Source organism: Triturus cristatus, chromosome 4_1, assembly GCF_964204655.1.
Source record: "Triturus cristatus chromosome 4_1, aTriCri1.1, whole genome shotgun sequence".
NCBI classification, from domain to species: Eukaryota; Metazoa; Chordata; class Amphibia; order Caudata; family Salamandridae; genus Triturus; species Triturus cristatus.
Genome location: NC_140585.1, coordinates 1,291,896,443 through 1,291,968,531, shown reverse-complemented (window position 1 = coordinate 1,291,968,531; position 72,089 = coordinate 1,291,896,443). Strand labels below are relative to the sequence as shown.

Here is a 72,089-nt window from a genome sequence, read left to right as displayed (position 1 = left end):
AGTGATAGTGCCATCTTATCGCCTAAAGCCAACATAAATACAAAATTTTATTATAAAAAAAAAACAAGGATTTGTGGCTATTGCGGTTCCTCACATCATTGACCAAAGTACAGAATACATTCTATAAAGTGCCAAAACTACTAAAGTGCTTGTGCTGCTAAAGTGCAATAAGAGAAAATGCTAACGCATTTTAGTAAAAAGCTGCTACATTAATTTACCAACCCTGGTGCTATGATCTCTCTTTAAATCTTTACAGTTCATTAAAAAACGTCCAATTTTTTTCAAATTTGTTAGTAGCTCCTACCCTCCTAGCATATGCTTCCTCAAATTTTCCGGTTCTTTCCATTTTATTGAACCATTTCAGATGAGAAGGTTGTTCACTGGGTTTCCAATTCTGCAGAATTAGGGAGCGAGCCACTATACACAAAATAAATACGAAGGCTTTTTCGGGTTTGGATAGTATACTGATACCAAACAAGGCAGCTTCGGCCTCGAGCGAAATACTCTTACTGATTGCTTGCCCAATATCCGAAAAACTGCCTCCCAAAAAAGGCTAAGTCCTGAACATGCGAAAAAAGTATGGTGCCACCCGCCCTCCCCATCTATTTGGCAGCGACAGCACCTATTTTCTGCGCCTGGAAATCTTTTTTGTAAAGCTGCCGGAGTTAAACAAGAAAGCCATCGCGATAGGAAGGCCATCCTTTTAAAATGTGTGGCGCGCAGGGATTTACCTCCTACATGGCACATAGATTCCCATTCCTTCCCATCCAGCCTACATCTGGTCTCCCGAGTTATTTTTACCAGGTGAGTCTCTATCACAGAAGCCTGTCCCTGCTTATGTAGCAGCCTATACCAGTTTCCCACCCCTTTAACATTGGCCCCATAAAGGGCTACCATATATTGATTAGGGGTGTCCAAAATACCACTGGTATTTGTTAGTAGATGGACAATGCGTAAATATTCAAAAAAGGTCGGCTTCCGATGGCCTTCCGTCCGTGCCATTACTTCTTGCCAGGAGATCGGCCTATTTTGAACTATAAAATGCCTTAACTTGGAGAGTCCACAGCCTTCCCAAGTACTTATATGCCTTAATTGCAACTGGAGGCCGAGACTCATACATTCTCTTAATTTTAAATACTGGAGACCAGATGAACCCGTCTTTTTAAAAAAGGACTGGAGTCTAAAAAAATAATATTTTAAAGTCTTGTAACGTGTCTTTTTTGGAAGTTTGGAAGATTTTAAAAACACTCGGGTTAGTGATCCGATTTCTTGTGTCATTCCATCTATAAAAAAGCTGTTGCTAGTAAAATTGGATCCTATCAAGCCAGACACTAAATCTAAAAAGGCGGCCTCATAATAAGTTCTCAGATGAGGCCATGCTAAACCCCCTTGTACTATTGGTAATTGGACCACGTTCAATTTAACCCTCGGAGCTTTCTTACCCCAAATGAATTCCCTGAGTAGAGTATCCATTTCATTAAAGTATGACTGATTTATTTTAATCGGGACATTAAAAAATAAAAAAATATTTAAGCAGCGGGAGTATGGACATTTTAATCAATGAAACTCTACCCACTATCGATAGGGAGAGTAATGTCCATTGTTCCAGCAGCTTCTTGATCTTGCCCTTCATTTTTAAATAGTTCAGCTCGAATAACTGATGATACTGATTAGATACATATATCCCGAGGTATCTTATAGGATCGGTTTTTGTTGCTTGTGTCTTTAGATAGGATGGAAAAGAATTCAAATCAGCATTAAGGGCGAGAACCTCGGTTTTATTGGCATTTATTTTGTACCCGCGTATTTGCTCAAACTCCGAGAATTCCCTCAGAGCTGTTTCGAGGTTCTCTTTATCGGGAATCAAGTATAAAATAATGTCATCAGCGAAGAGTTTTAATTTAGCCATACCAGGTATTGGGGGTTGGATAGCAGCATTATTTCGTATCTTTAAAACCAGAGGTTCTATAAAAAAAGTAAAAAGTAATGGCGAAAACGGGCAGCCCTGCCTGGTTCCGCTGTTTATATTTATGGTTCCTGCAAAGTTTGAGTTAATTATGACCTGGGCATTAGCCCCCTGGTAGATGTTACGTAACATATTAACTACCTGTGCAGGAAACACAATCCGCCGCAAAGTGAAAAACAAAGTTTTCCAATTCACAAGATCAAAGCCTTTCTCCGCATCTACCATTACAATACTAGCCGGGATGGAATTTGTATTGAAGTAATCCAGCGCATGTATTAAAAAGTAGGTGTTGGCCGCCATTGATCTACCGACTATGAAGTCGGTTTGATCTCTATGGATTATTTCTTGGGCGGCAAATAAAAAACGTTCTGCCCATACCTTCATCAAGATTTTATAGTCAGAATTCAACAGACTAATGGGCCCATATGAATTCACATCTTCGTGTTTTTATCTTTTTTAACAAAAGAAACAATTATTGCTTCTTTAAAAACATCTGGGATTGCACCACCCTTTTGAACAAAGTTAAATACATTTTTCAACGGGGTAGCAAGTTCTTTTAAGAATACCTTATAAAACTTGATGGGAAAACCGTCCTGCCCACAAGCTTTTGCCCCGGCTGTTGATTTAATAGCTGCTAAGATTTCGGTAGCTTCTACTTCCCTTCCCAATTCACCAATCCGGTTAGCTGATAGTTTGGGGACATTCATATTTATAAAATATTCCTGGATTTGTTCCTCCTCCACTAAATACTCAGTAGAGTACAGCTGGTAAAAATGGTCCACAAAAGTCTGTGAAATATCGCTACTCTTAACAATTTTTTGGCCAGTCCGGGGTCTAAAATTCAAGTTATTGTAGCTGATTCTTGTTTTTTCCTTTTGGATTTTGCCAAGAATTTGCCAGTTAACAGGCTTTCTTCATAGACCCTCTGTTGGAATATTCGTGAGTTGCAAACCTCTTCTAAAATAAAAAAATCCCTCAACGCTGTTCTTGCCTGCTCATATTTGTTAGGAAGAAGCTGAAGTTGGAGAGCATATTCCTGATCTACTTCAGTTTGCAATTGGGCTATCTTAGTCCTCCGGGTATTGGACTGGGCAGCTGTATAGGCTATTATCTGTCCTCGAGCTGCTGCCTTGAACTCCCCCACACTGAAAAGGGGGCAGCCGTATTCTCATTAATCTGGAAATATTCCAGAATCCACTTTCTAAATCTTTGAACCCAATCCTTATTTTGCAAAAGGAGACGATTCAGCTGCCACCTGGGACGTGTCCTACTTCTTCCCCCAAGCACCATTTCCATCCCAATGTAAGCATGGTCTGAAAAAGGATTACAGCCTATGCCAGCATATTGAATCTGAAGGGATCTGGAGGTAAGAAAAAAATCTATTCGAGATGCCGTCCGAAAACGGTGTGAATAGCAGGTGTAGAATTCCTTATCAAGATTGACTTTCTGCCATGAGTCCACCAATTGATATTCTTGTATAATGGTTCCCATTATGTTTTTTGTATTTGGTTTTAGTTGTTTTTTCTTTTTATTCGAAGTATCTTTCCTTATATCCTGTATGTAATTAAAGTCCCCACCAAATACCACCTGCCCGGGAGATCCTATCAATAAATCATTAATTTGAGTCAAGGGTGCAATGTCATCTGAGACTGGACCATAGTAATTTATAAAATTTAACGTTTTCCCCTGTAACGTGGCTACTACCCATAACCACCTTCCATGTATATCCCTATGTACTTGAACGAATTCCCAGGGAAGTTTACTAGAAAAGTAGATTGCTACTCCTCTAGCCGCAAAACCTGATGATGCAAAAAAAACTTTAGAGAAAATCTTAGGTATAAAAAGTTTTGGAAAATTAGATTTCAAGTGTGTCTCCTGTAAAAACAAAACTTGGGGATTTAATGAAGATAACCATCTAATAAGAGCGCCATATGTCCTTTTGTTTAGTATTCCATTTGTGTTGACTGATAGGATCTTACATTTACTGGTTTCCATGATTAACTCTTTCTTCTGCATTTCCTAAACTTTCAGAACCTTCTGCTTGTGCTCATTTTCCTGCTGTGCTTCCCTTCCCACCCCAGAAAAAAAAACGTTGGAAAACCCTGCCGCCCACGCTGCCCACATTTCACCCCTCCCATCTAACTTCCTGGGTGTCATAAAATTACACCCTGAGTGACCCTGCTGGCCCCGGAACCCCCAACAATATTAAAGAAGGAAAATCAATCTAAGTATGTACCAGAGTCAATACGCTAGATGTAGGGGACCCCTTTTTTATTTACCGAAAGGTTGATCTAAATAAAAAACAATGTCATCAGTACTCTTAATTACAAATTCACAGTTGCCTATCGGTAAATACATTTCTTAGACAGCCCAGCTTGTATCTCTGGGGAGGGCACCCTTAATATTGCCATTGCTGCTGGTAACTCTGTATATATACCAATTTTTCAAGTGATACACCCTGCTGAAATCTCCTTTAACAAAGCCTGGGCCTCATCAAGATCTGAAAACATAAAGAACTTTCCTTTGACTAAAACTCTCAGTTTTGACTGCTGAGCGATTGATGCTTGCGTGCCATGAGCTTTGAACAAATGCAAAATTTTAACAAATTCTTTTCTCCTGCGTGCAGCGGCAGCAGTCATGTCAGAGAATATGCGACACTTATTAGTCTCATTCGCAAAAAACTGTCTCTGCTGGATAGCTTTTGTCAGAATCCTCTTCTTTATACGGAAGTCTGCGAAGTTCAGCAAGATAGTTCTTGGTATCGTGGAATTTGGGAAAGGTTGCGCTGGGACTCGGTGCGCTCTTGTAATGGTGAGGTCGCCCTTGAACTCGGGTAGGACATGCTGCTTGATAAATGAGTTTACCCATGGGAGGGGTTGGGAACCTTCTATCCCTTCCAGAACCCCGACAATCTGGAGGTTGGACCTCCGAGAGTGGTTTTCAAGCTCCTCCAGTTTATTCTCGAGGTAGTTCTTCCTTTTAGCCACCTCTTTTGCCTCTCCCATAGCCATATTCATTTGATCCTCCAATACAGATATTCTAACTTCCGCTTCCTGCAATCTAACGGGAAATCCGGTCATCGCTTCTTCGATTTTCCCCAGTCTCTGATGCAGAGCAGCGATTTCCATTTGCTGCATTTTTTTTATTTTGTGGACCTCTTCCAAGATTAAATTCAGCATGTCCCTGATATCTAACTGAAAGACCCCCTTTGACCCCCTTGGTCTCCACATTCTGACAGGAATTGCTTAGCGGGCCATCAGTTCGAATACTCGTATTTCCCACCTTTGGGTCTGCCTGGGCGACACAGCTTCTGTCAGTGCTTGCCCTTGAGATCTCAATTGAGGTTGAGGCTGAGATTGTAGTAGAGGCTGGGATGACATTAAGCTCACCGCGGTATCAATCGTGATCCTTCTGCCTTCATCTGCCACATCTTGGGCCTGGATGGAATTTAACCTAGGCATAGCTTTTCCCACGGCATTCCTGGAGCTTGGAGGTATAGAGGGCACCGCCGAGGCTTGTACTTGAGTTAGATCTTGCTATTGCTACTGAACTTCCAAATGACCACTTTCAGAATTTCATCGAGTTATAGCCTGATCCTGATCCCTAGGAGTCAGTTTTTCTGGAGATCCTGATGAAACCGATCCTGACCCCAGCAGTGAAGCCCTCGATGGTTTAGGAACTGATTTTAAAGTTGGTGAGGAGGACTGTGGCAGTTGTAGGATGGTTTTCTTTATAAACAGCGGCAAGTCCTTCACTCCTTTTCCACCTTTCTTCGGATCGTCCTGTACTGGGCTGCCTTGAGGAGACATTGTTGAGACGACTGCAGCTTCAGTCGGCTCCAGTGTGGCACACGCCTGATCAACCGTTAATTCAGACAGCCCCTCGCGTTGTGGAGAAACAGTGATGGAGGGGGACTCATCCTCAGAGCTCTCGGGGGTGCGGTTAAGGCTGGAGGAGCTGGAATTGTTTCCCTTATCCTTTTCCTTATTGGCCCGGAGTGCGGCTTTTTTCGCCAGAGCCTCGCGTGTTTTAGCTTTAAGGCAAGCTGCGGCATCAGCTTTACTTGATTTGACAACAATCCTTCTGGGGTTTGCCCATTGTTACCTCTGTTTTTTTTTTTTTGCGGGTTGCATTATTCGCCTTTATTCCTCCCAGATCCGCCTCTCCTTTTCTTTTCTTTTTTCACGAAAAGTCTCCCAGAGTCTACAATCTCCGCTTATTGCTTTCTTCTTCTAATTATTTCCCCCCTTTAAGCCATTAATGCCTCTGAATTTGCGAGTCTTTGAATTCCTGCAATTTCGGATACTTCACAATCAAGGAAGGGTCAGGCCGATGTTCAGTTAATTGCACCCGACATTAAGTCTCACAGCATCCCCAGCAGCAATCCCGGCCGTCATTTGGGAAAAACGCTCGTCCCCTCCTCACCTTCTCGGGCGCTGCCTCGTCGATCAACTCCCCCGGTGGCCGCTGAAAAAAAAACTCGCAGTCGCGAACGCCCAGCGACAGACTCCCGGAGGGCTCACTCCAACTCCACACACTGCTCGATCCTGGCACATGACGCCTGGGATCCGAAAGCCTGCCTGCCTCGCTTCTCATCCAGAATCCCGGCAAAAGTCGCGATGGAAATCACTCGGAACGCCAGTCAGCAACACACCAGGTATGAATCGCCATGTTGGGGGTGGGGCAGCGGTCACCTACGGCTATCCGGAGGCGTGGTTCTCCATTGCCGCCAGGTCTGAGTGGGCAAAAGACAGACTTGTTGGACAATAAGAGCAGAGATAAGGCTAGTCAGTGTGCTAATTGACAGGATGTACCTCAATTCTTTGACAGTTGAATAATAAATAGTAGTTAGTAAGTGACAGATATAAACGAAGTACAGCCAAAACAAGAATGTATTTCCTGCCTATAAACCTCACAGTCAATATGAAATCGTGTTGCGATAGTATAAGTTACTGATGAGTTCTGCATTTATTCTTATACAAAAAAAATATATATATATATATCTCTTACTTGTGTAAAAGACATTGTCATTTACATCGCCAATAGCTCTAACTCAACCAAATGCGAGACCGATTGCATTCCAAATGCTTGTTAACTATGTATCTCATACACTGCCCCTGCCGCTTCTGAGGCCAGGGGTCACATTCTACTGCTCAAATTACAAAGACATTACACGATCAGAAAGCAGACAGGTAACACCATTCTTGCGTGGTTATACCAGTCTAACTTCCCCAGACCTCAGACATCAGCAATGATAACCTTATAAAACTGGTACCATGCAAGCATAATCAGCAATAAGCCCCCTGAATCTAGCATGATTAATAACACGGTTGCAGTGGTTAATTTGACCCGGTGGTTTCTGGTGCTCAGCACTGGCACTTAATTGTCTGGTTAATTTAGAGATGACCGCTACAACAGTTAATTGTGCATTCAATACATTAAAAAATTAATATTACATGTCTCCCAAGCCATTCTTATAGCTGTGGGTGCCTGAAATTCTCCAAAATGTCACACTTGTAGGAGTGCGATGGTTAGAAGTTGTGTTGTTACTATAATTGGCAGTGTGGCAGGGGCAATCTGTGGTGCAAGCTCCAGCAGCTTCTTGGCGAGAGCCCTGGCACTTTTTTTTTTCTTACAAGTTAAGCACTGTACAGTTGGAAATATTTCAGACATGCTTAATACTCACAGATTGCCAGTTGCTTAAAATGTACCATTTTTTCAATGAAGAACAGACTTCACTTTTGATTAATAAGCACAATTCCCTCGTGCTCAATTCCCGCCCAAAATACATGATTTTCATCTTTAGAATATATAATTGGTAATTAAACACAAGCTTGTCTTTTTCGCCAAGCATTCACATGACGTTTTGTAATACAGGTACAGATTCTAACTTTCATGCCCATTTATCATCATCATCAAAGACTAGTGACATCCTGCATGTAGCCAAGGATTTTCACTACCGTATTACAGGGACAGTGACAATTATCTCAAAAGAAAGCACAGTAAATCAAGAATGAGAGCCATTGTGCAGTGACCACCATTATGCTATGCGTTGCCACAATCATGTTCAGAATGGCCACAAAAATACAAGGGTTTGCTATGTTAGGCCTGGGATAGCTATAAATCCACCACATCTGCCCACAATACACCAAGAATGGGTTACCATAATGCCAAAGACAGAATGTCAAAAATAAAGCAAACAGTAATCAATCATTTCTTTATTTGGTTTTTAAAAACACAACCATAAAAAGTAACACATTGAAATTGTCACGTGCAAAATCCAAATAAAAGCATTTAAAGGCACTTCAAAGAAGTTTGACCCACCCGGATGAAATCTAAAAAATATCAATCCAAGTTTATAAAATCTCTGTGCATATTGGGGAGAGTGTTCCTCCTGATTCTCACAGCGGTGTTTACAAAGCACAGTACAGCACTGCAAATTATTGGAGAGAGCAAAGATTGCAAAACAAAGTAATAGCCAGTTGGTACTGTGTATCGTTGAATATATGTTTTTTTTTATGTGCTCTCGAGGTACTGTACATTTGCAGAAAAAGTGCAGTGTGCTTTGAACTGAGATTCCATCACAGGGGTATATTCGTTTCTCATGAAACCCATTGGCCAGTTTTAGTATGTGCCGCCATAAAATGTACATTATTTAGACTAAATTGGGTTAAATATAACACTGGTGATCATTTGATACATGCAGCAAAAAAAAAAAAATTAGGTCTCCTAATTGAATTAAAGCATGACTGCCACTGTTTTTCTTAAACATTTCACGTCGTTCTCCATCAGCCCACGCTATCCCTTTCAATTACATTTAAGTTCAACCTTGTTTAGGCAACATTTTAAAGGGATGATCGAGAGATAGGCAATCCGTTTTTAGGTCTCGCCTGACCCAGCACATGCGCTGGTCTGGCGAGACATATTAGGTCTCGCCTGACCCAGCGCATGCGCTGGTCTGGCGAGACTTATTGAGAGGGCTCCAAAAAGTGCTACCAGGCCAGCCTAGAGCTACAGTGCATGTGTGCAGGCGCGCGCGCCACGCTTTACCGCGATTACTTTCACTTTCGCGGCCGCACGGCCGCTTTGATGTTTGATCGCAATCGCAGTTATGCAACTGTTGCATGGCTAAACACTTATAAGGTCCCAAAGGCGAGACCTATTGGCTATGCCAATGCTTGTTAGTGCTGTGTTCAGACCAGCTTCTGGTTTGTCCTATATAGAGAACCAAAACGGTATTGGTCTTAGTTTGGTGCGATCGTCTATGTGAGATAGGCCGGGTTCTTTGTGGCAATGAAAGCTGGGCTAGCTTGAGGAACAGCAAGAAGTCTTCTGGCGACAGAGTTATCCACTCTATTCAATCGCTGGCAATCAGCATATCCCTATTTACTAGAGCCATACATGGCAGCAAAGACGCTTGCTATTGTATGTCTCTAATAGGCCCTGCCCCCAATTTGGAGGTGAATTAAAAAATAGCTGTAGCCATTTTGTTTAACTGCTATCTCTTAAGGGGCATTTGAGGACTTAAGTTTCTACAACTGTCAAACAGAATCCCTAAATAACAGAACATGGAGACTCTGCGGATCTGAACACCTTTGAGAAAAAAATCCCTAGTTTTGGGAACACCCCTTTAGAAAATTAATATAAACGTATTTTTTATGGTTCATCTTTAGTTCTGAACTGTCCATATATGACGTGAAAAAATCTTATAGCAATTGTAAGCCGTTCGTAGTACATGACATAAGGACATCATTGTCTGCATACATAAGGACGGGAATCGGTCGAGTACCAATCCTTGGCAGATCCGAAGTAGAATTCAAAAGAGAGCATTTTAGGCCATTAATTTACAGTAGGAACAAAAAGGGGTCCAATGCATATCAATGTCTTACACCCCTCTTCACATGGAATGTTCTTGTACCCTGTGCACCATGGCTGTATCGGACCCTAGAAGGAGCGCTCTGATACAGTTGGTTCAAAAGATACATCATTTCGGCATCTGCTCCCAGGACCTCATAATGTGCCACAGTTTATTATGACTTTCACGATCGAACGCACTGCTAAGGTCTATGAAGACCAGGTAGGGGAAGTCCTTCTTAGCCTGGGTGAATGTATCCACTAGTAGCTCTAGATTTAGGCACTGCTCTAAAGAGCCCTGACTCTTTCTCAATCAGGACTGCAGATTGGAACTGATTGAAGGACCCATAGCTCATGTTTCCAATCCCTCTATTTATTTATTTACTTATTGTTAGAAATGGGTGTCTCTAGTTACATTTGTCCAAATAGGGACCCTTGATTCTGGTCAGGGTAAGGGGGCTACACTCTTAAATAACCCCTGCTCACCCCCTTGGTAGCTTGGCACGAGCATGCAGGCTTATCTCAGAGGCACAGGGGCGTAACACAGGGCCCCGCAGCTCCCGCAGTGCGGCGGGCCCCCTCAGCACCATACTCAGGCTAAGCTCTCCGAATTAAATCCCGAACAGGGCCCCTCTTGTACCTTGCAGGGGGGCCCCTTCAACTTTCATTACGCCACTGCAGAGGTAGTGTGTAAAGCATTTGTGAACACATACAGTAATACAGTGAAAATACTACAAATGGACACTACACCAGTTTAGAAAAATAAGTAATCTTTACTAGACTTAACACAAGACCAAACGACAAAAATCCACAATACTGTAATCAAAAATAGACTTTTAAAATGGTAGAAATAGCTTAGTTCAATGTAGATGGTAAAAGTGACACTTTACTCTCAAAATACCTTGGATGCGTCTCGCAAAACAAATAAAAAGGGAAGGTGATGCATCAGTTCTTTGCTTCGGGGGAGGTGATGCATCTGTTCCTTACTGCAGTGCAGGGAAGGTGATGCGTCAGTTCCTTACCGGAGAGGAGGTGATGTGTTGGTTTCTTACTGCGTTCCGGTTATGATGCGACAAGATGGCGCCTCGATGCGATGCATTGATCCGGTGCGATGTGACAAAATGCCATCTTTGATGCGATGCAACAACGTTGGGTGCGATGCGTGCACGTCCAACAGCCGTGCAGCGAACTCTGTAACTTCTGAGCCACGACAGGCCCTGCGACACACTTCTCCGTTGAGGCGACGGCGACCTCTGTGGCGGCGACACGCTTTTCCAGTGATGCGACACACTTCGTCGATGATGCGATGGTGAACAGCTGCGGCACGCTTCTTCGGCAAGCCGACGGCAACTGCTATGGCGGCGACACACTTCTCCTCGTTGCATCGCGCTTTTAGCTCCCAGCGACACGCAGTCTTCTCAGAGGGCCCAAACAACAGTAGGCACCTCTCTGCAGGTAGAATCCCCAACAAGTGAATTCAGGGGAGCAGGGGGTGAAGTCTTGTATCCCTGAGACTTCAGGCAGGAGGCAAGCACACTTCAAGCCCTTGGAGATTCTTCTTCAATATTATGAAAAGTTCACAAAAGTCCTCTTCCCCTTTCCTTGGCAAATAAAGCAACCACTGCAGGCCAACCCCAGAAATAGCACTGCACAGGGGCAGTCTCCTCCTTCAGCTTCTTTGGTTCTTCTCCTTGGCAAAGGTTTGTCTTGATTCCCAGAAGTGATCTAAAGTTCTGGGGTCTGGGCCCCAATATTTATACCAGTAAATCCTTTGTTCTCTGAAGGCGGAGAGTGTCTGTCCCTAGTCAAAACCAGTTCTGTCCTCGAGGGTGCAGCTTCCTGGCAAGAGGTGGAGACAGCATTGTTTGAGAGCAGACCTGGCCCAGGTAGCTGAAAGGAAATCTCCTCCCCCAACTGTCTATTCTATGAAGACTCAGGTCAGTGAAAGGAAATCTCCTCCCCCATATTCACTATTCAATGCAGGTCCTATTCAGCCCAGCCCCGACCCATCAGACTGCAGGAGCCAAGGCCCGCTCCAGCCCCCTGTCACTCACAAACCAGACATGGAATACACAAACCTAGCAGAGACAACTGGATGGTTAGGCAAGAAAATACCTACTTTCTAAAAGTGTTATTTTCAAACACAGAATGTAAAAATCACCTTCACTAAAAGATGTATTTTAACATTCTGAGTTCAGGCATATTAAACTCAAATGTCTACTTTATTCACTAGGTCAGTTAGGATTATATAATGTTATAATCAAACTGCCCATTCTGGCCTATGGGAACAGATTGCCTTGCAATAGTGAAAAACGAAATTGGCTGTAATTCACTATCAGGGCATGCCACACACATCAGGGCATGTCTTACCTTTCATATACAATGCACCCTGCCCATGGGGGTACCCTGGGCCTACGTTAGGGGTGACTAACATGTAGAAAAGGGAATGTTTAGGGACTGGCAAGTGTGTGCAGACTGCTCACAGGCTTTGCAATGGCAGACCTGAGTCATAGTTTACAGGCTGCTTCTGTGGGTGGCACAATCAGTGCTGCAAGCCTACTAGCAGCATTTGATTTACAGGCCCTGGGTACACATGGTGCACTATATTAGGGTCTGATAAGTAAATCAAATAAGCCAAGCATGGATTCACTAATCCATTACATCAATTTACAATAGTGAGCCCTTGCACTTTGGCACTGAATTGCAGTGGCAAAGTGCCCAAAGTATCTAGACCAGCAAAAACATGGTAAAAATACAGGAGGCAACAGCGAAAAAATGGAAGGGAGACCCACGCCAATGGTGCCAGGTCTAACACTTATTTATTTATTTATTTATTTATTTATGTGTTTTTATATAGCACAGACTTTACCCGGGGTAAAGCTTTACAATAGAACCAGTTATGTTCCATAAGGACTCCAAAGTCCATGAATTACATAGGAGATACGAAACAGATAAACTCTAAATTCATATAAGAATGGTAGTAAGTACATACATCTGCTACAGATACTAGTGGTCAGAGTAACATATATACATGTTGAAAATTCACTCAAGATTACAGTTTAAGAAAAGTTGAAGCAATTGTGGTTGGGCAAATATATATTACAAATTTACAGAGCAAGAACTGCTTGCCATTGCTGGAGATTTTGCGGTACTCATTTGGCCAGGCCTTCGGGGTGCTGTTGCACTCAGAGGCAGCGAACTAGGGCCTGGAGGGACCCCCGAGTTGGTGATGGCTGTAAGGTTTGAAGGCTGGGTGGTGGTGGGTAAAGGTCATGTGTTGGAGCTTGGGGCTGTTCTTGAGCTCGTGCTGAGCGCTAACTATAGGAAGGGGGTAGCTTGGCCCTGTAGGGCATGAAGGCTCCATAGCCGGTTTAGGGGAGTTCGTAAATGGAGGAAAGGTAGTTATTGGTTCGGTGTTGTGGGAGAGAAACTGGAGTAGTAGGAGCCGGCCAGTCTGCGCCTCACCCCGAAGTGACCCTCAGAGCGGGGCCATCTTCCGCAAAGGAAATCACTGCTGTGGGCGTAATCAGGGTGGCCCAGCGATCTAAGGGAGGCTGCCAACTTAGTCCTGGTGCTATGGGCTGTAGTCAGGAGGCATTAAGGGAGATGGAGCGGTAGAGGGGCCGACCAATCCCCAGGTTCTCCCATAGCAGCAGCAAAAGAAGAAGACACTGGCCCCTTGAAACTCACTGCCACAGCCATGGATAGAAGAGGATAGTCCAAGTGCTCTGGCCAGGGCCAAATGCCTGTGCTCCAGCTCTGGGCTCTAATAGCACCCTGCTAAATATTATAACAGGGGAATCCAAAAGTGAAATTAAACAGTAACACTGGAGGTCAGATCTATCTCCCTTCTTAAAAAATGGCACAAAAGATGACGGAAACCAAATTGACGGAAACACTCCTTTACTCACTACTACAAACACGCTGATTAGTAGTGGAGCTCATATAGAATGGTTCCCCTTATACAGATCGATAGATACCCCATAGGGTCCTGCAGCTTTACCTGCTTGACTTTGTTTATGGCCAAACTAATATCATCAGTGATAAAAGTGTACAGTATTGTTGCAGAGAAATGCAATGCTTTGTAAATACAGTACATGGAGTTGAAGGGGCTTTTCATTAAAATACCAGGTAAGTTACTTTTTAGATTACTTTTCTTACTCAGTTTAGTATACCTGAATACTACACTGGGACATTTCCTGTAAACACGTAAGTAAAAGTGTGTTTGTTAACTAGTACAATTTTAAAGAATTTCTTTATGTTTTCAAACTCCACACTTAGAAACTTTTCCAAGAAAAACAGTCAATGGTATCCTATGGAGGAAAATAGTGTTATCGGTTTGAAGGTAAGTATTCGGTAGTGGGAGTTGAGGTTCTGGGGGTAGACTCAGGGGCCCCCCAGGGTCAGGGATTCACTCTTGTTACACCCTCAGCCGCACTAGGGCGGCGGGGTGCAGAGTGCTGAGGCCCAATGTTACCCAATACGGGTTAGGGGGCCTCCGGTTGGTGGATGCTGAAGAGCAGGCCACTTGGTTGTGGGAGCAAAGCTCCTGGACTTCAGCTCAGGGAAAATGGGGAAACAAAGTAACACCAAAGGTGCACCCTCAGCAGCACTAGGGCGGCCGGGTGCAGGGTGCTGTTTTGATGTCGGGTGCCCTGTTGTTTGCAATGAGGAACCTCCGGTATTCAAAGGCACTGCAGGCTTAGGGATGAAGGTCTTCTGGGTGCGACGACCACTTCGAGAGGTAATTTGGGAAGTTGGCGGTTGGTTGGGCACCGTCGGTTTGGCCACTCAAGGCCGTGGGGTGTCGGGTACAGGAGTGCCTTTTAGGGTTGGATCTTCTTAGCAGCTCCTGGTCGCGGTTGGGGGGACCTTCCGGATTTAGGCTGCAGGCATCAGCTGGAGGTTTGAGGCAGGTCGGGGGTCACCGGATCTTGGGTTAGGATTGCCAGGGAGACCTCCTCGTGGTGTGTACCAACTCGAGCTCGGACCGTGGACAGCGGATGCAGAGTGGGGCAGATTCCCTGTGTCCGGCCGGAGCCAGAGGTTGGAGATGAACTAATCCGGTGTTCATGGGAGACACAGTCTTTGTGCTTAAAGGCAGGCAGGTCCTCTGGGGTTTTTGAGGTTGCTGGCTGCTGGACACACCAGGATTTCGCAGGAGCAGGTTCGAGGTGGAGACAGGCCGGTAGGGCTGGGGCCAAGTCAGTGGGCGTCTTCCTCTTGTTAGCTTTGGCACAGCTGTTCTGTCCTTCTTCTTAGGTAGGTAAAAAGGTGAGGGCATAGGCCTGTCCCTGGTTTGCTGGGTCCCCCAATCTGCAAGATGGTGGGGACTGAGAGTTGTGCTTCACCTCGCCTCCCCCACCTGAGGGGTGGAGTTGGCAGAAATGGGCACACCTCTCTTCCTCACTTGTTTTTCCCACCGGTTCTCCCACCCACAGTGGGGGTCAGAACCAGTGGGCCCCAGTTGCTGAAAGCAGCAAGTGGTCTGGGGAAGCTAACAAAGGCAGCAAGCCTTTAAAGCTTCCACTTCGTGGATCCTGCCCAATCTGGGGGAGGAGGCTTGGCACCTCGTCCCAGGATGTGCATTGTTTCACAGCCCCTGAGAGCAGCAGACTCTCGACCCAGGGGTCTAGAAACATGTCTGGTGGTGGCAGCTGAAAGCGGCCACTCAGCCTGGACACTAGTGGTGGGTCGTTTTTCAGGGGGCATCTCCAAGATGCCCTCTGTGTGCATTTTTCATTAAAGCCCACACTGGCATCTGTGTGGGTTTAATGTGCTAAAATGTTTGATACCAAACCTCTTAGTTTTCAGTGTAGCCATTATGGTGCTGTAGAGATCATAATGACAAACTCCTAGCAACATATACTCTTAATGGCAGCACTGCACTTACAATGTCTACGAATGGACTTAGACACAGTAGGGGTATGGGCTCATGCACCTGTACCATCATCACTGGTATAGTGCACCCAGCTATAGGGGTGACTAATCTATGCCAGGGTAGTGGGTTGTAGGCATGGCACACAGAGATGTGGGCCATGTCGACGCTTCACTTTGTTCTGTACCAAGACACACAGCCTGCAAAGGCTGGTACAGGGCCTCTAAGGGTTGCCCAATAAGTGCTGCAGCCCATAGAGGTCTTACCTGGTCACAGTGCCCTGGGTACATATGGTATAATTTACCAGGGGCTGACCTGTGGCCAGAGATGCCAACTGAGTTTGGGTTAGTTTTGGGGAAAGAACACAGGCCCTGGGACCTGATTGGCAGGGACCTAGGGCACATCAATTCAAACGTGCATCAGTAGTCTGGCAAAAAGTGGGTGGGGGGTTACTGCAGCAGAAACCCAGCTTCTCACAACTGTGCAACCTGTCGTACATACAAGAGATTTAACAAAGAATGGTTCTCCTTCTTTTTGGGCCCCTGCACTCCCTAGAGTCACCTTCAGTGTCTATGGGTAAATTGTTAGTTTCAAAAGACTTGCAGGTTCTTTCAATCTAGGCTATCAATAGATAGTCAAACCATTATGTGTTGAAACATTAAATGTCATGCCTTCTAGCCCTACTGTCTCATTTTGTTTTGGTGATTTCTTTGATGAAATAGAACCTTTATAAAAAATAAAACTACCCCAAAGGGACCACTGTAATATAATTCAATTGAGATGTTTGACGAGATAGCCCTCAATAGTACTCCCAAAGTCAGGGTTTCTAAAGTTCACTGCAACACAATCACCTCACAGGATTTCTTTGATTTAACTACCCATAGTACCCATATTACTGTCAAAATTTCTTTTGACAAATGGTCTATATTTCTCATCCTCTAAAATAACAATGTACTATTTTTTTCTTTAGGGCAGAACAGGGCTCAGGGTGATTAGGGGGGAGGCACTGAACATTCTTTAAAATCAGAACATATGGTGTTACTTCTGGGGACAGATGAAGCGTGTGATTGAAATTTGATTGTGCAAGGGATGTGCCCTGATCCCCCAGGTACACTCTCTCTCTGACTCATTCGTTACATTACCAGTAAGTGTATGCTACAGTGAAAGGAAGTGTATCAAAAGTCTTATGGAATTATCAGTAACTGGCACTTTATTTGCATTAATATTTGTTTCATTCACATGGAGAAGTTGAGAGGTCAACCACTAATGCCCTGGTAAACTGTGATCTAGGATGATGCATGATCTTAAGGGAATCACTCAATGAGTGGCTTTCATGTAGGGATAGGCAGAATATTCAGTTCCGCCCATGGTATTGGTAGAATTTTGCTGACTCCATGTTACGCTTGTGACGTGGAGTTCAGGCAAAATTCCGCCAATCGATGTATGGTGGAACTTTTTCTGACATGTGGCTCCAGGAAGGTAAGTTGGCGAGCGAGATTTGGCATCCCCTAGCATGATTTCCAGTCGCTAGAAAGACATCTTTCGAATGTGGGCAGTCCCGACTGTTCCCGGTCAGAAGGCTGTCACTTTAATAGAAAATCTTGAGTGGCAGCAAAATCAACATGAGTAGCCGAGCCCTCTGGCTCATCGCATGGTGGTGTTCACCCTGCTGGTGCTAAATCACAGAGCGAAAAGCGTGGCGTGCCTCTTGGAGGAACTCTGTGGAATCTTGTTGAGGTTTTAAGTAACTCTGCAGAATTCTACGGGGGCCAATCCTGGGAATTCTGCCCACCCCTACTTTCATGTACTTTAGTTGTACTCAGAGAAGGGGTGTCTTTAGTTGGAATCATAGTAGATGTTAGAAGTTGGGTCTCAAGTTAGCAGAGGTATACACCCTGCACAAGTAGGTACCCCAATTCTAGTCAGGGTAAATTAGTAACACACCATAAATTAACCTGTACTCAGCCTCTGGTAGCTTGGCACAGAGCAGGCAGCCTTCACTTAGGAGGCAATGTGTAAAGTATTTGTGCACACAACACACAGTAACACAGTGAAAACACCACAAATGGACTCCAGACTAGGTTAGAAAAAAAGAGAATATTTTTATGAGTAAAACAAGACCAAAACCACTAAAAATCGAATAAGCAGAAGTCAGGATATACTTTTTTATAAAAATCAACTGTTTTTTTTTTGTTTTTTTTTTAAAACCTTTATTTCAGAATTCAGGACACAGCTATTCAGCCGACAGCCCGGAGGTTCGGCAGCATTAAGAGTTGGATACAATGATGTGTCCTCAATACAGTTCAAAGAGTAATGCAAAGGTCCAATTTTAAGTAAATACTGAAAAAACTCACAACAAACCCCAGCAAGGCAAGGACATTGAAAGCCCATGGCGAAAGCCCCCAGGGGAGGCAGGACCCCACTTGTCTACTAGTTACAAAACTGTGTACGGAGGAAGAGGGGGGACAGCAGAGGCCCAAAGCGGTTCCCAGAACCCAACTGTGCTGGAAAGTAGGTCAGGGGGAAAGCTGTTCCTCGGGAGGTTCCAGATCCGGGGCAAGACATATTCCCCCCCTGTATTGGTTCCACCGCCCCCAGATGGCATGCCACTTCCGGGGGCGACCTCTAGAGCAGTAGACCGTCTTCTCCCTAAACATGCTCCAGTCCATGTTCTCCTTCCACGCGGTCAGTGTAGGGGGTCCCGGGGAGCCCCACAATCGCGCGATATCCCTTTTTGCTACCATGTTACCCAGAGTCACCCATTGGGTCTGCGCCTCATCGAGGTCCGTGGGCCCCCAGACGTTCAGGAGGCAGCACCGCGCCTCCGGCTGTACCGCAGTGCCCGTCACCTCCCCCATAACTGCATGGACTCTCCTCCAGAACTCCACAATGGCACTACATTCCCAAATGATGTGCAGGAAAGTACCCACCATACCACATCCCCTTCTGCACAGGCCGTCCTCCGAGAATCCCATGTGGACCAGTCTTGGCCCCGTCACGTACACCCGGTGCAGTATTTTAAGCTGCACCAGCCTCAGACGCGACGGGATCGCAACCTCCTTAGGAGAAGAAACCGCTGACTGCCAGTCCTCATTATCCAACTCAAGGCCATCCCTAGTCCACTGTTCTCTCAGCCCCAAAAGCATGTCTGCCCGGACGTTAATCAACTTCTTATATATAAGCGAGATCGTGCTCTCGGGCATATGACCATCAAGGACTCGATCCTCAAGGGGAGAGGACTCCGGCACCTTCTCACCCTCAACGAGGACTGATCGGAGGGCGTGACGCAGCTGGATATACCTGAAATACTCTGAGGGCCCTAGCTCATACTCAGTCTGCAACTCCTCGAAGGACTTCACCCTCCCCTTACGCAGCACATCTCCCACCTTAGATATACCTATCAGGTCCCACTTATCAAAGCCCTTCGTATGCCAGAGTCTTCCCAATCTTTCCGATTCAAACAATGGGGTAGCGAGGGTGAGCCTACCCTTCCAGCCCAACGAGTCAGTCGCCATCTTCCATACACGCACCGCCACGCCTGTGGGCCCCGTAAGGGACGAGTCTAAGGACCGCGAATACAACGCCTTGTAGTAGTTGCCGCCACGCAGCAGCCACCTATCCATGGCATATCCAGGGCTGAGGGCAGGGCCATAAAGCCCATGGTTGATCGCGCTCAGCTGCGTGGCCCAGTAATACCTTCGGATGTCCGGGAGCGCGATGCCCCCATCGTACCATGGGAGCGTCAACTTTGAAATAGCTATTCGCGGCCGCCCATCCCACAGCAACGTCCGCTGGAGGCCTTCGATCTCCCGAAAGTATTTGGCCGGTACCCAGTCCAAGGTGTTCTGGAGGGCGTAAAGGAAGCGGGGAAGAGACATCATTTTGAACAGGGCCGCACGCCCAACAAGGGAGAGCGGCAGCCTCCGCCAACCTTCAACATCTCGCCTCAAGCGCGCCAAGGGGGGGAGCAGATTCCTCTCATAGCGCACAGCAGGATCCATGGATATAAAAATCCCCAAATACACGAAACCCTGCTGGGCAACCTGTATCGAACATGTTCTAGGAATCGGTGGGACCTCGCCACTAAGAACGTACAAGTACGATTTGCCCCAATTAATCACAAGCCCCGAGTTCCTACCGAACGAGGCGAGTACGTCACAGACCACTATAAGTGACTTCTTAGGTGAGGCAAGATACAGCAGGATATCATCGGCATAAAGTGAAATACGGTCCTCGTGATCAGGCGACCACCGAAGGCCCCGTATATCGGGATGCCAACGTATCCACGCAGCCAACGGTTCAAGGGCGAGGGCGAACAACAGAGGCGACAGGGGACAACCCTGCCGAGTACCCCTACCAAGCTGAAACGGAGTAGATGCCCGACCATTCACCACAACATTCGCTAGTGGCCCCTCGTACAGCAACCGAACCCAACTCACAAAACCGCGACCGAAACCAAACTTGGCCAGCACGGCCCATAAGTATGCCCACTCCACCGTGTCAAAGGCCATCGTGGCATCAAGAGATGCCACAATAGCCGGTTCACGCAGCGTGCCCGCCCTGGCGATGACGCCATGAAGACGCCTAAGGTTTAATGCTGTGTTTCGGTGCGGGATGAAGCCAGATTGATCCGGGTGTACCAAATCGCCAAGTACCCTAATCAAACGAGTAGCCAGGAGTTTGGCCAGAATTTTCGGCTCAGCGTTGAGGAGTGAAATGGGCCGATAGGAGGCGCACCTATCTCGGGGTTTACCCTCTTTATGTATGACCACGATCGACGCCAGCCGCTGATCCAACGGAAGGATCCCATCCCCCCGCGCCTCCAAAAACATGGCTCGCAGGTGAGGGGCGACCCTATCCGGGAACAGTTTGTACAGGTCGATCGGCAGTCCATTCGGGCCAGAGGCCTTACCCGAGTTTAAAGCGCGAATCGCCCCCGCCACCTCGTCAACCGTGATGTCACCATCCAAATCGTCCCTATCTATGTCAGAGAGGCAGGGCAACTCGATATCACGGAGGAGATCAGACGAGTCCTCGGGCGGCCTGTCCGACACCGAGGAATAAACCCTACGAAAATACTCCACAATCGCCTCTCCCCGCTCTCCCATCAACTCTGGCACCACTCTATTGACCCGTTCCTTCCTGTCCAACCACGCCAGGAGTTTCCCTGCCTTATCACCAACGTCATATAGGCGGCCCTGTTGTTCCCTACTAAGGGTCTTAGCGGCGTTCGTCACCAGGTCCCTATACTCCGCCTGCTTCAAGCAAAGCTCGTGCAGTGAGGACTCTGTAACCTCCTCCTCCATAGCCCCCTCAAGGGCCGCGATCTCCTCCTCCACTTGCCGCACCTCGCCATCCCTCCGATTCTTGGCAGCCACCACCAGGGAGAGGGCTTCCCCCCGAAGGACGGTCTTAAAAGCTTCCCACAGCGACACCGCCGAGTCCACGGTTCCCAGATTGTCCTTAAAGTAATTATCTACCTTCTTTACCAGGGCGCTGCGCATCTTGGGGTCTCGGAAATACCATGGGTTGATGGGGGCCACCCTCCCTCCTCCCTCCCGATCTAGATCCAGCCGGATCCACACTGGCGAATGGTCAGAGATGCCGCGTGCCATGTGCCTCGCCTCGGATATCAACGAGGCATGTGCGGCCAGAGTGAGCAGGTAATCAATCCTGGAGAGGCAACTATGCGCCCCGGAGTGAAACGTGTATTGACTCTGTGTGGGGTGCCGGAGCCTCCAGCAGTCTATCAGACCAAACGTATCCAGGAAGTCTGGAAGCCATTTCTGAGCCCCCCCTGTGTCCCTGGGCGGGTATCTATCCAACAGTCCGGAGCCCACAGCGTTGAAATCCCCTCCCACCACCAGCATTCCCCCCGGGAGAGTCAGCAAAGCCCTGCCCAGTTCAGCAAATGTGGAGGCCTGCAGGGCCGGCGGGACATAAACCGAAACCAAAACCAAAGTCCGTCCTTCCCACCGCCCCGCCACCGCCACAAACCTCCCCCTATCATCAACAATGGTGGAGTCCACCTCAAAAGGCAACGATGCTCTAACGAGGATGCCCACACCCCTAGACCCAGAAGAGAATCCCGAGTGTGCAATGAATTTATACCCCTTCCTATTCAGGGCATAGCACGTATTACCTATGAGATGCGTCTCCTGCAGCAGGACAACATCTGGCATTGAGCGTTTCAAAAATTGCAAAACAATCCCCCTCTTGATGCGATCCCCCAAACCATTAACATTCCAGCTTATAACACTTAAGCCCCTACCCCCATCCTCAAACGGAAAGAGGCCCACCCCACACCCGAGGAGCCACCATGGAACAGCCCTGAGGATAATCATCATGCCTTGCAGAAATAAACCCCCCAACAACAAACTCAAAATCCCCAAAACTCCCCCCACCCTGCACCCCTGCTGCAGCTTACAAAGCCCCCCCAACTTGCAGTGTGCCTGTCGCCCTACAAAAACAAAAAATCTACAAAAAGTACCCTAAGGGAGGAAAAGAGCACCCCTCGTCCTCCCGCAACCCTCCACAGTTACTGCACGCCGTTCGATTCTTCAAGTATGGTCAAATCAAGTCAGGCCGGCTCTGAAATATCAGCCCTGTCCATCCCGGCCACTGTCTCCATGCTCGGCTGTGTCGTCCCCCGTCCGTCGCCGGGGCAAAGCGTCCAGCCATTCGTCGGCCATAACAGGAGAGTCAAAAAAGAATGTCCGATCTTCATGCACCACCCGTAGTCTGGCAGGGAAAAGCATGGCATACTTCAGATCCAGTTCCCGAAGTCTCCGCTTCACCCCCAGGAAGCTCTGTCTCTGTCTCTGCACCTGCTGGGTGAAGTCCGGATAAAAATTCACCGACGCATTCTGGAAGGGGACTGGGCCCGTCACCCTCGAAGCTTGCAGGATAGCGTCCCGATCTCGAAAATGAAAGAGCCGGGCGACAATCGGCCGCGGCGGGGCACCCGCCTTGGGCCGCCCGCCCGGCACCCTATGGGCCCTTTCCACCGCAAAAAACTTTCCAAGGCCCTTAGGCTTCAGATGATTGAGGACCAAATCCTCCACCAGCAGGTCCGCCGAGGCCTCATCCGAGGACTCCGGGACCCCGATGACGCGCACGTTGTTGCGCCTGGCCCGGCTCTCGAAGTCCTCCAGCCGGCGGGCGGCGAGGTCACTCTCGGCCCTCAACTTCCGAACCTCGGTCTGCAGATCCGCTACATCATCAGTGAGGCCCGTGGTCTTGTGGTCCAGGTTCTTGACGCGTTCGTTCGTCTTGCCCAGATCCGAGCGGATCAGATTGACATCTACCAGGATGGCATCCACCTTATGCGCCAGGGCCTCGAACTGTCTCCCCATCGAGGACTGCATCCCGTCGAGCGCGCCCATGACATCCTGGAGGGAGAGCTCCGGTGTACCAGGCGAGTCCTCCTTCTGGGCATCCGGCGCCTGGCTCGACCCACTCGGCGATGCTTTCAGGAGGGCGTAGCGGTCCATACTGTTGACTTGGGAATACGTTCCCCGCCTGGTGGACTTAGTCTTCAGCCGATCCCCTTCTGCTTTGCCCGACATAATGGACTCCAGGCAGTTAAGACTGTTCACTCTCAAAGAGAGGAGTAAGGAGTGAGCAGGTCCGCCTTGTGCCGCCAGAGCAGCCCGCCGAGCGTCCCTGGGGTAATAAAGCCACCCAGAGCTCTACAGTGTCCGGGCAGACAAAGGGAGCGAAACCGAAAGTGAAAGAGCGAGGACCTCCGTCCGACAGTTCACACCTCGCCAGGCCGTTGTTGATCAACTAGGAGTCGGGCATCCTGCCAACTCTAGCCCCTGGCATCCCCGGGAGTTAGGCCACAATCTTCCGCCAGTCGTAAGTCCGGTTCCCGATGGGCGATCCGACCGTGGGTAGCATCAATCGCCTCCCTGACAACTCAGCAACACGGTGCCATGCATACCATCAGGATTAGAGACAGGATAGTCGACGGAGGGCGCGAGGGTCTCGGGAGCTCTAAGCTCACGCGGCCATCTTCGTCAAGCGCTAGGCTCCTCCCTCCAAAAATCAACTGTTTTGAAGTGCTTAGAAATAAATAGCACCAAGCAGGGCTACCTTGTCACGCTTGACTAGGGCAAATTCAAATGTTACAACCTACCACAATTGACTGCGTATCGGGTACAGGGACCAGCTTTGGCCCGCTGAACAGTACCTTTGATGCGTCAATGGCAAGGGCTATTCATGGAGCAAAGTAAAGCGATGCGTCGCTGTCTATCTTGTAGAAGGGCCAATGCGTCCATTCCGAGCTGTGCAAAGTCGAGGATGTATCCAGAGTCAAGATGCAATGAACATCGGGGCAATGCTTCATCGTCAAACCACTGGACCTAGGCAATGCGTGCAGCACAAAGCAAACCATTGGCATCAAGCCGTGCAAAGTCGGAGATGCGTCGCAAACCGGAGATGATGCATTGCACTGTCGACGATGCAGTGTCTGTGGTTCATGAAGCAGTGGCAATGCATCAGTGTAGAAGTAAATGCGCCAGATCTGCTCAATGGAATATCATCATGAGTAAATTTTTCTGGGTTGAAGCACTGAAAACTCACTTCCAAGAGCCCAGGACTGGATAGGCACCGCTTTGCAGAGCAGGAGACAAGCCAACAAGCCCTTGGAGATACTTAGGTTCTGAAATGCAGGGATGGAGCTCCAGTCCTTCTCACCCCAACCAAGAAACAGCAGGCAGCAGGTCAACACAGCAAAACAGCTCAGTAAAGTGGCAGCTCCTCTTGGCAGCAAAGCAGTCCTTTTTCCTGGTAGAATGGCCTCGGTTCCAGTTGTGTTATGATTTTGGTGGTATCAGAGGTGCAGTACTTATACCCATTTGGGCCTTTGAAGTAGGGAGGCTTTAAATAGATGCCTTTGAAGGGCACAACATCGAGCCTTTCCTGCCCTCGCTCCAGACTCACTACAGGGAGGTCTGCAACCCTTTGTGTGGGGACAGGACACAGCCCACCTCCACCCTCCCATCCTGTTCTGGATGGCCCATCAGCATGCAGTTAGTCACTCAGTCACACCTGCCCTTCCTCTGTGGGTGGCTGTCTAGAGGGAATTTTAGAAAGCCAGCTGTCACCCACCCCGGACATGTATTTCTGTGCCAGGTAGAAGGCACAAAATGGTTAAAGTAAGAAAATGCCAACTTTCTAAAAGTGGTGTTTTTTCAGAATTGCAATTTAAAAACCAACTTCACCATGAGTTGTGTTTTTACATTGTGATTCCAGCGACACTAAATTATGGGGTCCCATCTTTTCCGAGTTGGAAATGACACTTCTAAAATGTAAAAAGACAATTCCAATGTTATCCTGGGGCAGAGTTAGGACCTGAAGTAGTGAAAAACAAATTTAAGAGTATGTCACTACCCGGATATGTAAAACTTGAAAGTACATGTTCTACTTTTTAAATACACTGCATCCTCCCCATGGGCTGTCAAGGGTCTAGCTTTGGGGTGACTTATATATAATTGTGGAGAATCACCCCTATTGGCCTCTTGATCTACCATTGCAGCATCCTGCAGGCCAATCCTTTCACTTCCCACACCGTCGACATACCTGTAAGGAAAAATAAAAGATGGACTGTCAGAAATGGTGTAGGCGGCACCACAAACTACCAAAACTGAAGACTGACTTTTCTCCTTCTTATCAAGAGGGCGGGACCACCAATTTAAAAGGCAGAGGGAAAGACAAGACTGCTGCGCAGCTGGAGAACGTTGAAGCCAGTATAGTGGGAGGACAAGAGAACGTGGAAGCAAGGACAAAGCGAGGAGAGACTATAGGTGAGGATTGGAGGAAAGAGGACCCGACAGAAATTACGGGGAGTGGAAAATGCAGATCGAGAGTCAAGACAAGCTACGCTGACAGCCCTAAAACTCCTGAGATGTGGTCCAAGGAGTGGTAGAAGCCACTGGAAAACATGGATTTGCTAGCCACAACTCAGAAGAGTTGTTTCATTGGGGTGAGTGATTCAGGAGGGGGGAAGTTGGATACTGCTGGACTTTAAGGATGGGAAGTTTTAAAATGTATTGCACAATATTCTTGTTTATTGCACTTTCTGACAGGTCATAATGATCACTGTGTTTTGCTCCTAAAATTGCTTTGGTTTCACCCAGCATCACTGTATTTTCTTTTAAAGACACAGAGTAGGATCTTTTTTATGTTTTTTTGTGTGTTTTGTTTAAATCACATAGGTGGACAGTGTCAGTGTCCTCTTTCTCTATGGTTCAAATGTGGATATTCTATCTTCCAAAACAAAGCCTCATATATAACAAACATTTTCCACAAAGGGAAGACATCCCTTGGGCCGAAGACCCCAACAAGGGGAGTCCTTATGATATAGTGGGAGAGAGCTCACGTATACCTTCCTCTTACTTTCCTGATTAAGGAAAGATCTTCATAAGGTTCTTCTCACAGGTGTTGGTAAAGGACGAACAATTGTAGTACTGCTGAGTGGACACTTACCACACTTTCTTTCCTCAAGGGTACCTGCAGGGACAACCTCCTGGTAGGCCATATAAAAGAACAGAATAAACAATCACAGTGTGCCAGGACGGATGATATCTGTCACAGTTTTCACCCACCTGTACTCCGGTTTGTTCCTTCCAGGGTGCTGACTGTTCCCGACTCCCTCTGGAAACTACCAGCACGGCAAGGACGACCAACACTTGCCGTCCTGACAGTTCCCTGGGGGAAGGGGGGAATGGGAGTGAGAGAGAAAGAAAAAACAAGAGACTGGATTCTGCTGTTCACTCTTGTTGACGATGCCACTAGACTGTCTCTCAGGGTTAAGGATGTTCTGGATATCCGTAGATTTTTTGGCGCATGTATCTAGGGAACAGATACAATGCACACTTACTACTGAAATACTATACAAGCATTTGGAAGAACTCTCACAATTATGTATGTAAACTAGGGGTGGGCGGAATTTGCGAAATTAACTTTCGCAAATTATCGCGAAAATGTTTAAAATTATCGCAAACAAGCGGAAATATCGCGAAGATGCGGAAGTTTTTTTCTGGCATGTTCGCGAGATTTTCTGCATGGTTGCGGGTCGCGAACTTACCCATGGGGTTGCTTGCGGGCGCGGCCATCTTGTTTTGAGTTGTCTCGCGATGCATGATCGCGAGAAGAAAGACGTGATCGCGCGACGCATGACGTCACTGCGGGCGCGTATTGTCGCGAGACAGCGCAAATGGCTAAAAACAATACATCATCTCATGGAGAACGCGACCGGATCAAGAAAACTTGTCGGCGAACACAGGGATTCAGGTAAGGCGATCGCGCGCAAGCGAGAATGTATTATTTTACAGCGCGAGCAAGAAACAAATTATCGCCAAGCTGCGGAAACCGGAATTTTTGACATTTTCGCGCTCTCCGCGGAATGTGAAAATGTCAAATTATCGCAATTTCCGCGAACGGAACAAAATTTTCGCCCAGGCCTAATGTAAACCTACCATGTTAATATAGTGCCTAACATAAGCCTCTTCTACTCAGAAGCGTCCACAGTGTAACTTCTTGTATATGTGGATATGAACACCAGATTTACCTTTCGAAACGTAAAACAAAGAATAACTTTTACTTTATGATCCATTCACTATTTGCAAAGTTTCTATTTCACTAGATTTAAACAAGAAAATCTTTGTCATGTACATACCTTGCATTAGCTCGTGCTTGTTGTAAAGGGTTCTTCAACTGAAAGATAAATAATAACATAGACACAGCACAGAGCAATATTGTAAATTGGCAGTTCTGATTAACAGAAAGTAAATTGAAGGTTCATACAGTCAGTGTTGCACTATAAGGCTTAATCCTTGAAAGTCTTTTGCAATGTCCTTTGTTTTGTAAAATGAAGTTCTTTTAAGTTGTAGCAGATCGAGTGTCCTTTCACTCAAACATACCAAATCAGTCTTTAGGTGCTCTAAATACCTTAGATAAGCCAGCCACTTATTTATACACTAACCAGGCATTTATTTCCTCTTCTCTGGTGATTGTCCATGTTTTGTTAATGAAGAGAAATAAATGCAAAAGCTTACCGCAAGTCTTTCAATACTTTCTCTTTTGGGCCTGAAAAGGGGGTTGCCTGGCAACCGGAAAAACCTTGCCTTTCCTTTTCTTTGTAGGAATGAAGCCGAGGGACTGAAATCAAGAAGGGACAGGAAGCAGCAAAAGCCGGAAGTTTTCTGAGAACAGCTTCCACAGGATGCCTTGCAGGACCGGAGTCAGGTAAGCTGTCTGGATGCATTCATTGCCAATGTGACGAAGCGAAGCGTTAATTAGACACAAGTGCTTCCTTTAATAGCCTGGTGCTTACAAAGTTCTAGAAGACAGGTGTGCACTGGGGAGCAGTTGACAAGTGAGCTTGTCTTTCAATGTAACCGGGCACACCCTGCAGTATTAAACCTAACAAGCATTGGCCAATGCAAGAAAACAAACATTGGCAAAACCAAGTGTGTACATAATTCAACAGTTTTGTCCATATTATAACCCAGATACTGATAATACATATTCAGGATATAATTCAGAACAGTTATGTGGAATCATCTCATTTATGGGACATACTGGGAAATACTAACAAGCATTCCTTAAGGCATACAGCAATTACAGAGAAACCAAACCCTGTACTAGGTGGGCATATCATGAAAAAACAGCACAATTCTGTTTACCCATAACAATATCCATTGACCATACCAGATAAAAAACAGCATCACTCATTTTGTTTTCACACTGAAAAACAAAATAAAGCCTCACAATTAGTAAACCAACCAAGCCTCCACGTCCAACCTAAACAAGGTCAGAAAAAGAGGAGGAGGAAGGCAAAATGTTTGGGGTGACCCTGTAGAAAGGGCCATTTCCAACAGTAGACCTTAACTGGCTTTTTATAATGTCACACAAAGTTGTAATGCTACTTTCCAAGGATTTTAACTTCTCAACAACAGCATCAAAATTTAGTTTTAAATACTGTTACATTTTTCTGTGTGTATCCAATATGTGCCAGTGAGGATTAATGAATTTAAGTATTTCAGCCTCCACAGAACAAACATGGGAATTCCCACAAGAAACATCAGAGTGAATGTCGAGGCCAAGTGTGAGCTTCCCCTTGTGATGCAAGTCACGCACAGTCTCCTTTTCTTCTTCTTTTCAGTGGCGGGAGCCTAAAAATAGTGCCAAGAAGTGAGCGTTAAATGCTGGTATTGCATAGTTCTTCAGGCATTCCAGACAGGTTTGACCTTACTGCAGGCGTTATATCAGCCACTTCCCCCCCTATTTTACATATTTGTCTATCAATGAGAAAATTCTCTGTAGGATCAGTAGTCGCTCCATGTTGCATTGTTTCTAGCATCTCCACCACAGTTTCAATTTTAGAATAAACAGTGCACATAGCATTTGTTAAGTAACTTGTGATTGTGGCACTCGCACAGCCCCCTTCCATAGCAGGATTAGAACAGTTGGTCAATTTCTGCTTACCCATGTCTACTATTAATGTACTTGTCCTTACAACGGAGGCTCAGAAGGACCAGATGTCAGAGGGGTGGCCCAGCCCAGCCTCTTTCGGGCTCTTATAGGCTCAGATGGGCTTGTCTTGGACCGGTCCTGCCTTGGGTGGGACACTCAGTGCAGGGTGGAAATGTGCAAGATAAAGCATCTGCAACAGAGTCCCACCTTCTCCTCTCTGCTCTTTCTTCCTGGGCCAAATTGCAGTCTAGGAGAGTGAGTCCAGCAATGCCCTCAGACTTTTGTGAGTGTCCCAAGAGTATTTTAAGGATGTGTCACTATTATGACAGGGATAGCCAAACTCTTGACAAGAACACTTGCAATATGTGAGGGGCTAGCTACTCTTATGCCAGGAATAGGCACGATGTCTAAATGAATGCCTAAAATAAATCAAGCATGGGCCCTTTTTATGCTGGGCATAACCAGATTATCATCAAGAATGTCCACAATGTGTCAAGGATGGGCCAATTGTTTGCCAGGTTTGGCCAGAATGTGATCTATTGTGCACACAATGTGGTACATATGTGACACTATTTGACATGGATAACCAGAACGTCGCTAAGAATACCCACAATAAAAATAAAGTATCAGTGTCATGCCAGGGAATACAAGAATAGTGTAGTATATGTACACAGGGAAAACCCAAACATCGTAAGGGACCAATGGTACTTGAGTAATTCTAGAGACAATGGCCCCTTAACTAAAAATGAAATACAGTTGTTCTGGATATAAAAATCGTGAATGTATGTATGCTTTAGTGTGGGTAGAGGTCGTCTGGGGTAGGAATACTGGCAGTATGAAGAAGGTATGATCGGGAATGCGGGAGATCATGCTCACAGTTTGTTTCAGTTCATTGTTTGTTTGCTATCTTGATCTTTGGTTTTTGAAATTATTCCGGCTGGGGTAAATCAAATTTTTGATCGAATTGTGGTAATAACATTGAAAACGCTGATCATTGAATCTGTTTATGGAACTAATTTTTGAATCCAGGACAACTGTATTTCATTTTTTGTTAAGGGGCTGTTGTCTCTAGGGAGTACAAGAATGTCACCAAGAAAGACCAGAGACGGCATTAACGGGTCTCTGTCATGCTATGGATAGCCAAATTAGGTCAAGAAAGCTCACAATTAGTGAAATTATGGCTATAATAGGACAGCATTATCTCCCGCAATCCCAATCATTCCTTCTCCATACTGCCACTATTCCTACCCCAGATGACCACTACTCACACTAAAGCACACATACATTCACGACCACCTGAACTCAAACACATGCAAACACAAAAATGCATGTACAGACGCATAGACACGGGCTCTTTCTTCACCCTCTCTTGTAGGTCAAGCCGCACTGCAGGAAGAAGGTGCAATGAATGATTCACAAGTTGCGCTTGTCCTTCCAAAGTCCCTCCCTACACTGTCTATCAGCAAAAGAGGGAGGGATGAGAGGAAGGATTTCCTGGGCATGCACTAGCATATGTTAAGGTAAAGCTGTGAAATGTTTTTAATGCAACCTTGAATGCAAAAGGAAGGCTATGTTTCAGACATCTTTATTCTACATTCCATGCACAGGTGCGGAGGAGTTTGTAGTTAAACTGATGGTTTTCATTCAGACCTTCAGTTTAGCTGACTGGAAAATGTTGGGGCTTCACGCATGTCTATCCATGGCCTTCCCTTGCCCTTTTTTGTTGTTATCCTGTTTTTGGGCTCCCCCCCATGGTCTCTCTTCACTCACCCTCTCCCGATACCTCTTTCTCATTTTCCCTCCAACACATCCATTCACTTCAACAAAGTCCCTTCCACTGAGGAATGTCACCCCAGCCCTGTACCATTATAAAAAATGGTGAAACCCAAACAATGTCCTTGGACCTGGGTATCGAGTGGTACAGAAAACAATTGATCCTGGACCTTTCTTTTCACACAAATTACTTTCGAGAATAGTTAACATTCAGTTATGATTTGGTGCATGCATAGAGTCAGGACATGGTTACATAGATCCAAATAGAGAAAGTACTTTGATGTGCAAAAACCATCAGTTTTAAAAAAGCATGTATTTATTGATCACAGAATTATTTCAACAGATGGTAGACATCCTACTTTGCCTATAGCTGAAAGGAAAAGAAAAGGGGGGGGGGTTGGTTGCTCCAAGGGAACATGCATAAAAAGAGTGCTCTGGTGTGAGGTGAGGGAAGATAAGAAAAAGGGAAGAAATCCCAAATGGATTCAGAAAACAAGCATCGATAAAATGATGGGTGTGTTTGATAACAAAAATCAATCCAAAACGACCTGGCCAATATTGGTTATTATACAATTAGTTGGTTCAACATGATTCATAAACAATGCAGAGAAATATCATCTGTAATAAGGTGAGGGAAGGGACATGTGGTCCATGCCTGTTGGGGTAAGCGTCGACGTTTCGACCCGACTTGTGGGCATAGAGGGTAATTGTAGCCTCAGCCTGCTGGCCTTCTTCAGGACAGAGGCAAGAAAGAAGCAACCTATTCAGGATGTAGTTAGATCTGGCTCCTGAGATGAACTCCCCACCTCTATGTTGCGGTTCAATAATGGGTTGGCTCCTTATGAGTCCGTATATCACAATGGAAAAGTGATCCTCTTCCGCACTTGCGTTGCGGTGTAAGAACCGAGTAATTCTTTCGGTGTGCTAATTATTCAAGTGATTCAATCAGTGACTCTCTCCCTACGATCTTCTCCAGTCCTCAAGACAATGAGAGAATAATGTCCAGAAATCCAGTCACAGCCGAACAGCGCAGGTCGAGACAGAAGAAGCTGGTTTCAGAGGTGTCAGAAAAGTGCCTCACCCTGACAAAGTCACAGGCTGACTTCGGATCGGGGTCGGTGACCACTCGCTCCCCCGGTCGCTCCTGCCCTGTTGCTACCTGCTGTTGAAACCACGGTGGTCTAGCGGCTCAGTGGTGGTGTGTGGATGCCCATCCTGGTCCTGCAGCTTGTCGTTCACTGCACAGCGTCCTCGTGGCCTCCTATAAGCTGCGTGACCAGGATGGGCATTCACGCGTGTATGCAAGGTGGGCGTTCCCACACAGGAAGGCCACCGAAAAATGACGCAGTGAAATCTACAAGATTTCACTGCGCCACTTTTAGGACGCCACTGCGTCAAAACCTTACACCTGCTTCAAGCAGGCGCAAGTAGTGATGCAGTGTAGTGGGAATAGGCCTCAACACGCATTGCTGGAGTTGCGTCATGCTTGCAACACAACTCCAGCAAATGCGTGACTTTTCCGCCAACAGATGCGTCAGAATTTCTGACGCATCTGTCAATCCTTGCGCCATAGTGCGCCGTATTGTAAATACAGCGCATCTATGGTGGCGCAAGGGTTTCTAAGGGTGGCGCAGGGAAAGTGACGCATCTGTACAGATGCGTCACTTTCTTGTAAATCTGCCCCTGTATTTTTATTTTTATTTTTAAATACATCTTCTCAGTGACTCTACTTGTTGTTGTTCATGATTTCCTAGACAATAGACATGCGGTTTGAGATATGTAGTTAAAAAAAAAAAACATGAAATATCCTTAAATAACTGAATATCTTAACATATATTTGCACGAGACTGAAAATATTTTCATGTAGCTTTATAGTTTTATTATATTTGGTTGTTAAATGTGCTAAAATCGGAAAGGCATCAAAGTATGAAGGCACATTTATTGGTTAAATAAATATGGAAATATACCAGCTACTCCTTCATTTATTCACAAAACACAAACTAAATATGGATAAATACAGATAAAATTACTAAAAAGTAAACACAGATAAATACAAATGGAAAGGTTAAATAAATACCATAAATTCGGAAGCCCTAATTATTGTCTGTGGCACTTGTAATTCAGCAGACAGGATATCCGTCACATTTTTACCGAGTATCTCGTCCCCTTTTCTCAATCTAGGACCTCCAAAGGCAAACTACAACTGCTCATCCTGTCACAAACTGCAAACTGTCCGGTGTGTGGGCAGTTTGTGCAGTAAGCCTGGTTCTTTTTGGCAAAGCAAAGTCCAGAAAGACCCACCCGCACTGTCCAGTTGAGCATGTTATGTCCTGCCTGGGCCCGCTTTACCAGCGGCAACACCATCTACTGCACAAACTGCATAAACAGATGGACAACAGCCCGTTCATCAGGTTTGCCGGCACACCGAAGTTCTTATGGCACAATTTCATTACTCAGACGAATTGAAGAAATAGGAATATTGCACATAATTTCTCTAAGATCCACTAGAGTCCTTTGCTCAATGGACACTGATCTTATTAAGTAAAACATTTTTAGGAGGATGAAACACGGAGGTGCATTACCGAGGTACAAAGTCCCAGACTCTTTAGACCCTCAACCTAAAATCAGAGCTCGACTACAAAACGTTCAAGAAGCTTTTGAAAGCTGAGCACTGAATTTACCACTTGACCGAATACTAGACTAGGTTATTCAACCCACCAACTTACCTTCTAACCGATTATATATTATTGTGCCCGGCCTTCGCTTTCTATACTCTCATACTAAAAATAAATTCACTTCAGTTACCCTCTTTATCAGAGTCTTTTGACATTAGCCCCATGCATTAGAACAAGTAGTATTAAGCCAGTGGGACCTATCTTATAAAAATTGTAAGTAGCTAAAAGCAGAACTTATTTTCTCTTATCATTTTAGTGGCATGATCTTTGCACTGTCAAATGTGATTATTGGAACAACTCCAAACTGTACAATTTTGCACTTCAATCATGTCTGACTATTCTGAGCAATTGAATGTTGACTGTACTTATTATTGCATTGGTTTTAATTAATCACGGAAATTTAGATACTTACTATATTATGGGGGGGCTTGAGATAGAGGATTAGAGTGGTTAGAGTGAAAATCTGGTCGAGATTTCTTTACATCAATGTATATAGAAAGAGTAGAAGAATGTGCATAGTAATCTGAAACTGTACCGATAACAAGAGGTGTTCACAGTGTTCTCATCGAAGAGGTACTTTGAAAAAAAGACTAGAGGGCCACATTATTCCAGCAATAGGACAATGGCAAGAGCAATGCAAAATATCCAGCTAAAATGGTTGACAAGACTTCCATTTTACTGCTGATGATATACACGGATTGGTAGGACTTCCATATTCATAGACACCAGAAATTGAAAAAGGCAAAATTGGAAAGCATCAGAGAAGATTTCTGGCAAGCGTGCCACAGCTTTCCCTACTACGCCTAGTGTCCCGTAACTGTGACCCCACAATCCATGCCTCAACGACACAGCTTGGTCACTGGACAATGTAATGCATGCCAGGCACACCCAAAATTGATCACGGTAAATCACTTTAAATTTATCAACTAACACTTTTGTCATTAACTGAAATAAACCTTAGCTCAGTGTCCTTTGCCAAAAATAGGCAGCATGTAAACAACACGCCAACACATTGTGGTTAGGGTTATCTGATGCAGGCGTTATCTTCGCTGACGAACATCACATCCTCTGCTTGCCTGAGGACATTGTGTGCACACAGTGGTGTGCTAACATGCGCCTACCAACATTTCCTCCCCAGCAAAGACACAAAATATTTAGGTCGTGTCTTGTATGTTAATGTCAAGAGTACCAAATATTTCAGTCCCCATCCATCAGTAAGTCCACCACAGATCTTCTCCAAACATGTAATACTCTTTTCATCTTGACCTATTGTCTATCCCATCCTGGACACAACAGCAGTCTTGGTCACTGTTTAGGTAAGAACTGCTTGATTCAGATGCCGACCTCAGGGTAATATTAACTTCAATTTAAGAAAGGGGCACGTTTTCAATTGCCTAAAACACTCATTGTCAAAGAGTTGCCTGTTGGGCAGATGGAACTGTCACATCATTCAGCCAGTGTTTCAAGCACACATTATCTATTGAACAACATATTATTTGTTTTTGTTTAAAATCCTAGGTTTCTTTATTGCTTCCAGACACCCTCAGTTTCCCCTTTTGCTCCAAGAGAGAAGGGTGTAGGCGTGTGTTGTTCCCCTCCATGTCAGAGGTAGGATTTGTGGCTGTAATTTGGCCGATGAATCAGATAGTAACTGTTTCTCCACTGTTCATTGGCTACCATTTCTGCAAACTAAGATATTTTGTGGAAGGTAAAACAAGTCCAATAAACATAAGGGTCAACTTGCTGCAGGCAATCATCTCAATGTTAGTGGGGGCCTGGTGTGTTACATCTTGTGCGGCGAACTTAGATGAAGTAAAAACACTTAACCTGATTTATCTAAGGATGAAGATACCTAACTTCTTCCTGACTTTGTGGCCAAAGTATATCACTTTGTCTGCTCCTAGAATAAATTCCCACATGAGTAACTACTTAAACTGAGATCAAGAACTGTTCATGCTTAACATACTAACGTGCAGGTTTCTCTCACATGGTATTGTGCGCATGTTTGGGCTTGTAGTAGGTATGCAAACCTTGCAAGTATGTAGGTTAGATTTTGGAGTTCTAATTTAGAATGAAAAATAAATATTCTTGCGCAGACATTTAAAGCTCAAAGTAGCCCTTTAAAAGCAGACAGTATTTGCTTTCTTACAGATACTATGCATTCTCATATTGAGACCGTCATCCCTGCTCGTTAACTCAAGTGCAAGAAAGCTGTAGTCATATCATAGAGTTAATGAGTTGCTCTGTCTACATCTTCAAGTTGTGTGGCTTTGGAGAGCTGTGTGTCAGGGATGTGTGTTTCCATAGCGTTCTGATGTTTTCTTATAGACTAGAATGTCAGTCTTCAAATGAGGATGTGTTTCAGGTACTGTGTTTTGGTCCACGTCTAAGACTGTACTGTATCCATGTTTAATGTGAAGACAGATGTGCGTCCAAGGAATTTGTGACTTGCAATTTGCGAGTCACACATTGTTATGTACAACAGTGTCTGCGACACTGATTGCAATTCCCAATGGGATCGCAAATTGCACGCCTCATGAATATTCATGAGGCACTCAAAATGTGCGACCCCATTGGGAATGGCTGGCCCTCCCAGGTATGGTGGCCTGCTGGGCTCAGCAGACCTCAATGTATGGGACTGCTTTTAAATAAAGCAATTTTTTGGGGGGGGGAATGCAGCCCAGTTTCCTTAAAGGAAAACGGCATGCATTCAAAAAAGAGAAAAATGAAACGTTTTTGTTTCAAAGGGAAGTAGAGGTCCCTAAAAATATATTTTTAGGGCCATTCACAAAGGGGAAGGTGTCCCCTTGGGACCCTCTCCCATCTGCGAGTGGTTTACCACCCTTCTGTGAAGGGTGGTAAATTGCGACTGCTTTGTGACCGCAATTGCGGTTGCAAAACAGTCATACATGGCATTTGGGGTCACTATTGGGAAGGGAACGCCCCCTCCTAATAGGTAGTGTGAGAAGGCGGCCTGTTATATGCTGTCCACTAATTAAAGTGGGCACCTTGTACCAGTCCACACGACCCTTATGATGTATGAGGTCAAAGATATTCTTTATGAAAGCTATCCTAGAAGTAGCTATGGAGAGCAGCCTTCAGGCTTAATCTTGAAGGAATGTAAAGCAGCTTGTTTTACCAGAATATCACCTCCTGAATGACTAAATGAAGGAGAACCACACAGCAGTTATTTAAAAATATGTATTTATTAATATAACACTCTCTCCTATCCTCTACACGAGGATAGAACACAAAGCACACAATAAATGATCAATAGAACAGTTGTAAGTAGCACAATTCACAGCGAGCTCCAGGGGGAGACCGAACCATATACTAAAATAGTGGTATAACAATCACGACTTGACTAGACACAGTGCCTAGTGCATGTAGAATCACTGGGATCGAAAGGAACCACCCCAGGTGATGTCACAGGGAGCCCACGGAGGACGGGTGCAGTGAAGAAACACGACCGCGTGCTCCGTACAACTCTATGGGAAAGTCAAGGTTGCAAAGTTAAAGATTAAGGACCTTTCTAGGAGGACTTCGAGAAAATCCTTTGGAACTTAGGAGTTTAGAGAGGCGCCCCACCCGTGGATACGTAGTACCCGAGTTACCTATCCCAGGGTAGCCGGGTGCATAGGTCTGAAGTGGCATCAGAAACCCTTGTCGTTCTCAATGGAAGGAAGGGAAGAAGTACTGCTGCCGTGAAGGTGAAAAGTGTCCGGTGGTATTCAAGCCTGGATTCTGGATGGAAGGAACCTGAAAGCAGAGGGGACAGAGTCTGGGTCACTTCAGAGTGACCAGGGGCTCGGAAGACGAATGCCCACCGATGTCAGGTGCTTCAGGTGCGATGAAGGGATGCTTGACTCTGCAGCCACGAGGACCAGGAGACGTCAAGGACAACCAGGAGCCGGAGGTGAGCTCTCCCAGGAAGGGTGTTGAGTGCTGAGGGGTCAGTGTCCGGCGGGAGCACCAACAACGCTTGGCAACAGCAGCCCACGCAGGAAGGACAAACAGGTTACGGTGTAGACCCGCAAGGTCCAGGGGACTCCCAAAGCAATGGAGAGTCAGGGCATGTCTGAAGCAACCAGGAATGCCCAAGAACAAAAAAGAGTACCCTCAGGAGGACCCACAGGCTGAATGAACAGGAGTTGCAAAGGGACCTCGGGCAAGATTGCAAAGCAGCAGCCCACGGAGCACACGGTGCAAGGAGGCCGGAGTTCTTTGGTGCAAATACTGCTCAGGGTCAGGACTATAGAGAGTCCAATGCACAAGTTCGGGAATTGTCGACAAGCATATGCACTTGCAAATGGACGTGGTGCACAGGGGTTCGGGTTACGCAGCCCCCACGAGGGTTACTGGCCTCAAACTCGGTGAGAGGGCAGATCAACCTCGGGGACCTTCAGGAACCCACCTCCTGTGTTGCTAAAATCTTTGGAGTCCGCAGGAGCTCAGGAGCAGCACACCGGTCAGTTGCGTTTTAGGTGCCTGCAAAGCAGGGGAGTGAATCCTTCACTCCAAGGGAGATACTTCGGTTGTCTTAAGTGCACCACAGGTCCTGCACTGAGCCTGTATGGAGCAAAGGCACAAACTAAGCTTCGGACGGTAAGAGGGACGAAGTCGAGACCAGTCGAGGTCCAGCGAACTCCAAGTGTCCAGACAGTCGAAGGTCAATGGTTTCTTCTTTGTAGAATCTTGTCCACTTAAAATCTAATGTCCTGTAGCCAGGTAACCCATTTTATAACCACAGGAGAGTGTTGGACAGATTCAGGTGACCCTCCTAGGGGAGGGCCTTTGTCCAGTTTTGTGCCAGAGCAGGAGCCAATGGCTCCCAGAACTGGTATGAGCTGGACTATGCACAGGGATACAAAATGTGCCCCCGAGTGCAGACTTTCAGGCACTCTCAGAGTGCACCCGTCCAGCTCCAATACACTAAATCCTGTCTGGGAGGTAGTCACACCTCCTTGTGATAGGATGCCTCTTGTGCTGTCTTCCTCTGCTTGAGCATGGCTCAGCAGCAAGAGGGCAGAAATGTGTCATTGGCTGGCAGCATCCATTTTGTGCTGTCCGGGTCCAGAAAGCTGGTACCGGTAAGACCAGTGACCCCATGAAGCTCGCTTCAGAAGGGTGAAATCATACCTCCCACACCAGTTACTGGTGTGGAGGTAGGATTTCAAGGTGTTTGATACCAAACTCGATATGTTTCTATGCAGCCGGTTTCAAGATAGCATTTACCGCGAGGATATAATGCACCTCTACCTATTTGTCTGTCTGAGTCACAGACAAATCGGGAGAATGGGCTCTCAAGGCTGTAGAAAGGCTCTGCTCATGCAGGGGCACCCTCTCACATAAAACCCAGCACCCTGCCTTCAGGATTGTTAAGGCCTGACAGAGGGGTGACTTATAAGTTTTAAGTGTAGGGACCATTAGATATAGTGAACCTATATCTAAAGTAAGTGGTGCAAGCATCATCTTACACAGGCTGCAGTAGCAGACCTAGAGTTCCATTTTGCATGGCCTCTCATGGGTGGCATAATACATGCTTCAGCCCATGGGAGGCCTCTGGAGTACCTATGCCCTGAGTACATGGTGTGCCATATACTAGGGACTGATAAGGGTTCCCAAGTATCCAGTCTGGAGTGTACCAAAGTACATATATGTCAATTTGAGGGAGAAAGCAGATAGACTGGGGTCCTGATTAGCAGGATCCCAGTCAGACTAGTCAAAACAGTGACACATCAAGTAAAAAAGTGGGGGTAACAATAAGAAGCAGATCTTACTTTCCTACAGTGAGCAGCAATTTCTATTTAGCGAGGCGCAAATAAATTGTGACTCGCTAAATAGGGTTTGTACATTGGCCTGTAGGTTTTTGCATGAGCAAAAAGGTCGCAACCCATTTGAGCATGCAAAAACGGGTCGTACATCTGGCCCTGTGTTCACTTGTGAGAGGATCATAAGTGGACATGGTGGGTGGTTGGGTGGGAATTTTTTATTCAATTGCCAGAGCATATATTAGTTAGAGGTAGGCTGCACCATTTGCTTATGAAACTCTTTGGTCAGAAACGTGCACGTTTACTGGTGCTTGGTCTGTACATAATGTTATTAGCTGGATGTTATTACAGAGTTGTGTTGGACATGTGTGATGTTCTTTATAATGTATTTGGTTGTGTTTGTGATGTGGATATCTACTTAGTATTTAATGTTGTTCAGAGTGACGTGATAGCTGTCTATCTGGCATATCTGTCCTGAGTTGGAGTTTTGTTTGATGACATGGTTAGTGTTTTCGGTTGCAATGAGTAACTGAGGATTTTAAGCGTTGTGTTTCTGTACAGCGTATATTGGTGGCTAGTGTTGCTGGGAATAGCATGAGGATTAGAGTATGACATGTGAAAAGGTATGCAGTAGTGTGGTATTAGATTAAACTACATACATTTAATAGAAACATAAAGTGAAATACTGATGGTTAAGCTTCTTAATTGATAGTAAAAAAACTGCCACCACTAACCAATTCAGATGTGCAGTTGGAAGTAATTGGTTTTTTCTCCATTGTAACAGGAACAAGACCATGGAAATTCAATGCATGGAGCTGCTTTGCCAATGTTACAGAATTTATGAGACCTTAATAAAGTGAGCAGTGGGCACCAATCGCAATGGACAGACAGCTGATGGCCTGTCCTTTATGTCAGCTGATATGTTGCTGCCACTGTTTTTTCTTTTAGGGTGTGAGTGCATTCTACTTTACCTATCTGAAGACCTCATTCCATCAAAATTTTCAAAAAAGTAAAATTTAAAAACAGTACAGAAAGATTGGGTTTACGTTTGCCACCTTCATCTATTAGCTTTCATTTATTTTTCATGCTTGATCACTGATGTGTGATATGCTATCAAGGCCAAGGCATTTCGTGAATGGTTACAATGTCCAATTTGTATTGCCATTAGGTTTTTGTGATGGGACAACATGTTGTCGTTTTGCTAGACTGTAATGCAAAGTAAAATGTAGCTTGTAATTCAAACCCAGTGAGTGTTCTCTAATGTATTTACTTTGCTGACAGAGCAACATTTAATTGCTGATTTATAGCTGTTTTCTTCAGAAGTGCATGCCTTTTGATGCCTTAACATGTTGTAAAGACATAGTGCTAATCATTGTTAAACCTTGTACGTTTTGTTTACTTTGCTGTAATGATATCTTGCTTTTTTTTTTCACAAAGCAAAGACCTGCAAGCACGTATGCTTTTTAAGGTCTCGGCTAGACCGCGCATGCGCTGTCTCGAAGAGACATGTTCTATATAGTTTGTGAGCTTCAGCCCACCCACAGGCTTCCCATTTGCTGTCTCCATCATCGCTCTCATATTCTTTCTCCCCTTTTGTCCATGACATGCATTTATCATGCCTTTTCCTGTGTTTAGCCTTCACCGAGAGTATGGACAAGTTACATTATCCCTCCGCTGCTTCCATTTATGGATGTTTCAGGAACTACTTTTTTCTTTGTCAAAGAGCACTTAATTTGAGCCCTTAGGTTTTCACTTGCCGCTCCAAACTCCTCCGCAAACAGGCCTGTAAATCATGTTCTTATCTTGTCACATTTGCGATGCATCCAAAGGCTGAGGTTAAATTTCAGTCGCTGTTTTCCGAGGGCGCCTGTTTACTTATTTTACACATGATTGGTGTAAGCCAACACTCATGTCCGGCTCTTGTAATTCTGCATGCTTGTGGTTGACTTTCAAAACATGTGGGTAAATCACATTTCTTTGGGAGATGAGGAAGTGAACACAGCTACTATATTTACTGGTTGGAAGAGGCTTTCACCTCTCTGTAAGTAACTCATTTGAATAAACTTACTAACATATTGAGAATGAGCAGATGGTCTAGTCGATAACACTTGTATCTTGTTTTCAAGTGGTTAAGCTTACATTGTTCCGCTGAATACTGAGATTACTGAATTGGTAAACATTTTTAGGTATGTGTAGATTTATGATATAGAGACACTTATAGGTTCCTTCAGCACTATGGCGCACATGTTTTTTGCATGAGGAGTTCATTGGCACTCTTTTCTTTGTGGTCACTGAAGTGTAAGGACACACAGGATTTAATGATTAATGCATAAGAGATTCTTGCACAGCATGCATGGTTGCACATGCACAACTTTGATTCAGATGTGCACTGGAGACGAACTCAGATTTGGACCCTCTGACATTGGGCAGTCAGATATGGAGCTCACCATTTCATTTTCTTCATGTATCATTTATGTAACGTTCCTGACGGGTACCATGAGATTGATTATTTAATATTATCTTTACAGTTCCCCTGACGAAGAGTTATGGAAATTCGAAATGCATTGTGAAAAGAAGGAGTTTTTTCTCAACTAAGATAACTTTGTATAAGCAATGTGAATTAACATTGTTAAAGAAACAATCATACTTTTCGTATGTAAACCTCACTGTGTGTTATCAATAATTATATGATTGTATATGCTCTTGCAAATGCAAAATGAAAATATTGAGGACAGAAGAATACAAGGCGTTATAAAAAAGGATTAATTGCTTTTACTTTGGTTAAATGCATCTATCATGGTTTGAACCTTAAAGGTCTATAAGTAGTGCGCCTTGTATGCATTGTACAATTCTTGTACTCCAAAGACGTTTTGATTTATAAGGACACCAGCAGGTCCTGTCACAAGGCAGCACACACCTGAAGAATTCAGATACACTATAAAATGGAAAAGCACACATTTTTTGAAGTTTTTGACACAAAGCAGAGTGCAGGCTATACTTATAGTTTTTTTAAAATCTCATTTCTATTATTTTCAATTTAAAGAATTTACTTGGGTGCGTGTTTTCAAACAAAATCAAGTGGTGTAAAGCCTTTGTTTAGGCGAATGTTGTAAAAGTAATTTGCACACATTCTACACATGATTGTTGTACGTCAACACTCGGGTCCGGCATTGGTATGATATACTTGTAATTCTGATTGCCTGTGACTTTCAAAACGTGGCTCAATCACACTTCTATCACTTCAAATTAAATACTTTTTTGGGTGCATGTTTACAAACAAAAGCAAGCAAAGCAAAGGCTTTGCTTAAGCACATGAGGTAAAAGTAATTCACACGCATTTATATTTATAATTAAATGTAATGTTGTTAAGGCAAATCAAAGTTAATACTTTCAACATACTGAGTTAATTTTTTATGTTGATTTGTGAGTGCAACATTACTTTTAATTCTGGGTGCATAAGATTTAATTGCAAAACATATGCTTAAACGAAGGGTGTTAATCATTTCTGGAAACAGACCGGTAAATCTTGTTCTTATCTAGTTACATTTGCTGTGCATTCAAAGACTGAGGTCAGATGCCACACGCTGTTTTCCGAGGGCGCCTGTGGAGCTATTTTACACATAATTGGTGTATGTAATGACTCAGGTCCGGCATCGGTATTATATGCTTGTAATTCTGAGTGCCCTTTATTGACTTTCAAAACACGTGGCTAAATCACACTTCTATCACTTCAATTTAAAGAGTTTATTTCGGTTTACAAACAAAATCAAGCGATCCAAAGCTTTTGCTTAAGCACATATTCAGAAAGTAATTCGCATGCATTGATAATTAAATGCAATGTTCCACTGGCAAATCAAAGTTAAATACTTTTAATATACTGGATTTAGTTTTTATTTAGATTTGCTGGTGCTACTTTTCTTTTACTTCTGAGTGCATCTGATTTAATTGAAAAACGTACACTTAAACAACATCTTTTAATCGCATGATTTTCTTTGTAAATACATAACTAAATAAACTCTTTCAATTGCAGTGATAGAGGTGCGATTTAAGTGTGCCTTTTGGGTGCAATCACAGTTAGAAATGTTTCAACAGCAAATAAAGGTAGGAATAAATGCAGTGATTTGCCAGTGCAACATTACTTTAATTCTGATTTACTTTCGAGATACTCGTTTAATAAAAGGTTTTACTTTAGTTTCCGGTTTCAGACATGCACTCAAATAAAGCCTCTATGCAGGGCCGGACTGGCCGTAGCGGGCACCGGGCAATCCCCCGGTGCGCCGCACGGGTGGGGGTCGGTTTTGGGCTCCTGGGGGCCGTTTTTGTTGCAAAGAGCTCGGCGGCACCCCCCAACCAAGCACTTTGCCGGGGCCTGTTGTGGTTCCCAGTCCGGCCCTGCCTCTATGAAATACACAGAAGTGCAAGTGTATATTTACCTCTCCCCTTGATGTGTTATTTTATCATGCCTGTGCTCTTGATTATCGATTTTTATCATAACCATCCAATTTTTTAAATTCTTTATTATTGAAAAGAATATTGAAAAACATACAATTTGACTGGGCATAGCAAGCAAAATATAATGACAGTTATGGGTGCAACATGACCTTGGAAACTGTAACGCATTACATAACACATCAGGGTAGCTGACCAATCAACTACTAATTCAATAATATCAGAAGCATAGTTACATTACAATGTCAGAGGGCAACAAGCCTCCACTGGATCACAGATATACACTGGCAATGACATGCATAAAAAACGTAATCATGAATAACATTCACATTTCCCTGCGAAGTACTGGCAGAGCGGCAGGCCCAGGGGCAGAACGCACAGCATCCATCACTCATCTCCTACTGCAGAGACATCTTCGCCCTCTGCCTCCGCTGTCTCCTTGCCGACTAGGTAATTCTGATAAGTACCCAATGATTTCTAGGACAGCTCTGTGGTGGAAGTAACTCACTATATGCGTCAGATTGCGTGTGACAGTACACCATGTCAGCATGCCATTCCTTGAGGGTCGGAAGTGATCCCCGAGCCCATCGCATAGCCACCTGATTTCGTGCAAGCAGCAACCCAAAGGCAATTAGTCACTGAACCTCTCCATCTATATCTTTATGGTATCCTAATATTGCCAGCATCAGAGAAAACTCTAATGTTACACCCCTGAAACTTTCAGTTGTTGTTGTCAATATATTTTTTATTCGGCAAATATAGACATAAAAATGCCACAATACAGCATACAATTAAAATGCAAATTATACAAAGAGTGCAACCATAAAAACTGTATAAAACATGATAAAATCCTAATAAAACATACGACGGGAGAAGTACCACTCAATATAATAGCCCTTAATTCATAACCAAATAGGAAAAGGGTCCCATATACATTAAATATATGTTTCTACCTGCATACGGAATTCCAGGGCTCAAAAATGTCCTCAAGAGGTGGGTAAAATCGCATTTCTGCCCCATAAACCATTGTAGATTATATTGCCAATTCATTCAACGACTCCTATATTGCAATTAAAAATCTTCCTATTGCACATGCCACATTTAGAAATCTCATATTTATCAACAAGCTGAGAGCTTGATCCCTATTATCAATTATGTAGACAATTAAAAGAGGTTTTAAAAATTCTTTCGGTTCTTCTTGAAACCACCAACAGTCCAGAAAAATATGTGGGCCACTGCATTTTACTTGTAATCCACACATACACAGACCCTGTTTATTAGTCATTGGAGATTTTATCTTCCTATCTGCATTACATGGGTTCAGGCCAACTCTAAATTTCAATACCGCATTTCTAAGCTTAGGGTTAAGCATGGTCCCGATATAGGGGAACATATGATCTTTATTCCACTCGTTTGCCAAGGACGATTTGCTCCCCAAGTAACATAAATCTTCTTCTCGAGCCTTAGTGTTGATAATAGCACATAGCGTCTGTCAGCTGCCCTAATTTCCATTGATCTGGTTCTAAGGAAAGTTTAGCACACAACTTATCTAACTTATGTCTAACTTGAGATGCCCAGTTAAGTTCACTTTCCTCTATTTCTTATTTACAAAGGTTTGATATTGTGGGGGTCCCTTGTCTGTTCAGTCTCTGCCAGAAGTTCAATGTAGCTTGCATTCCCTGGAAGTTCCAGGCTGTAAGCTGACATTCTACTCTCACTGCCTGTATCATAGTTGTTGGGGGGAGGGCAAGGAGCTGTTTCACACATTTACCCTCCTCTAAATTCCAATCCAATTTGCCAGCTAAAAATCGAACCTCCGCACCATATTGGAATTGTGGGCGGACCATTGCATTGAAAGCTGATAGGATTGGCCGCAAGGAATGGCCTCCATACTTCTGCTTAAATTGTTTAAGGCCCCATACTGAGGAAAGAGCCTTTGATTGTAATGACTGTAGGTGATCCCTCTGTTCTTTATCTGAAATTTCTTGGATAAAGTTCCAAGGGTATCCAAAATTACCATGGCCCAATTCAGTAAATGCATTTCCTGCTGGCTGAAATATGTACAGTAGTGTTTCATCCGCATACACTGAGATTATCAATTTGTACCTACGGAACCACAAGCCTCTGAGTCCATGGTATGTGCAAAGTTTGCACTCTAATGGTTCTGACACCAATGCCTACAGCAAAGGAGACACAAGGCAGCCTTGCCTGGTGACTTTAGTGATGGAGAAATGAGCAGACACAGAACGATTAACCCATATGTGGGCAGTTGGCAAAGTATAGAGCACCATCACCAGACGCAGAAACACGTCCCCAACCCCAATGCGATGCAGCACAGTTAGCATAAATTCCCACTCAACTGAATCAAATGCTTTCTCTGCATCAAGGAAAACAGCAGCAGCCCTTACCTCCAGATCAGTGTGCTGGGTAGCACCAAACAGTGTTCTATGATTGAAGATGAGACTGCCCCCTGGGGCAAAACCAGCTGGTTCAGGCTCCACTACCCCTGGTAGTAACAGAGCTAATCTACTGGCAATACCTAAGAGTAAAAATTAGTGTTCACATTCAATAGGGACAGTGGTCTGTAGGACAAGCAGTGATCAAACAGCTTGCCTGGTTTCAGCAATATCACTATTAAGGCCTTGCGCATGATGACAGGCATTACACTTGTTTCTATCATCTCCTCATATAGTGTAACCAGGTGAGGGACCAGTAGCTCCTGGAAGGCCTTGTAGAAGACTACAGTAAGCCCATCTGTGCCTGGCGCCTTACCCGTGTGCAGGTTCTTAAGTACCTCATGTATCTCTGCTGGTTGTAGTAGTGCTATCAAATGTTCCCTTAGCTCAGTGGTAAGCCAGGTCATAGCTATATGTGCTAAATGATCAGTGGTGGTGCGTCATTGTTTGCGAGTCACGACAGGTACAAGTCAGCGTAACATCTGCAAAATCTGTCTGCGTTCTGGTCGGTGTTGCTCACAGGTAGACCTTGCCCTTGTTGTACCTCTAGGATTACTTCAGACTCTCTTCTGGGGGGCAGCAATGCAGATAATGTAGCACTCGGTTGCTCCACCTTCCCATAAGTGTGCACTATAGTATATTTCCCCAAGTGATGAACTTCGTTCTGAGCCGTCTCGTGGAACTCATCCACCTTTGCTTTAATATCACCCAGGAGGCGGCTGTCAGCAGAGTTCATGGTCTCTGCTCCAACTCCGCAATTTCCCCCTCAAGGAGCGTTAATCGTTCCTGCAGCGACTTGCAATCACTTGTGGAGGTATGACTTGTGTGATACCTCTGCTTAAGAACCTGAGGGCCTCCCAAACCATTGCAAACTTATGTACATTCCACAAATTAATGCAAAAAAACTCCTCAATTGCATGGGTCAGTTCATCCCTGAATACTAAATCGAATGAGAAGTAAAGGGAGAAGCGACAAGTGAACGCAGAAGCCCTCTGGGCATGGAGCTCCAGTTTTCACATCACAGGCGAGTGATTGGAATAGGGCTGTGGCAATGGCTCACAGTGCTGGACCTGAGACACCAACCCTCTCGATATAAGCCCAAAATCGATACGTGTGTGAATATCATGCACTGTAGTGAGTGTATCCAGTCCGAGTCCCAGTGCCCTCCCTATTCACAAGTCTATGAGCACTCCTGCCACTGCTGAGAGTTTTCGTGGGGGACCCCTGGAACAATCACAATCAGTATTCAAAACAAAATTTAAAGCCCCACCCCAAATCTGTGGCAAATCTCCCCACCGGAGCAGGCATGCACTAAGAGAGTAATAAAACTGTAGATCATCATAATTGGGTCTGCACACCCTAATAAGCAGCGCTGCCAAGTCCTCTTTGTAACAACGGGCTACAATATACCACCCCCTGGGTTTATGCACATCTCCTTTAAGTGAACACCAGATCCCCGACTCAACCAGAGCATGTGTGGTAAAGCCTGCTGCATAGCAAATGCCTTGCATTCTTTGCTGTGTCAACACACTGCTCACCTGGGCTAAGTGAGTTTCCTGCAATATCGCTACGTCTATTCTATGCCTCTTGGGGTATGCCACCACCTTTCACATCTTTCTGTAATCATTGAGACCCATGACGTTCCATGTGAGAATTCAGAGTAGCAAACAGCCGGGGGGGGCGCCACCTGCCCTATGTTAGTTATCGACCAGTGCCCGCCCCACACACTTTGCCATGCCCAGCCATTCAATGAATAAAATCCTCCCCCTCCCATACCATGATCATCACCAACTACCACAGCAGTACCGTGTCCCACCCTAGCCCACCCTTACCCCAACAAAGATATCAAGACAAGTACATATGTTGTACACATGGGGTCAGATGTTGCAGGGCTCTAGTACCCTTGCCTTACCTAGTCACAAGGGCCCACTTGTCAGCAAGCACATATGCCTAAAGAACGGAATGGAGTGATGCAACAGATTGCCCTGATTATGGCAGTTGCTATCGTAATATGAGGATACCTGTATAACAAATAGATGGAGCAGATTCCAGGCATAACAACAGAAAACCATTATGACTGGACTGGAACTCTCTTACCAACATTGAAGGTGTGCAGTGTCATCAAAATTTCTTAGATTTGGACTCAGGCGTGGTTCAGGTGGTCCATAAACAGGAGCCCGTGTCCGCTCTATTCACCCCACCCTAGTCGCTGCAAAAAAGAAAGTGCTAATTATCTGGAAAAGGTAAAGCAGGCTCAAACCCCCAAATCTTGTGTGTTCTCACTATCTTCAGTTGTTTGACAAGGTGGGCCACAACTGCTCTCAGCAGTGTCTGTTCACCTCAGAAATTGAAGTAGTTGGTTAGGACCAGCGAAGAACAGTGCCTTGCCATCCGCCGTGACTCGTAACCTCACAGGGTAGAGCATTCTGTATTCCATCTGTAGCTCGCAGAGCATTCTCTTGGCAGGAAGGAAAACTCGTTGCGTTCCTGTACTTGTTTAAAAGCGGGATACAGAGAGATGTCGGAGCCCTCTTGTCTTAAGATCTTCAAGTCACGTGCCTTTCTCAGGGTTGCATTCCGATCTCAGTAATTTAAGAGTCTTGCTATCACAGGGCGAGGACTGTCCCTTGGAATAGGATGTGGGGCAACAAACAATGGGCACACTCCACCACAAATATCTCAGAAAGGATGTCATGCCCCTGCAAGTAAATGAGAAGATGTTCTTTGTAGCGTTCCATATTGTCAATGTTCGTGGACTCAGCTTTTCCCACTATACATATATTTTTCCTGTGTGAGCGGGCCTCCAAATCTTCTGTCTTTGCTTGAAGCATTAGGAGCAGTTTATCAATCTTCTTGTGTGCAGCAGAGAACGTAGCTTGTTCGTCTTCAGCTTCTGACACTTGATGCTCCACAGTGTCTAGGTGCTCCACATGCTTGTCTAACTTCTCCGGCATTCTATCCATTCTGGAAGGAAGCGTGCCAATGCTACCATCAATCTTGGTACGGCTGTGCTGCATGGCAGTTTGTATATGCTTCAGATGTGTGGCGCCTTCCAACTTCAATTCTTCTGTCACTGGCACCGATCCAGCTACGCCGCCTTTGTGGGTCTTAGGGGTTCTGAGGAGATCAGATAGCAATTTGTTTGGGATTTTTCTGTCATGCTCATCGTCAGGGCAAAAGTATGAAGTCAGACGACTTAACAGTCCCGGAGCAGCTAGCCTCAACAATACACAGGTCCCCAGTCAATAAGGCGTATTCCCAGCCACCTGCTGCCTGGGCAACCCCCTTGCTCGCTGATGAGTTGAGTAATAGCCAAAGCAGGTAGACTTCTGACAACACCCATGCAGGATTCCTGCCCACAGTAAGGCCCGGTGTGCCACAATCGGTGTCTGCTGCCTAATCGTGGTGTTGGCTCAGTACAGATAAGCAGCCATGGAGAGTGACATGTGTGCAACCAGAAGTATGGTGCACGCGATAAGTTAAGGGTGTCCCACGTCATCTGGATAATGTGACTGCAGTAATCAGCATAATGTGCCATGTCGAATCAGCAGGCCACTGCAGCCTGAAGAGGAAATAGGCCTATGAATGATAAAGAAGTCCAGCTAGTGTTATATTCACACCCAGGCACACTACAGGACCAGATCAATGACAGTCTATTGAGGACTAGTGTGAGCGGTCTCTCATCTGATCTAGAGAGAAATCCCTCACTGATTAACACTGCAGGTTGCGATTATGGTCAATGGGGCTGGTAAGCATACACCAAATGTAATGTATCCCAGGCCTGGTGAGTAGTTCATGCAGATAGACCTCTCAGCCCACCCATTCAATGCAATCTGGGCGCCACTATGGATATTTCAGCAATGCACGATCCCAGCCAAAGGAGTAATGTCACACGGGGACTAGTTGCGTACAGCAAATGCGAGGCCAGACAATCCGCTTGCCCCGCAGCAGATTAAATTGTGGCCTCAGCTGAGTCTGCATGCAAGCTGGTGAGATGCTCCTTGATCGGCCTCTCAGGCCACGCCGTCGGCCACAGGCATCAGCAATGTGGGGCCTCTGAGGCCGGTACTTCCCTCTCGCAGGTACCCTGCCTCCAGGTCCCATTTAGTTTCCAGTCAGGCAGTCACCTCCACAACGTCAAGAAAGGGCCAGGTCTCGACGATTGGCTCCACCACCGGCCCCGGCAGCTCCCACTAATCGATGCCGGTCACGCCTCCACCACACTCAGGATCGCAGGCCCAGCTCAGGCCACAGAGTGCCGCAGCTCTGCACACAGTCTTTTCAGGGACTCCTTCACCGAACCATGTGGGAGGTCGATTGTTGCTGTGCAATGTAAGAGCGGGTGGCATCCTTTAAGCAACAGGATCATATGGGATAGAAGGGTGTCCGACAGAGTGCACTTAGAGTGCAGCTATTCTCGAATCTGGCATGCTCCAACACCCACATCCATCAAATTAAAGGCTTACCATTGCATGGAAACAACAGTGACTACGTTATAATCACCAACATGCATTTCCTTTATATTCTTTTTATTAATCTCTTTCACGTGATGGAACAAGAACTATATAGTGGAAACAAACATGCTCAGTAGGAACATATACATTATTTCATGCATGCAGGCAGATCCTAATTACAAAAATAAACTGCTTACATTATGCCAACTAATGTAAATAACATTGTTAATACATGCCATACCTAAGCAGAGTACTGCTGTGGGTATGTTGCTTCTCTATGTTGATCCGTGTCTGCTGTGCTGATTTGAGTGCTTCGACCCCTGGTGGGAGGAAGGCTTATTACATGCTCCACTGGTACGCTGCGAGGAGGGCAGGCCTCACCTGGCACATGGCTGCACTGATGTGCCCTCAGCATTGACAATGCATTGACAACACCTATAGACATCAACAGTGACAACGCCTAGCGCTCTCAGATTACGAGACCTATTGGCTTTGCCAGTGCTTGTTTATTTATAGACATCATATCCCTGAACCTTGGAGCAGCAGTCCCCTCTTGTTTTTAACGAGCTTTCTTGTTTACAACTCATGTTGTAACTCATAGTGTTACAGAGTTCGAACGGGCGTTCAATAGCTGGGTTTTGCTAAAAACGAGTTCACAGGTCCATTCTGCATCGAGGTGCAGATGAAGAACTCGTTCATGATGTGGCCTAGAAGCTTATTTGTGAGTACATCGCGTTAAATATATGCGATGTCGATTAATGGTTTAAAAACAGGTGCACGCTATGTTCTGTGCCACCGGGTACATTCATGGCAAGGCCAATGAACCTTTTGTAGTCCGCTTTTGTTCATACAATGTACTATTTGCATAGTTCTCTTGATTTTGTGGTCGAAAACCCAATGTTTTAAGGCACATTTCCCTCCACGAGTCTGCTGTGGTGTTATATGAAAATGCCCTTGTGTCTGGCAGGTGGATGTCAGCTGGTGGGGTGACGAACTTCCTGGCTAGAAGTGGGCAGACATCCTAACCACATGAGTTCAGCAGGCGCGCTCAAGCATTGAACATATTGGCTTGAGACTTCCTGTAGGTGCAAGAGACGCCTTATCTTGTTTTTATCATCCCCTATATTGCTTTACAGAAAAAAAAGATTTGTCTGTAAGACTCATGATCTTCTGTAACGACGGTCGGTTCCTAACTTCTATAAAACAGCCCTTGCAAGAGTGCATGCACATACCCTGAGACGCTTTTAGAGAACTTAGCAATGCCAGTACTACCTCTTAAAAGGGCCTGAAAGCAGAAATATACTTTCATTTCCCCTGTCAACGGGTGTTTAATACATGAGTCTGGGATACCACATGTAACAGTTACTCTCCCTAAGAGAGGGGCTGCGAGGATCTCGTGCCTTATTGAAAGAGCGAGCCTGCTGTCGTAGTGACTGCGAGGGCCTGCAGCCGCACTGATGGCGAGGGTCTGCTGTCATAGTGATAGTAAGGACTTGATGTCAGTAAAGCGAGCCTGCTGCCATCGTGATGCAAGGCCTTGCTGTCATCGTGAAGGCAAGGCTTGCAGCTACGATGACAGTGGTGGATTGCTTTTGCAGTGAGGGCTTGCTGTCATCGTGAAGAGAGGGCTTGCTGTCATCGTGAAGAGAGGGCTTGCTGTCATCGTTAAGTGAGGGCGTGCTCTCATTATGAAGAGAAGGCTTGCTGTCATCGTTAAGCGAGGGCTTGCTCTCATCGTGAAGAGAGGGCTTGCTCTCATTGTGAAGAGAGGGCTTGCTGTCATCGTGAAGAGAGGGCTTGCTGTCATCGTGAAGAGAGGGCTCGCTGTCATCGTGAAGAGAGGGCTTGCTGTCATCGTGAAGAGAGGGCTCGCTGTCATCGTTAAGCAAGGGCTTGCTCTCATCGTGAAGAGAGGGCTTGCTCTCATCATGAAGAGAAGGCTTGCTGTCATCGTTAAGCGAGGGCTTGCTCTCATCGTGAAGAGAGGGCTTGCTCTCATTGTGAAGAGAGGGCTTGCTCTCATCGTGAAGAGAGGGCTTGCTCTCATTGTGAAGAGAGGGCTTGCTGTCATCGTGAAGAGAGGGCTTGCTGTCATCGTTGAGCGAGGGCTTGCTGTCATCGTGAAGAGAGGGCTTGCTGTCATCGTGAAGAGAAGGCTTGCTGTCATCGTTAAGTGAGGGCGTGCTCTCATTGTGAAGAGAGGGCTTGCTGTCATCGTGAAGAGAGGGCTTGCTGTCATCGTGAAGAGAGGGCTTGCTCTCATCGTGAAGAGAGGGCTTGCTGTCATCGTGAAGAGAGGGCTTGCTCTCATTGTGAAGAGAGGGCTTGCTGTCATCGTGAAGAGAGGGCTTGCTGTCATCGTGAAGAGAGGGCTCGCTGTCATCGTTAAGCAAGGGCTTGCTCTCATCGTGAAGAGAGGGCTTGCTCTCATCGTGAAGAGAGGGCTTGCTGTCATCGTTAAGCGAGGGCTTGCTGTCATTGTGAAGAGAGGGCTCGCTGTCATCGTTAAGCAAGGGCTTGCTCTCATCGTGAAGAGAGGGCTTGCTCTCATCATGAAGAGAAGGCTTGCTGTCATCGTTAAGCGAAGGCTTGCTCTCATCGTGAAGAGAGGGCTTGCTCTCATTGTGAAGAGAGGGCTTGCTCTCATCGTGAAGAGAGGGCTTGCTCTCATTGTGAAGAGAGGGCTTGCTGTCATCGTGAAGAGAGGGCTTGCTGTCATCGTTGAGCGAGGGCTTGCTGTCATCGTGAAGAGAGGGCTTGCTGTCATCGTGAAGAGAGGGCTTGCTGTCATCGTTAAGTGAGGGCGTGCTCTCATTGTGAAGAGAGGGCTTGCTGTCATCGTGAAGAGAGGGCTTGCTGTCATCGTGAAGAGAGGGCTTGCTCTCATCGTGAAGAGAGGGCTCGCTGTCATCGTGAAGAGAGGGCTTGCTCTCATCGTGAAGAGAGGGCTTGCTGTCATCGTGAAGAGAGGGCTTGCTCTCATCGTGAAGAGAGGGCTCGCTGTCATCGTTAAGCAAGGGCTTGCTCTCATCGTGAAGAGAGGGCTTGCTCTCATCATGAAGAGAAGGCTAGCTGTCATCGTTAAGCGAGGGCTTGCTCTCATCGTGAAGAGAGGGCTCGCTGTCATCGTGAAGAGAGGGCTTGCTGTCATCGTGAAGCTTGGTGTCAGTGAAACGAGCCTGCTGTTATCGTGAAGTGAGGCCTTGCTGTCATTGTGAGAAGAGGGCTTACAGTTACAATGACAGCAAGGACTTGCTGTTACAGTGAGGGCTTGCTTTTATCGTGAAGGGAGGGCTTGCTTCATAGTGACAGTACTGGTCTTCTGTAATTGGGACAGCGAGGGCAGGTTGTCATCAGCAGACTACTCAGACAGGAGTTTGAGTGGTTCAGGTTGTCATAAGGACATGGATACTATCATAGTAACAGCAAGGGTTTTTGCTATAGTGAAAGTGACGGCTTGTTGTCATAGTCAAAATGAGGTTACTCTCAAAGTGAGAGAGGACTTGCTGTCATAGTGACACTGAGGGTTTGCTCCATAGTGCCAGTGGGGGTTTGCTGCCTAGATGACAGCGAGGGCATGCTGTCATATTATCACTGAGGTCTTCCATTATAGTAACAGTGAGCACCTTCTGCCACAGTTAAAAAGAGGGGCCTTCTGTCAAGTGATAGCGAGGGCCTTCCGTCAAGTGATAGCGAGGGCCTTCTGTCAAGTGACAGCGAGGGACTTCTGCAACGTGACCTCCGGGCATTCTGCCCAGTGCAAGCCGAATTCTGTTAAGGGAATGTTCGAGACCCTCTGCCCCATAGGGCCAGCAGTGATGGTCTTTGATACTTGAGGCTCTAATGGTCACAGGTCACAGTCAGAGGAAGGGGACTGAAGCCACTGGTTGCAGGATCTCCAGTGATGTAAGAAGAGTGGTAAGGTGTTAGAGACACATACAGTGCATTTCTCCACAGTTTCCTCAATCTGACATCCTTCTGGGGCACTAAGATCCCAGTTGATGGTTCCCCTCCTACATGCCGCCGCAATGTATGATTTCAATCATTCCCATAAAAAGACATAGGTTTGGAGAAACTCTACCCAAGTTGTGCATAATTTTACTTAGCTTTACACAGAAACAGCATTTCATTACATGTAACATCATCAGACCCTGACAGTCTGCCCTCTGCCCTGCTTTCTACACACACAGACAGTTGGTAAAACCACACATAGCTTTCACGTTTCTTTCTGAATTTGGTAGAACATATATTGCAGCCGGTGAATCAACAGGAAGGACAGGACAGCACTCACTCCCCCATGTGAAAAGGGTGTATCTACTCCAGCAGTACGACATCTACAGCTCCAAGCCGGACTGCTGCAATGCAGCTGTTAAATACTGCACTACTATGCAAGAGTCTGGTTCCTGCCAATAATGAGCTATACTCTTCCCATCACTGTGTACAGTTCTTAACTAGAGGCCCAAAGCTTTTCTTGGGAACCAGTCTCCGGCGCGGCCAAATGCCATGACTGCCAAGCCCTAAGGCTGCCGGGCCTCCACCTCATGTCCCTTTCTTTCTCCACCCTACTCCTCCTGGCTCTTTATCTAACTCTTGCTGGTTCTTTTATCACTCTTTTCCTATCTTTCTCTTCATCCTTCTTCCTCCATTTTCTGGCTTTCTCTGGGTCAAAGTCTGACGATGAAAAGTCTTGGGGCTATGGCACAAGTGCGCCCTCTAAGTGCTAAATTAAGCCACGGCCTCCCACGGTTTGGGGCTGACTAATGTCTTCCAGTTAGAAGAGCTGTAGCAGTGCTGGTTTACCACTGCAGACCAGAGAAAGCAGTTGCTTGTCACAGGACCCTTGAAAGCATGAGATACTTTGGACTTAAAATATAGCAGTATTCATTGCTGTATCTAAAATAAACAACAGAACATAACACAATAACATACACAGAGCAATAAAACAGTACACTTCAAACGTAACACAGAACAACTCAATAAAACTTCCAAATAGAACCCAACAGCAGAGCATATTGCAGTAGACAAGAGCAAAAATGCAGCAATACAACCGCAACAGAACACATCACCACCGCAACAAAATGACACGCAGCAAACATACGCAAACATTCTTGTCACGCATTATCGCCTTTAGACACTTGCATTCATGCGACTGTGGTAAAGGCATTTGCACTAAGCACCGCATTAACTTACCACCAAAGACATGAATAAGTGCCAGCCACAAATGTTTCCTGGTTAGAGCTCCTGCTCTCAAAAAGTCATACAGGCAGTGCTTTAAATGAGCCGGTACTGTCCGGTACTCAGTACCTCCACTTCTTTGATTATTGGCACTTCTCAGCACTGCTGCTATACATTTAATGGGCGAGTACCGGCACTTGTCGGGAGCAAACAGGGACTCTATGTAGTGAGTACCTGCACTTCTAGGTTTCTATTCCAAACACTGAATGCAGGTGCCCAACACAGCACCCACCTGAACAAGTTAAAAACTGAATCACATTCAAAAAGATTTAAGTTCACAATCTGCATGTATTTCAATTAACCAATATCTTCACGGTCGCAGCTAATGGAAACTCCCAGAGGACATCACGCACGTGTGAAAGTGTTCACTCTTCATAGGCAGGACTTAACCCGTAAAGAGGGGATTGTCAAATAAAAACAAACTTGTTTTCTGAAAGCCAGTAAAGCTGAAAATCTGACACGGAATGTCTGTCTGCTAGGTCCTTTTTGTCTGCTTCAATATACACGTCAACAGCGAGAAAAGAGGAACTTGAACGTTTGTGGTCACGTCAGTTGATAACGGCGCTTCGTTCACCCGCCCCCTGCACCCACGTCAGCCAGCAGCCATAAAAGAGGGTGATGCGCGTGGCCTTAGCCACAGCACGCTGCGGAAAGACTTCAGACTAGAAGACCACGAGCCCAACGGCACACGCTCGCAAAGATGCCTGGGATATTCTACACTCACGTGTCCAGCACAGTGGAGCCCAAAGCCCAGGAGGGCACAGAAGAGGCGACTGAGAGAAAGAAGCCAAGGACCTTGTAAGTGTACCTCGCACGCGCGCGCCTCTGTGAATGGCGAGTTGTTGGGTTGATAGTGCGCAAACCATTGGGTGCTACCTAGTGAGCTATCAGAATCATGAGAAGTCCACCCAAACGGGTCAATTACAGGATGTGCAACTCAAGAGGTGGGCAGGTCCGGCCCACCCTGCTGGGCTACAGCCATCAAAGAGTATTTACTGTAATTTATCATTCATTATTGGGTTCTAATCGTTGAACTAATGCTCTGTGGACCTTTAAGACAGATCGGCCAAGGTCCCACGGAAGTGCAGCATCGACAGGTCACTATTGGACAATATGATTTGGCTAGCACTATTGATAAGAGATGATGCGGTGGTAGCACGATCCTTTTTGAGATTAGGAATAGACCAGTGTAAAATTTGATTACACTCACGCAAATTGTCAACTTCACACATTTTGGAATTATGCAATTTCTCATCTTATGTTTGTTGGCAGTAGACTGTTTAAAGTAAAAATGTCTAACCAAGATACATCTTCTCACACCAATGTCCTGCACATATTTCACCTGACTTATTTAATGCCATCTATTCCTTTGCATGAAAAAAGCCACTTTTTGGGCCATTTGCGCAAATTCAGACAATTCCCGCCAATTTCTCAAAAATAAAGTGCATGGTTTCTCACCTTCTTAGGAATTATTTTGCTCTTCGCTGGAACATATTTTTCAATGTACTTGAACTGAGTGGCACTAATTGGAACGTAGCCACACATTTTCAATTAGCAAAAAAAATACAATTAAGAAGTTGAAAGAGGGTTAGAGTGTAAACAATATTGATTGAACAGAACCATTGGGTGTTCTGTGGAGTTAGTGAAAAAAATACCTCCCAGAGATTCATTGTTTCTGAGGTTCAGCAATCCCTCGAATGTTTTGCACGAATGTTATATATGGCTGGAGAAGCATTATTCCATACATAATATAGGTCACACACATCGGTATAGGTTTTGCTACCAAAAGATATTCTGTTGTTTCAAATTATTTTGTGTGTAGTTTCCGAAGTATTTTGGACAACATAAATATTTTGCGCCATGAATGTATAGGTAGATCTCAGAAATCAACCGTTGCGGCATTAGAAGTAGACTTTTACACACCATCACCACTAATGCTTCTTTTTTACCTTTCGGTTTAAACGCCTCGAAACTGCACATTTTGAAGCTCTGTCTGTAACAGGATTTGGATTAATTAATAATTAGGTCACTCATTCATTCATTCCTTCAGTGACTCAATAGTCATTGATTTGTTCCTTTCGTTCTCTTATCATAAAGTTGAGAAACTCTTTGCATACATGTATGACATAGTATCTTGAAAAGATAGAAAAATGTTCCAATACAGTCCAGATCCTGGTGTCCAAGTCACTGTGGTCTTCTCAGAGGCACATTTGGAGATGGTGGAACAGGTTAGGGAGGTTCTGCAAAAATGGATATCGCAAATCGTGAAGCTTCTGCAGGCGCTTCATAGACAACAAGATCTTCAATAGTGAAGGAAAAAAAAGAGAAGTTTGTGTCCTAGTAGCATGGAGGCGAAACAGCTTTCTGTAAAGTTTGGTGCCAAGTTGTGGGACTTGACTCACGGATTGTCTTGGCAGAGCTCATCTCTCTGGCACACCCAGTGCCTTAGGAACAGTGATTGGTGAAGGATAATGCCCAACTATCATGCCAGGCCTGGAGAGGTGGATATATTTCAGGAAAACTGGAGACTGGATAGTGAGGAACGTTCAGAGCATTTTGTTCAGCTGCACTGGGCCTCTCATCTTCTCATTCCTAAAGAACCTCCATTATCTAGTGCTGACACTCAAAGATGCTGAGAACCCCAGGGAACTTACCTCTGTTTGAAAGCGGGGTACACTGCCACCTACTTTTTAAGTTAAAGCTGCAGGGACATGCCCCACTCCACGTCCAATTCATGGAAAAGAGGAGTGTATATTACGCGTTAAACTGTTACATTTGCTATTTTTTTTAGTCCCAGGATAAATAGACCTCTCCCAGACTGTCCATAACATGAACTAGTTTTTCCATTGAGCGACTTTAGAAGAGCCATGGTGATCTCACATGTCGTAGAGATAGACGAAGCACTGTGAGCATGGCTCCCTCCTCTCCTGCAGTCGTCACAGTAAACAGGACGTAGGGAGCGGGTGAACACTCTGGTGGTTCCTCCTTCTCACCAGAATGAGGAAGTTGTCTATACATTCTCATGGGAGAAGAGGAACTGGGCTTTCCACACTGTATCTCTTTCCACAGTCACAAGATATTGCGTTGCGAACAGACCAGGCCGCCAACGCATGACGACAGCACTATTGTACCAAAGGTGTGAGCATAGGGTGTGGGCAGTGTTTCGGAATCCTCAGTAATGCAATCAACCTTAAAGAGTTAATTGGTCTCATTGAGAATCATTGCATGCAGATTTATGCATTTATTTTAAATCTGGCATGGATTCTAACCTTGAACACCATCTTTTGAAACCTATGGCTTATGGATTTATTTAAAATCTATCATGGATTCCAACCTTTGAATACCATCTTTTGAAACCTATGGTTTATGGAAACGTATGCCCTGTGAGGACTCTATGCACCTCCTGTTTCTTCCGCATTGTCATATCTCCTATCCTTTCCACAGCCTTTTCACATGCTGGTTTATAGGTGAGTGCATGGGACCAGAGCCCCACAAATAACGTGCCAGCACAGCTGCAAGGCTTGGACAGCCTACCACACACTGGTTCTCTATAGCTGTGCCTCTCTCCCATCTCAACATTTCACCCATTTGCAACTGCAGTGCCAGGGCTTGGCGGCACTTTGAAGCTGCTATAACTGCCCTCCATATGCTCCTGTGAATGCAGAGTTCTTGTTCTTTCTCTTATGTGGCCCTTTGATGCTGTAGCACCCAGAGACCACATTTTCAGCAAAAGAAATGCAAACAGAAAACGTATGGATGCCCTATTCTATGGTACATACCAGAAAATGCTTCTGCACCAGTCCAATTTTTTTTCCTGATGTCACAAATGTCCTGATGCAATTTGAAGGGGGGGGGGGGGCACTGTTTGATTGCAGAAATGTCCTGGTAGATAATGTCTGGCATCAATGTTAGTTTTTCTTTCCTACTTGAATTGCAAGTGTAATGATGCACCTGACCCTTTCTGAACCGCTGTAATGAAGTATTCCTACCTAGCTTAAGAATTTTTTTACTGTTTCTTATCAACTCTTTATACATACTATAAATGCATCAATATGCCATTTATCGTGTTTTTTTATTTTCTGTGGATTCCTCTCCGCTATTGCATAATCATTGTTTTTAATGCATTGATTAATTTCAATAACAACATATACAATATTGACAGTACACGTCTACAGTTAACAGACTATAAACAAAATTCTTCTTCTCTCACAAGATGTTCCCAATGCATTTCGGGATAAATGCATCCCTTCTTCAGGGGTGTGAGAGAAATTACTGATCGTGTAAGAGGCTTAAAGCTAATGCCTCAGTGCGTTTGGTATGCAATGACCTGATGGCCATCCTTTACTATTAGAAACGCTGAGTACCACGCCAAACAGACGTATCGCGTCAGAGTCGGAGGACATTGTTACACCAGACCGTGTGTGGAAGCGGGTAAGCTATTGAATCCAGATAGCAACATTCAGGCCTCAGGTCATTACATACCAATCGCACTGAGGCATTAGCTTTAATCCTCTTACACGATCGGCAATTTCTCTCACACCCCTGAAGAAGGGATACATTTATCCCGAAATGCATTGGGAACATCTTGTGAGACAAGAATAATTTTTTTTATAGTCTGTTAACTGTAGAGATGAACTGTCAAAATTGTATATGTTATTTAAATTAATCAATGCATTAAAAACAATGATTATGCATTAGCGGAGAAGAAACCACAGAAAATAAAAGACATGATAAATGGCATATTGATGTATGAATAGTATGTATAAAGAGTTGATAAGACACAGTGAAAAAATTCTTAAACTAGGTAGGAATACTTCATTACAGCAGTGCAGAAAGGCTCAGGTGCATCATTACACTTGCAATTCAACTAGTATGATACAAGAGGCAGGCCACCTCATTCCTGACCAGCACGCAATACACACTATAGCATTGATAAACATTTGATTATCACTAAATTTGCTTCGAAATAAAGGAGTGCGCAACAGCCAATTATTGAGTTTGGCTTTTCTTCCAGCTGGTACCTTTCTCTAGTTTATAGAACGTTTTATAGAGAGTGAGGCTTGCAAACCATATCACAGGCAGGGAAAGAGCGGAAGGTTTGATGGCGCTCATAGAAATGCAATCACTTTCAATGTAAAATTAAGTTACTAAGGTGCGATAGCGGTTTACCAACAACTGACCTTTGCTCTCTCTTTGCCCACCAGCATGGACCTGAAGGCTTATCTGAAATCGATGCTTCCTCAGCTGGAACCAGGCGTTAAGCCTTCCTACTCCAAGTCACAGAAGTGAGTAGTACAGCAACATAGAAAACGGACAAGAGGATTGGGGGAGTTGGTCTTTACTGTAGTCTGCTCACACTAAACAGAATAACGTTCAGTCTTTCTCCGAGTGTGCGACATATCCAAGGGGTTTTAACTTTATTGACCGACCCATTCATATAAAAGCAATTGATATCAAACTATTTATTATAAAGAAAAAAACGGTTTCTATGTAATGTATTACACCTTGGTAAGTTTTGTGCATACTGTAAACACAAAATGGCTACCTTTTTTATAAAGGTTTTAATGGCAGTTTTTAGTCCATGTGTTAATGATCCCACATGAGGATAGAGCATAGAGTCCTATGCACCTAAGAGCTAAGTATGATTTTCCAAGAGACACATAACTTGGTAACACAGATGTTGAGTGAGTAGAAAGCCAGTGATGCTGCTGCACCATTCCTTGCGGAAGTGGAATGTACCGCCACCTCTGATCATAGGATATGCCAAGAAAGAGGGCGAGAGAGTGTTGTCCAGATACCCCAGGGGTTCAAATTAAATACAGATGCTCATTAATCACAGGGTTATTGTGTTTGTTAAATATACGCTCTATAAGCCTAGTATACCTGTATAATTGTGAACTGAAAAAACAGCATGACTGCTCTTGTCAGTGGAGTAAAGCATGCTGCCATCACCCTGAGGTGCAGGCGGTCGCACTTCCTCAAGGGGGGCCATCCTCTGTCTAGCCAAGAGCACCAGATGCTGACAGCTGGTCTGACACCCACTACCATTACAACAGAGGGACATGACACATAATAGTAGAACCCTTCTAACAGTAACACCGAGGGTCTCTTATACAGTAGTTTGCCATAGGGCAGCGCAGCAAGCCTTCTTGCTGCGCTGCTGTGTGTACAAGATGCGGAGCATTCCTGTCCTTTTACCCTACCCTGGCGCACAATTAGGTGCCATGCGCCAACATAGTCACCCTTGCGCTGCAAGGGTGTCAGCGTTGTAGGAGTGATTGTTTTTGTGCAGGAAGTGACTTCTTCACACACAAAAACAATCACAAGAGGTGTTTTCCTCTTTCAATGTGTGCTGCAGAATGCAGCACACATTGAAAAAGAAAAAATGGGTCGGAATAAAGGTATTTCTCGTCATTGCACCTTTCTTACACTTCCTCTTGATAGGCATAGGAATCGGGCACATTTCCACATTTACAAAACCCTGTAAATCTGGGAATGCATCAGATTCCATGGATGTTGCGTGACGACACCCATAGCAACACTCATGGAACTCCCATTTCAAACAGAGTAATGTGCAAAAGGGGGTCACATGTACAAGGCCACAAAAAGCCTCAGGGTGGTATTACATGGGCTTGTAAATATGAGCAGGCACACTGTGCCACCGGTGTGTCAAAAAAAGTGACGCACACCGGTGCAATGGACTTGTAAATAGACCTCCGAGTGCCCCCAAAACTTGCAGGAAGCCAGAAGTCACTTACAGTTTAACTGAGATTGTCTCTGTAGGTGAAACATTAATACTTTAACATTTTGTGATGGGTGGTTTCAAGCTCTAGGCCTCTCATTTTATTTTGCATTGGGGCACATTTTTCTGTTCTTTTGCCATGACTTGATTATGGGCCCTGGTCTAGGAATTGATGTGTCTGTAAAAGATATGCTTTTCCATGTAGTAAACGTTCCTCTTCTCTGCTGCTCCCCTAGGTTCCATGAAGATGAGGCTGCACCTTGGTCCAAGTCCCTGGAGCGCCTGCTCTGCTACAATGGTAAGTACCTCACCATTTCACCAGTTCTCAGTGTCAGGCTAAAGACTGTGATTTCACAAATGTCCTTATTCTTGGAGATAGCAACTGCTGCCTCTTCCTGTCCACATAGAGCTGCTGCCTTCTGGGTACAAACCATGATGTAAAGGTCCTGGACTTGAAAGACACCTATGCCTCCGCTCTTTGCGTTGAGTTACCTACCGCCACCTCACAATACTTGTCATAGACTCCTCGTTGATTGGCTGGGCTTCTTGAGTGCAAGAAGGTGCAGCAGAATTTCCAGGCCATTTAGTAGGATTAGGGTGAAAAGTGGCATTTCCTGGTAGTCATCAAACCTTCAGGAAGGGCTGTAGCACCAACAATCATCTTCATTCTCATTCTGACTGTAGTGGAGACACAAACCTATATGACAGGGCGCTCCTAGACACGATGAAGGGCATCATATAGTTTTGGCCCTGCAAAAAAACCACTAACGACATGTTCCCCTTTAAGAGTTCCAAATTCCCCATCTGTATGCGTGTCAACCATTTCTCTCAGTATGAGGGACAAGAGGTTTTCTTAGAAGGCACCGCCACCAGTGCTGTTCAGAGCCAGGGTTGTCAAATACCACAGTTTCACGGTGGATTCTATCTCATACCTTTCTTTCACTACCACACACTTCTCTTTACCTCACTCTCAACGGATCTTTTATATCCATACTTTCGTCATTTCACATTGTTTTCCCGTCTTTCGCTTCTTTGTTCTTTCTCCTGTTTCTACCTTTCTCTTTCTTGGGTCAAAGTCTGATGGGGAAAAATGGGACCTAGGGACATATTATAAATATGGGCACTGTCCCACTTTGTCCAGCAGCACATACTATAGTGTGTGAGTTGGGTACACACCAGGGCAATGCACTGAATCATAGCAAAAGGGCTGTTCATAGAGAACCCACGCTTGGACAGGGAACAGCGCATTGGTGGAAGGCAGACTGGGGTTTGACGTCCCTGTCCACCTTTCACTGTGCTGGTGGTAACCAGGCCTGGGTTTTAAAGGGGTGCAGAGATCCTCCTGCATGTAGATGGGGTGAGCGACCGCACCTGCTTGCGGGGATGCATGAGGATGTCCCTGGGGCTCTTTTTCTTAAATTTCAAGGAGGCTGGGGAGGATGCATTGACTAGGTGCCACCTCTATGTTGTGCACTGTCAGCATTCCCCCTAATGGCATCTTTTCCTCTGCTCCTGTGTCTGTAATATGGTGCAGGTGGAGAGTAAAAGATGTTCCTCATTTTAGGGCCGCCCCTGTGCGAATGATGAAATGGCTCATTGAGACTGCGCCAGTGCACATCAGAGCATGCACTATCTGTATTAAAGAACGGGGCCTTGAAAGGCTCTGCCGCCCTTTTGTAATACCAACATGCAGGCTAAAATTAAGCTCTACTTCCTTTCTGCCCCGCTATAGCTGGCCGAGCTGCCTTCCATGTCTTCCTGAAGTCGGAGTACAGCGATGAGAATCTGGACTTCTGGCTGGCCTGTGAGCACTTCAAGAAAACTGCCTGCACAGACAACCTGCAGAGTCAGACTGAGAGAATTTACCAGGAATACATCCAAGCAGACGCCCCGCGTCAGGTATGTCAACATCTGGGACTGGGTCGATTCTAAGAAGGAGTAATGGTGCCCAGGCAGCAGTGGTGCAGTTTCTGTGTAAAATAGCTATGGTGGGAGGCTCTGTGCTACCACAGTCTGAAGACTACAAGTGAGTTCCCACTGTCACTCACTCTTTCTCTCTTTTGCTCTCTTCAATGCTTTTCTTTTGTTTTACTCCCTCATATTTCCTTATCCCTTTTGCCCTCTCTACTGCTCTTACTTTTGTTGCTCTCTCATTCCTCTCCCTGTTTTCCCTTTTTCTCTCTTAAATCGCTTGCATTTTTTCTTTCATCCTTTTCTCTCTGCTCTCTTTATTGATATATTTACCTGTAGTATTCCTCATTCTCTTTCAGTATTTCTCTCCCTTTCTCTCTCTTTAACCAATTTCTCTTGCTCTTTCTCTCACGCTACCTCTCACTATGTCCCAAACTTTCCTTTCCCTTGAAATCTTTTTCTCGCTTTCTTTCTCCCTTCCACACACTCTCTTTCTCACTCTTTTTCCTACCCCTTTCTCAATCCCTCTCTCTCTTTCCTTGTGTCCTCTCTTTGATAGATCCATGAATGGTTGGGCAATGGTAATTAGGCAGGGCAAATTGAAGGTGACGCGGTACGTAGAATGGTAGCTGGATGGACCGGTAGTCTAAGATGTGATGTGTAGTCTGTTGGATGATGGGTCGGTGGATACTTAGGCAGGCAGTGACATAGGTGGGTATTTTAGTAATGGTTGACTTGTCATGGAGAGAATTAGGTGTGCCGAGTAATATTCATGCGGGCAGGTAGGGAATGATCTTGGCCTGCCCACTGGTAGATGGATGGGAAGTCAATAGGTAGGCAGTAAAGTAAGAAAATGATTATGCATAATGGTTTATTACTGGGTAGACAGGGTAGTAGGCAAGTATATTGGTTGGTTACTGTGTAGGTAGGGAGCGGAACAAGACATACAGACTGCTGTATGGTTGCATATCTGTCGATTGTTGCTGAGGTCTGGATTGAAGCTTGATCTGTATATTTGTACATTTTTCAGTATGTCAGGACAGAGGATTTGAGCTAGACATGTCGAATGCTGAAATATCAGAGTGGAACTAGGCTTGTCCAATCATGTCTTGTTATAGAGCTTCGGAGTGGAGCGAGACATTTAGACTGGTGGACTGTTTTCTAAGTCGCGAGTGAGGCTCAACATTTCTAATTGTAGATTGTTGTGTTTGCCACAAGTGGAGCTAGACACGTTGAATGGTGTAGTTAGGCTGCATTTTGTGAGTTTGGAGTGATGCCACAGTTGAACAATATACTATGTGGAGTCAGACATGTAGATGGCTGTGTTAGTTGGGGATAGAGCTGGGTAATCATACTGATGGTTTGTTGTGTATGTTGTATGTTGGACATTTACACTGGTAGGCTGCTGTGCAAGTCACAAGTGGAATTAGACATGCATTTAGGTAGATTCCTGTGCTGTTGGGGGGTACAGCTAGAGAATATGTATGCAGATGAATGGTAGTGACATCTAGCACCCTACCTTGTAGCCTAGTGAACTGCCTACTTTTGCCACATCCAACAAGTGGTCTTTTGAGTATCTTCCTGCATGTGTCTTGCAAAGATTGATTCTGCAACGTCACAGTTCACTGCATGCATTAGATATTATGAGAGGATCAGATTAACACATTACAACTTATTCCCTTATTTCTTTAGGTAAACCTTGACTTCCACACGAGAGAATCTGTCACCCAAAAGGTGAGAGAGGCCACTCTGACATGCTTCGATGAGGCTCAGCGGTCAGTCTACCTGCTGATGGAGCGGGACTCCTACCCTCGCTTCCTGAAGTCTGATGTGTACCTGAACCTGATCAACAGACATCAAGGTTGCAACGGAAGAGAGGCCTGAATGCATGGGTGGTGAACACCGAGCAATATCTATCCCATGAGGAACTGTCAGGCCCTCTAGTGGAGTCGAGCCGGCCCAGGCATGAAGTATGAAGATACTGCACAGGGTCGAGCCTTCAAGATGTGTGGAGCAACCTGGTCTTCGAAGGAGAGGATGGGCCATGGATGTAGAAGATGGAAAGCCGGCTAGCTGAAGGGCCTACAAAATAGACAAACAGCAAAAGAGGTGTCTCACTGCTTCGTTTATCTCTAGCTAACTGCAATGATCCACATTAAACAGCCTCAAATAAAGCGCAGATGAGGGACAGGGCTCCAGAGACCCATCACAAGGCATGGGTAAAAGATCGACTGATGGGCACCAACTTGTCTACCAGAACCTGAAGCTCAAATACCTCTATTTTAAAGATGCACACTGATACAGGTCATCTCATGATGACATTCCGTGGTTCAAATCTGCCCTAGAGAAATGTTATATGATCTCCTGGAGAGATGTCGTAAGAGACGAAAAGCACCATCATTTTATGAGTAATATTAAAAACAGCATCAACGTAATATTATTAACAAGGTGCTTTGTGTGATAGAGAGAGATTTAGGGTTTTGTCCTTTTAGAAAATCCAAATTAAGCATTATCTGAACTATATTAAGTTGAGAATTGTATCATATATTTGTGGGGAAAACGAAGATGTAAATAATATAAATGAGCATAATAAAAACTATTAGATGGACGGTATAAAATATGAAAATGAGAATATGTGTTTATGTAATTTATTTATTTTGTTTAATTGTTATTTTATTTATCAGCATTGAATTATGTTTACCTTATAGCTGATTCAGCACTGCACAGTGTTTCCATGTGTTAGATGTTGCCTCAGAAGATTAAAATAATGTTATCCAGCTCCTAATAAACAGTGTGGTCATTTGGCTGTGGTTCTTGAGGAATGGCTCACCAAGCGGCAGGTCACTGGCTCTATGGAGCTGCGGCATGATTGGCTTCATGAGTGTTCTATAAAGATCCACCATCTTGCGAGGTTCACAATGGATGATATTCTACAATAGTTTCTTTGGAAGACACAAACCAATATGAGCATGTATTGTTTGATGAACTAAACTTGTTTGAGGCCTAAGCTTGGTTTAAGCCATTTGCACAATTGTTATTCCTTGGGTAAATCCCTGTTAATTCCTGGAGTACAGATGGGTGATGTACAAAGGTTCTGACAAGTGACAATCTAAACTGAAAGGCATTGCAGAGATCAGCTGGTGAAAATGCTGGAATGGAAGCAGCCTGAGCTATTGCACAATAGCAACACTGCATATTATCTGTCATCCAGAGTTCATTACTTCCTTTTGTCTACAAACATTTTTGAAGCTGCATATTACGTCATAACGTAGTAGTAAAACATGATGGAGCCAGTGGCGGCTCGCACAGGTAAACGCTGTGAGGCGGTAAGGAGGGGCGGGGGTGGGGCGGGTTGGGTGGGTAGTGGAGTTTGACATACAACGGGAAAGTGTAAAGTAAATAAATAAGTAAAACCACTTACCTTGCGCTGCGAGCGAGCGTAAGGTAAGTGGTCTTATTCATTAACCTATTTACTTTCCACTTTCACGTCGTATGTCAAACTCCACTACCCCCCCCACCGCCCTACCCCCGCCCCTCCTTACCACCTCACAGTGTTTATCTGTGCGAGCCGCCTCTGGCAGCAGTGGAACTGACAATTTTTAGACCCCCCTTGGCACATAAAGCTCAGGATTTCTTTTCTAGGTGGTGGAAAGGTAACAAGCATTGGCTTCTCAGCTGTAGAATAGTCTGACTGTTGGGTGAAGAGGAGTAGGCCATGCACTCCACCTTAGAGCCCAAGTTCCTAACAAAACAAACATGGTGGTAAGTTCTGTCCATCCCAGTTTCCATTTCACAACTCTACACACCAGATACACTGGGGCCTATTTACAAGGGCATTGTGCAACCGATGTGTCACTTTTTCCGATGCCCTGGTGGTGCAATGCCCTGCTCCATATTTACAAGGAGGCGTTAAGCCAGTTTGCATGGCTTAACACCGCTTGTAAATATGGTCCTCCTTGAAGCAGTTTTCTGCGGGAAAGGGGTATGCAATGGGAATTGCTGTGGGTGTTCCCACGCAACACATTGCTTTTTGACACTGCTCCAGATGTACAAGGATCTGTAAATCTGAGGCAGCGCCAAAAACGTAGGCTTTTCCAAGGGGAGGCGTAAGAGTGGCACAATGAGGGGAAAACCTTTTACTTCTCTTTTTTTGCTCTCTCTATGTATGCTTCACTCTGCAGCACACATAGAAGGAGAAAATTCTACTGATGATTGTTTTTGTGGCAACAATCATTCCTGCAATGCAGGCACCCTTGCACCATGGTGCAAGTGCACATGCGCTGGAGCTAGCCTGCCTTAGTTGCGCAGCGCAGGGATGAGTACAGGAATGCGCCATATTGTTGTAAATATGGCGCGTTCCTGCACTTAGAAAATGACGCAGCTTGGCGCAGCAAAATTGCTTACAGTAAGGCCTTTTCTTGTAAATATGCCCACCGTTTGCAAATATGTAACATATATATCTAGAAAGGGTATACATTTATAATTGGGTGGTATGTCTTCAAGTTCCGTTGCTCAAATCATCACACACCGCAATTCAAAACATCTATATCCGTACTCAAAAATCTCACATGTATTGAAGCATCACCATGAAATGAGAAATGTAACCTTTTGGAACTTCATCAGGGGAAGCAAGCCAAAACCATTCCATTGATCCAATGAGGCACAAAAAGTTATTCCTTGTTATTCCTCGTTTTCCGCTTCACCATGCTCAGAGCAGATGCTCAGAGGTTACAAAGCCCCTGATTATGAGCCTGCCCTTGGTGAATCCAACTTTGTGGCAGTCTTCCTTGACACTTGCGTGAAATCACTGTCCCTCCATAAGACTGACCTCTAGAAAAAAAGTAAATTGGAAGTTATTTATAATGACTGAAACCAACCTCTCACTTCCATCCTTCTTGATTTCTCATGACTTGTCTCTATTGGTATCTCTGTCAAGACTACAATTTTCCCAACTCAAATGACTGATCGCTTAGAGCGCAATGTCTTAATAGACATGTGGACCATCTAAGGGTGAACTATCCCTACAATCTGACAGTGAATGGTCAGAACATATATACAATTTCTCTGTTAGGACATTATCCCTGCTCACTTGCTTTACAGTGGCTTTCGTCCTGAGGGCAGAATTTGACATCAGCAGGTTCCACCTATAGCCTCAGTGGCATGTCTGATTCCTCGATCATCCTTGCAAAACAAGTCAGTTGACCATGAGCTGTAACAACTTCCTTCACTTGCCAGAAATCTTAATTCATTCCTCTGACCAATCACTATGACTGTGCCACCCTCAGTTGTTCCATTGGTCTTTCAGAGCTGACCTGTTATGTCATGTTAAAATCACTTATTAAGCGCATGTACACCAAACGGTTTCATGGCGCTCTGATAATGTTCTTAGCCAGAGACTTCCATTTGGTCTCATCACCAAGCTTTAAAGGGTCCAAAATAAAGCAGCCGGACAGGGATGGATTCCCCAACATCTAAAACGCGCCAAATAACCTAACAACCCTACACTAGCTGTCGATGAATGCATGAATCAAATTTAAACACCTCACCATCACTGCAAGATCAGCCCCTCTTTTCTACGTGGCTACTTACAAAAAACACGCGAACTCGGCATTTGAGATCTTCAAAACCACATTGATGTTGTTTTCATAATTACACGTGCATCACATTTGCGGAAGCAGTTTTGCCACAAAACTACCCATTCTGTGGAACTCTATAGATCCTCATCTATGAGAAACAAAAAATCTGTTGCTATTCCCCAAAACAGCTCTGAACTACTCAAAATGTCATTATTCTCTGACTAAAGCCACCGCGAGGAGTCAAGTGGCGCGTTATTTTCCAGGTGGGAATACCATTCGCCTAATCATGACTGCAGTCTGCCATAGTGTTCTCGCACCCAGCTCTTCTGGGTGCTAGGAAACCGGACCAGTGTTTACCTGCCGGTAATTCCGTCTGGTAAAATCACGTGAGGTTTTGGATCAACAGGGCCTATCCTGTCCCCATTCTCACACAAGCATTTTTGGGCGCATGATGCTCCCACTACCACCTCACCTTTTTCGCCTTGCCTCCCCCTCCTCTCAAATCCATTCCCTTTACCTCACCCAGCAGCTGGCCCACCCAGCTTGCATTTACCACCTGCTCAGAGCAGAAGGCAAATATGGGGCCTATTCTCAAGGAGCTATTGGCGAGTTAACGGCACTTTATCACAGCCAAAGTCGCGATAAATTTATCACCCCATTCACAAGCAGGTGCTAACAGACCATAGCACCAGTTTACCTGTGATAGGAGCCGCAAAAAGATTGCCACAGATGACCCCGGCAACTATCGCTATTGAGATGCAGAGTAGGCGTTCCCGTGCAAAAAGCCGCGACAACACCACTCCACAACATTCTCAACGACCAACCAGATCGGCGAAAAGATCACGAAACATGCGATAAGGCGCGCCAGCAGCAGAAAATTAACACCTGCTCTGACCTGGTGTAAAGTTGGACGACAGCTTGCACCACAAAAGGGAGCCCAGCCCAGAGCCACTCCTGAAGAACAACAGATGCCATGGAGCCACTGAACATGCGTGCCGGACACCCAAGAGGGCCACAACACCCACTGCCACCACCCCCAGGACCAACACCCCGGGCACCCCCCACCACCCCCGGACCAAGACACTGCACATCAACGGCATGAAAACATGAACAAAAGCACCCGCCTGATGGCGCACAATTGCAACAATCAACATACATGTGAGCACTGAAACCCTGATTCATACATTCATCATTGAAAGACCAAACAACATGTCACAACCTATTTAGTCACCAAACAACTATTTTGAAGAGTCATGGCGGGGCATCCCTGGACAATCTGTGACTCACAGCCTGCAAGACAGTATCCAAGATAAGAAGGTGTGTCAGGCACTCATCAAATGACAGGGAGCGAGAGAAAGAAAGAGAGAGAAAGAAAGAGAGAGAAAGAGAGAGACTGACCAAGGAGCGCAAGGCCAATCGGGCCCTTGGCTCATGCAAACATGCCAACAGCTGCGTGTGTCTCAAAATCTGTGCACCCCAAATCACAGGCCTGGCATCAAAGCCAGCGCAAAGTCCACATCACATTTAAGAAATGCAAGCAGTAGCCAGACTGAAATCAGTAATGAATGTCCCTTTGTCTCAACACACAAGGCTGAAGGCCAACCGAACCCCCGACATTGGTCCTGAATGCGGCTGGCACACCCTGCGTGAGATACCATACCAGCCTCCGACGACTCCCACTCAACGAACTGCGCTAATGAAACACCAAAGTGCCAACACCCCACACACTTGTCCCTGCACGAGATACACCTGCAAGGGATGCCCTTGATACATTGGCAAAAAACTACTCATACATCCAAACGTTGCACACACATACGACTCATTGCCCAGAGCTGTGGCATATCGTCCACCGAACGTCTGCCAGTCT

General features: G+C 45.3%; 1 protein-coding gene across 1 annotated transcript; it reads left to right on the top strand.

The window, feature by feature from the left end:
- The first annotated feature begins 56,472 nt into the window (after positions 1-56,472).
- On the top strand, positions 56,473-67,435 carry RGS1 (regulator of G protein signaling 1). The gene is made up of 5 exons (XM_085654805.1): positions 56,473-56,791; positions 61,198-61,278; positions 62,972-63,033; positions 64,468-64,634; positions 66,339-67,435. The coding sequence occupies exons 1-5, from the start codon at positions 56,694-56,696 to the stop codon at positions 66,528-66,530; spliced, it is 600 nt and encodes a 199-aa protein (XP_085510931.1). The 5' UTR covers positions 56,473-56,693; the 3' UTR covers positions 66,531-67,435.
- Positions 67,436-72,089: the final 4,654 nt, after the last annotated feature.

What these genes read in the sequence shown, in the direction of transcription:
- RGS1 (XM_085654805.1), top strand. Translation starts at nt 56,694, where the DNA reads ATGCCTGGGATATTCTACACTCACGTGTCCAGCACAGTGGAGCCCAAA. An exon ending in TCCTACTCCAAGTCACAGAA is followed by an intron (nt 61,279 to 62,971) that starts GTGAGTAGTACA and finishes CTGCTCCCCTAG; the next exon opens with GTTCCATGAAGATGAGGCTG. An exon ending in GCGCCTGCTCTGCTACAATG is followed by an intron (nt 63,034 to 64,467) that starts GTAAGTACCTCA and finishes GCCCCGCTATAG; the next exon opens with CTGGCCGAGCTGCCTTCCAT.